The sequence below is a fragment of the Durio zibethinus genome, chromosome 15, assembly GCF_047325235.1.
Source record: "Durio zibethinus cultivar Kanyao isolate XHJ-2024 chromosome 15, ASM4732523v1, whole genome shotgun sequence".
NCBI classification, from domain to species: domain Eukaryota; kingdom Viridiplantae; phylum Streptophyta; class Magnoliopsida; order Malvales; family Malvaceae; genus Durio; species Durio zibethinus.
This window is the reverse complement of record NC_143176.1, coordinates 24,819,562-24,891,650: the sequence shown is the minus strand read 5'-3', so window position 1 is coordinate 24,891,650 and position 72,089 is coordinate 24,819,562. Positions and strand designations below refer to the sequence as shown.

The window sequence follows — 72,089 nt, the reverse complement described above, 5'->3', positions numbered from 1 at the left end:
TTTGAAAGAGTCTAGGCACTCCTACTAAGTGCCCATGTCTAGCATGTTTCGAGGCTTTTCCATCTAGGTGCCCATAGTTAAGGTCTTTTAGAAGCTTTTTCATCTGGGCGCTACTGTGCCTATCATTATGCCTGTGTCACTAGCTCTAAACTTAAGCTTGAATCCGTGTGGCCTTAGGGCTTGGAATTAACTCCGTATGCCTAAGTTTAGCCTTAGCAACTAGCGTGCGGGCAAACAAGAACAAGAAAGGGTGTAATATGCAAGTTAGAGAACACAACAAAATGCTAGAATATGCTTTGTGTATTACCGAAATAGAATGTGAATATGTGTGTACAATTGAGGGTAGGATGACCTTATATTTATAATTGAGGCCCCTATCTCTACTTGCAGCTATCTCTTAAAATAAAAGAATTTACAAGATTCTTAAAAATTAGGTATTACACAGATTACATAGATTACATGAGGCTTATCCTAATTTTTAGGGTCAATTAGATCCTCTTACTGAATATTGCTGATCTTGGATGCCTCTAAAAGATTTTGGGTTGGCATAGTTCTCTTAGGTCCATCGAAGTGAGGTGTGGGGATGTTATGAGCTTGGCCCTAGCTATGCAGGTAGGCTTGCATGCTATGTGGGTAGTCTAAACACTTCTCCCATGCTTATTATGCCAACTTTCACAACTATCCTTGGTGCTCAACACTTGGTTCCTAATGCTCGGGCCTATGTGCTTGGTGAACTCGTTCAAGGCGTAACATTCTCCCTTACTTGATTGCGTAATGCCTTTATCGCATCCTCTTTCTAGAACTGCCTGATTTAGTCCTAGAATTGCCATAAGTCCTCTATTGGTCCCAACTCACCTTACTATCTGGAAGCCCCTTTTAGCACACCAAGCGCTCCTATCTTGGTTGGTAGTTTTTTTTTTTCACCTCTCGATCAATAATGATGCCATGGACCTCCATCTCATTTGAGGCCTTGGCTCTTAATGGTGCATGCTTCAACTCTACTCATCTTGGATCTCCCTCTTCTTCATGGAATGGCATGAGCATGATAACATGGAACACCAAGTGTACCCTCAGCTTGGGTGGCATGTCCAGTTTGTAAACAACCTTGCCTACCCTCTTAAGAACTCTGAAAGGTCCCTCATACCATCAGATTAAGCCTTTGTGCAACCTTTTATGGTGCATAATGGGGGGTAGTTGCACCAAAACCAAGTCCTCTACTTGGAACTACACGTCCTACCTATTTTGGTCTACCCACTTTTTTAACCTCTTTGTGGCTTCGTGTAAACAGACTTTGGCCAAGTTGGCTTGCTCTTGCCAACCTTAGCAAACTTGTATGTTGCTAGATTAGGCTTTGTATAACCTACAGCAATTGAACCAGGTGTTAGCAATTGCTAACCTGTCACAATTTCAAATAGACTCTGGTTCATTACTTCATTCCTCTGTAAGTTGTAAGAAAACTGGGTGACATCAAACAGTTTTGGCCAATCCCTTTACATGGCACTCACATAGTGCATGGGGTAGACCTCCAGCAGTCCATTCACTTGCTTAATTTGCCTATCAGTCTACAGATGCATGCTGGTGGAAAAGTTCAAGTCTTACCCTAAGAGCTTGAACAACTTAGTCTAGAACTACCTTGTAAAATGCCAGTCTCGATCACTAACAATAGTCCTCAGTATTCCCTAATACTTCACCACATTTTTTAGGAACAAACGGGCTGCTTCCTCAATTGGGCACTCTTCGGTTCCTGGAATGAAAGTCCCATACTTGAAAAACCTATCCACCACTACCATGATACTTCAAAACCCCTGTTTTTGGTAGACTAACTATGAAGTCTATAGTGATGCTTTCCCATGGTCACTTTGGTATTGACAATTGCTCCAAAAGATCGCCTAGTTTTTTTACTCCATTTTATCCTATTGGCACACAAGACAAGTCTTCACATAAGCCTCTATATCTTCCTTCATGTGTGGCCAGTTGTATCAACACTCTCGCAAGGCTAAGGTGCAGCTCATTCCTAGGTGACTAGCCTACCTTGAATCATGGCACTCTTGCAAAACTTCCTTGCAAAGCTTCCCATGTTGTGACACAAACAACCTATTACCTTTGGTGTACAACAAATCATCTTGCAACCAAAACTACCTAGTCTTACCTTGCTAGGCGTAATTAATGAGAGCCTTGGCTATAGGATCATGCACGAGCCCCTCTTTTGATATGCAACACCAAAGACCCCTCTGGTTGGTGAATGGCAGCAAGGTTCACTTTCTTGCTTAGGGTATCAGCCACTGTATTCGCCTATTCTGGCTTGTACTTTAACTTGAAGTCAAATTTCATAAGAAAATCCTACCAATAAGCTTACTTGAGGGATAGCTTCTTTTGCATCTAGAAGTAACTAGTTGCCACATTGTTTATTCTGACCACGAACCTTGACCTTAATAGGTAATGCCACAAAGTGTGCAAGCACTGCACCACTATTGTCATCTCTTTCTCTTGGACTGTGTACTTATGCTCAGTCTCATTGAGCTTCTGGGTTTCAAACATAACTGGATGGTTCTCCTACATCAGCACTCCCCCTATCATAAAGTTTGATTTGTTCATATGCACCACACACGGCTTGGCATGGTCAAGCAAAGCCAACACTGGCTTATTGGTTACTGCCCATTTCAACCTAACAAAGGTATCCTGGCACTCAGTGCTCTACTCCCATGCTCTTCCTTAAACAAATCTGTCAATGATGTGGCTATGGTCAATTGGCCTTTAATAAAGCATCGATAGTAGTTAACCAACCTAAGGAATGACCTCAACTTAGTAACCTTAGCTGGAGGCTCCCACCTTAAAATGGCACAAACCTTGCCTATATCCATGTGTATCTTGTCACCTCCCACTATGTGGCCTAGAAATGGTACCTCTCACTAGGCAAATGAGCACTTCTTCTTTTTGACATATAGTTGATGCACTCGTAACACCTTAAACACCTATCTCAAATGGTCTACATGCTCTCCCAATGTCTGGCAATAGATCATAATATCATTAAGATAAACCATAACAAAACGATCAATGAACAATTGAAGTACCCTGTTCATAAGTGTATAGAATGTTGTTGGGGTATTGGTGAGTCTAACCAAGAACTCATATAAACTACACCAAGTGTCACACACTATCTTGGGCTCATCTGCCTTTGCAATCTTGACCTAGTAGTAACCTATCCTCAAATCTAGCTTGGTGAACCACCTTGTGCTTCCAAGTTGGTTGAACAAGTCTGCAATAAGTGGGATAGGATACTTGTTCTTGATAGTCAGCTTGTTTAATGCCCTGTAATCCATACACAACTACAAGGACCCATCATGCTTGTGTTGGAACAACATTGGGGCACCATACAGGCTCTTCAAAGGCCTGATATAGCCTGCATCAATCAACTCTTTGAGCTACTTCCCTAGTTCCTCTAACTTTATGGATGACACTTGTAAACGGCCTTAGCTGGTGGCTTGGCCTTAGGCACTAGCTTGATCTTATGCTCCACCTCTCTCTTTAGTGGTAGCCTACTTGGTAATTATATAGGCATCACATCGCTAAAGGTCTCCAGCACCTCTAGCACTTCTAAGGGGGTGTTAGTCACCTTCCCCCTTAATTGCTTATACTTTAGAGTAGCCAAGAAGGTGTCTTTATTCTTGGTCACTGCCTTAGCAAATTAAATGGTTGATAGCACCTTGGACCTAACCTGGACCCTTGCCTCAATGGTATAAAGCATTGGCACCATGCATCCAAAATGCATATACAATTGGCAAATGGCACAATGAGGGCATTAATTTGAACAGGGAAATCTAACCCAATCACAAACTCATAATCATCCAAGGGTATTACCTTGATGGTTTTCTTGCCCTTCCAAGCTCCAAGTTGTATCTCCACTCCCCGTGCTACTTCAAAGGCTAGAACCTCTTTGAAGTTCACTATCTTGATGGTATATGTCCCCTTTTACACCTTCAAGTTGAGTTTTTGGGCTCCATCACCTGAAATAAACAAATGTGAGGCACTTGTGTCCACTAGTGCGCTCACTTTCTTGCCCACAACCATTAGATCCACAAACATCATGCCTTTTAGCTTACGGTTCCCCTTAATATGGACAACATTAAGCAATAGTGACCTAAGCTATGCTATCCCAACCTCTAGCTCCTCATCTGACTCCTTGTCTATGGCAGTCAGCTTGCCCTTCTAGAGGCAGTTTCATGCTATATGGCCTCTTCCATATAGGTAGCATGAGATCAGCTTTCAATCACCCTTAGCCTTCCATTTCTTTGTTAGTGGTTTGCCTTGGATGCCCTTGTTCGAATATTCTCGATCTTCATCCATGGACTACTAGTTACGATCCTTTCCCTTAAACTATTTCTCTTAGTCCCTCTTGTCCCTACTTTTCCCATTGGTCTTGGTAGACTTTGACTTGCTCTACAGCTTGAAATCTACTAAGGACTCAATGATGGCCATGGCCTTGGCCAGCTCACAAACTCTTTTTCTTCAAAACTCATGCTTCACCCATGGCTTGAGCCTATCCGTGAAAGCAAACAAACCTTTGGTCTCACTCAAATTTGAAATCTAAAGCATTAATTTAGAGAATTTCTGGACATACTCCTTTATGTCCCTTTATTGAGCAAGCCAGCTTAACTTCACTCACATCTCATCATTAGGGTACTCCAGGTAGAACTACTTTTTGAACTCTTTTTGGAATGCATCCTAGGTTCTAATCATGGTGCCCTGATGCCTTACATCATCACACCCGTGCCTCTACCACAATAAGGCAACATTAGTAAGATATATAGAAGTAGTGCTTACCTTACAAAGGCATCATCCTACATGTCTGTGGCTCAAAAATACTACTTCATCCCCCATAAAAAGTTGTCCACTTCTTTTATAGCTCTAGTCCCCTTGAACTCTTTGGGCTTAGGGATTTTCATATGAGACATAGACATTTGAGTGAACATGCCATTCCCAATGGTAGTCTTATAAACAGTGAGCTGCTCTTCAAACTCCTTGCGCATGGTCTCCATCATGGCCTCCAAGGCTTCGTTCCTTTATATGAGCATGTCAATTATCTCATTTAAGGTAGCCTATATCTCACCTTTGATCTCCTCTTCCTTGGAGTCCATATCCTCAAAGCGAGCCTCTATCCCTTTAAACTTGTCCTTCACATCAGCTACTGTCACCTCCACCTTAGCTAGCCTCCTATTCATAGTAGACTAAATGTCTCATGAACTAGCCTTCTTCCCCTTTTCACGACCTTGCTCTTGGGCCTCTAGTTGTTGGTTAGCAACATTGCTTTGGGATGCCTTCTCCTCGATTGTGATCTACCAACCTATACACAAAACACGCAATCAAAACCTGCCTGATACCAACTATCACAAGCTTTAGAATTAAGCCTGAATTTGTGCAATTTCATGGCTTGGAATTAACTTTGTATGCCTAAGTTCAGCCTTTGCAACTAACATGCAGGTAAACAAGAACAAAAAAAGGTGAAATATGCAAATTAGTGAACATAACAGAATGCTAAAATATGCTCTATGTATTACTAAAATAGAATGTGAAGATGTGTGTACAACTAAAAGTGGGGTGACCTTATGTTTATAGTTGAGGCCCCAAGCTCTACTTTTGGCTATCTCCTAAAATAATGGGATTTACAAGTAAAAATCAGAGATTACATAGATTACATAGATTACATGAGGCTCATCTTGATTTTTAAGGTCAACTAGATCTTTCTACTGAATGTTACCGATCTTGGATGCCTCTAAAAGATTCTAGATTGGCCTAGTTCCTCTAAGTCCACCTAGGTGTAGTGCAGGCATGTTGTGGGTTTGGTCTTGGCTATGCAGGTAGGCATGCATGCTATGCAGGTGGTTTGGACACTTTTCCCATGCTTATTGCACCAACACATACAACTATCCCTGGTGCTCGAGTCTTGGTCCTTGGTGCTTGGGCCTGTGCACCTAGCGCACCCGCCCAAGGCATGACACCTGCACTTGACCCTTCTAGAACCTTTGGTGCTTACACACCTAGCTTGCCTCTAGGCACCTCTACACCCTTTTGTGCCTACCCATCTATCTCTAGGCTGATCTAGAAGCTTCCATGCCAATGTGCCTAGCTTATGTCTAGATAGTTCTAGGCTTTTTTATGCTTGACTACCCATGCCATATCCTAGGGCTTTTTGGAGCCTTCCAATGAGCAGTCCTCATCTCTGGCATTATGTAGCTCACTTTAAGTGTACTTCTGCACTCTGGCCTTGGCATTTACCCCCATATTTGGGTAAAGTATGTGCTTTTAGGACCTTGGTTTCAATCCTTCCTAATGCTTCACCTGCACTATCTTAAGCAAGTATCATCATGTGACCCTTTTGGTCTGGGACTCATGCCTAGTCCATGACATTCTCCCTACTCATTCTAACAATACCCGCACATGCACGTTGGATTGATGTCTCACTGTCATCCCATCATCCTTTTCAATCACCTTCATGTGGTCATGGTACCCTAGGGGCATAATTGAGATCTTGTGCTACATACCTAAATTGATGAAAACTGGATGTCTTGCCTTCCCTCGTCTATCTTATGCCTTTAGGGGCTATGGGTTGAACCTCAATCGTGCCCTGTGTCCCAAGTGTGCCACCTAAACCTTTTATGGCCACATTGGTGCACTAGTGTTCGATTATGCTCTTGGATGCGAAATATTTTTTGGGCGTAGGCTTTTAGCCCTTGTTTATCCGATGCTATGCCAAGGTCTTAAATAATGCTACTTGGTTTGTCTTACCAGTAGTTATATGCTTGTCTCAAAGATTATGCCATTCATGTGTAAGTATGAACTAATTTAGACTATGAAATTGCCAATGGCTCATTAAATCAGCTATTGCTCATTTGATGGTATCTACTACTTGAATAATCGTAGTAATTCTAAAGCTAATACGTGCAACAAACCTTGATTTTCTGGGAGGGATGCCTTGTTAAATAAAAGGTCGATGTGGGCTTTGCCCGTTACTTTGATGATTCATGATAACTTGACGGATTGCATAACCTTTGTGCTTATGATGCATCATTCAAATTTTTGCCCTATCAACTTTTGATGGTAGGATAATGGCCTACTATGGTGGTGATGGGTGACAGAGAATTAAGGTTCAATTTCGAAGAAAAAGCTAGAGAAATAGCTATCGCATCCAAAAAAGGCAGTAGGCATGCAAATTACCTAATCCTGACACAAGGAGGTAGTGACAATAAATAACAATACCAAGCTCTATAAGTTTAGTAATTGGAATGAGTACAATCTAAATCCCTTAACAAGAATCCATTGGAAGGCAAGTTTGGTGCTAGTAGTGACGGTAATTCTAGCTCCAATAGCATTTATTTAAGTTGTTGCAATTAAAAAGCTCATAGTTGGAACTAGGTTTGGATTGTCCAATCTGCTCATGGTGAGCATCAATCTACTAGTTCCTACTACCAGCAATGCACTCCTAGCTTTAACTGGCTGGGTCATTCCTCTAACACTATTACTTTGAAGAAATTAGAGTGCTCGAAGTAGGCCCACGCTTGTACACATTAGCATGGGATAACATCATAGGATTTCGATCCTATTTTGTTAGCCCTTGGGATTGAAGTAAAGATTAATAAGGACTGTCATAATGATTTTTCGTATGGGGGGACTCAATCACTAGACTTGGTGAAAATTTTCGGATTTGTCACCAATCTTTTTATAGGGTGTGATTGGCCACCCAAAATATCATCTTTTAGTAAAAAAAATTTAAAATTAATTAAAACTTACTAAAAGAAATTTAGGTCTACGAAATTAGGACTAGGTTCGGAAGTACGGTTACGAGTGAAGAAGGTATTAGCAACCTCACGTCGCCCGTTGAAGAACGGTATCATTTAAACATGCATAATCCTATAATTTTGATAACGGGATCTTTTTTATTTAAGTTTAATTTCCTAAAATTTATTTTAAAACATTTTTCTCTATTTCAAAATTAACATTATTATTATTATTTTGTATTCTATAAATTCTTCAACGCTTTGGTGGAATTTATAGAAAATCACTATTTATAAAATATTTTGAGAAAATTGACCATTCACAAAATTCTCGAAACTTCATCATAAGATATTTTAATTATTTATTTAAAAAAGATTTTAAGAACATCCCGACTCTTTGGTGAGTTCCCAAAATTTTGAACAAATTTTAAGATTATCCCAACTTTTCAGTGAAATCTAAATATTATGGTTATTTTAAAATTTAGTATTATTTATTCTCTAATTATTTTTTATAAGAAAAAAATTAGATTATCCTGACTCACTTGTGAAATCTAGATATTAATCTCTTGTTTGTATTGAAGAAAATCGAACTCTTTCAATTTTCTATATTTTTAAATATTCAAAATATCAATTATTATTAATTTCATTTTTTATTATTTTTTATTATTGTTTTACATTGTTTAAATCAATCTTTGTTTTAGAAAAAATAATTTTGGATTATCCAAACTCTATGGTGAAATTCGAAAAATTATTTTTACTTATAATAATTAAAGAAAACTAAACTCTTTTAGCTTTCTCTAAAAATTATATTTAAAAGATTCATTTAAACAATTTATTTTTTTATTTATCAATTTTTATTTATTTTTTAGCAAAAATTATTTTTTAAAATTATCCCAACACTTTGGTGAAATTTAAATAATATTTTTGCTTGTAATAAAATTTATTTCCTTTAAGTAGTTATTATTATTAAATTTTTTATTTATATTTTTTTAGGTTTTTATTTTATTTTAGTTTCATTTTTTATTCTATTTATTTATTTGTTTTTTAAAAAATTATTACCAGTATAAAATAACAATAATAAAAAAAAACATAAAAAATCAAAATCAAAATGAAAAATAAAAAGAAAAAGAAAAGGAAAGACCTGCGAAACGAGTCGGGTTGGCACGCGGATCCTGTGCGGGTCGAGTTTGGTCCAGACGTCCAAAACGACGTCATTTTAAAGCCTTTTCTAGTTTTTTTCTTTATTTTCTCCTTTTTCTTTTCTCTCTCTAACCAAAGCTCCTTTCACTAGAAAACCCAGCCCCTATGTCGGTCGTCGTGGAGCCCAATTTCCTATCGGTTGCTGTCATGTACCGATAGCCAGAAACTTCAATGGCACTGGAAAATTGAAAGATCCTCAGATTTCAATGGTCAAAAAATTCAATGGTCATCGAAAAATTTAAACTTTTCTAGATTCTGGTGTCAAAAAATTCAAAATTTTCCAATTTTCGGTGACCCAAAAAATTTTTCAAAAATTCCCCAAATGATCCTTTTTGCCTTCTGAACACCTTTCCAAGCCTAGATTTTTCAAAAAAAATCTACAACTTCTTGGATCAAGAATTTCATTCTCGAAAAAAAAAATTTTTTGTGTTTGCTATTTTTTTATTGTATGTGTTCCCTCTTATTGTTCTTCTTTTTTTTTGTTCGTTCCTTGCAGAGATTAGCTCTATTTATAGAGCTTTTGAGATTCAAGATCCCAGATCTTCTTGGATCCTTTTGTGGAAATTTTGGGTGTCTATCTGGTGACTTTTGGTCATCGAATTTCATGCTGTCATATTAGGCAGTGTCAGGAAGAAATTTGGACCACTCTGACAGCTTGATTTCGGCTGCCAGAGTTGAAATCAAAGACTTTTTTTTTTTTTCTTTTGTTTTAAATATTAATAATAATAATAATAATAAAGAACAAAATTATATAATAATAATAAAAAAAAACAAAATTGGTGCCTACAGCTGCCCCTCTTTGCTTATTTCTGAGAATTAGGAATAAAGCAAAGATAAAAAGACACCAATTTTGTTTAGATAAACACATACAAAAAATGAAACATTGAACATAAATTATTTTTTTTTGAAGAAAATTTGAAAGGCTCATCTAAATAGAGGCTATAAAACATTAAATTCAAAAATCTCCTTCCACCAAAGGCAATGAACTTTAAATTCAAAAGCTATTTTAATCGAAGGCAACGAACTTTAAATTCAAAAGGCTCCTCTCATCAGAGGCAACAAACTTTAAATTCAAAAGGCTCCTTTCACCAGAGGCAACAAACTTTAAATCCAAAATCTCATTTAACCAAAGGCAACGAACTTTAAATTCAAAAAGCTCCTTTAACCAAAGGTAACAAACTTTAAATGTTAAAAGGCTCCTTTCATCAGAGGCAACAAAATTTAAATTCAAAAGCTCCTTTAACCGAAGGCAACAAACTTTAAACTCCAAATCTCTTTTAACCAAAGGCAACAAACTTTAAATTAAAGATCTAAGAGGCAATGGTATTTGAAAGATTTCTCACATCTTTCCTACTTTTGACTTGTTCTTTTGTTGGTCTTGGATTGTCCTAGACCCATACATCTATCATGTCACATGAATGTGTGAATGACATTTTCATGATGATCATGATGCAAATGCACTTATTATGCAAATGAAAAAACCATTTTCTTTCTTTTTTTTTTTTGTTGTCATTTTCCTTTAATCCTCAAAATTTCTCAAAGTTTGTTTCCTTTCTTCTTCGCTTGAATCCTAAGCATTCCAGTAATTGATTAAGGTCAGATAAAAAAAGATTTCTCTTCATATCCCATATTCCATGTCAACCACTTTATGACCTATAGGACATTTTTCTCATTAACTTTTGTTCCCTACTATTTTGCTTATCATTTTAAATCTCCTTCAAAATAATGTGTATGTCTTTTATGGTCATTATTATTCCTTTATCATCTTTTGAATTTCAAACAATTATAACACATTGCACATTTCTCTTTGTAATGAAAAGGACAAAAGGAAAGATAAACAAAGTGGTATTTTATTTTGGTAAAAAGGAGAAGTGTTTCATGCGTTATAAAAAAGGATAAAACAAGGATAACAAGTAATCACATAACAAATATTCAGATCGTCATGAACTAATTCATCATGGATTCTTTTCTAAAGACTCTTAATTGGTGCCCTTGACTTTTTGAAAATGTAGCAAACCAAACTAGCCTAAAGCCATTGAGATCTTCTTGCATATATTGACAATTGAGCCACTCCATTCACTATCCCCTTTTATTTTTATCTAAGCTACCCTTTTAGGTTTTCAACTTAGATATCTTTTAAATTCATTTTGCTTTTTTTATTTTTTAAGCATAATACTTTTTTACTGTATTGGCATTGACTGGATTTGACAGATCATCTCTATCCATTCTTGCCAAGATCAATGCCCCACTAGAAAAAGCTTTTTTCACCATATATGGGCCTTCCCAATTAGAAGTCCATTTTCTTCGAGGATCCTATTAGTTAGGAAGAATCTTCTTCAATACTAATTTTCCCTTTCAAAATTGTCATGGGTGAACTTTCTTGTCATGAGCTCGCATCATTCTTTTTTGATACAATTGGTCATTGCAAAGTGCAGCTAATCTCTTTTCTTCAATGAGATTCAATTATTCATATCAAGCACGAACCCACTCAGATTCTTCTAACTAAACCTCCATGATAATATGCAAATAAGGAATTTCAACTTCGATGGGTACCATTACCGCCATCCCATATACTAATGAAAATGGTGTAGATCCTATAGATGTGTGTATCGAAGTTCGATAAGCATGTAATGCAAATGGTAGCTTTTCATGCCAATCTTTGTACACATCTATCATCTTTTCAATAATTCTCTTTATGTTTTTATTGGCCGCTTCAACTGTCCCATTCATATTTGGACGATAAGGTGCTAATTTATGGTGTTTGATTTTAAACTGAGCATAGACCTAAGTCATCATTTTATTATTCAAATTAAGAGCATTATCCAAATTAATCCTTTCTGGAAGGCCGTATCGACATATGTCTCTTTCTTGATGAACTTGCAAACCACTATTTTTGTCACATTAGCATATGAAGCCGCCTCTACCCACTTTGTGAAGTAATCAATTACCACTAAAATGAATTGATGTCATTTTAAGGCTTTTGGTGTAATGGGCCCTATCACATCCATTCTCCATATAGAGAAAGGCTAAGGTGTTGACATAACATGCAAGGACGTTGGAGGAACTTGAATCTTGTCTGCATAAATTTGACATTTGTGGCATTTTCTAGCATACTCAATGCAATCTTTTTCCATTGCCAACCAATTGTATCCTGCTCTTATTATTTGTTTAGTCATCATATGACCATTTGCATGAGTTCCACAAACACCTCTATTAATTTCTTTTAGTAACTTTTTGGCTTCAGTAGCATTCACAAATCTCAATAGTGTTTGGTCTTAACTTCTTTTATATAAAATTTTTCCATCTAGAAAGAAACTCATTGCCAACCTTCTCAACGTTTTCTTATAATTTTTTGATATGTGCTCCAGGTACTATTAATATTTAACATATTGTAATATGTCAAAATACCATGGTTTTCCATCAACTCCTTCTTCAACATTTAAACAGTGAGCTAGTTTCTCTTGTAACCTCAATTTGATGGGTTGCATTTTAGCATTTTCATTTAATTTGAACATTACTGCCAATGTAGCCAATGCATCAGCCATATGATTCTCTTCTCGAGGTAAATGATGAAACCAAATAGTCTCAAATTCTTTGATCAATTTTGATATATACTTTTGGTATAAAATCAATTTTGAGTCTCTGGTTTCCCATTCTCCTCGTAATTGATATATGACTAAGGTAGAGTCTCCATAAACTTTTAAAGCATGGGCCTTTCTTTCAAGAGTAGCTTGAAAACCCAGAACATATGCTTTATATTCTGCCATATTATTGGTGCAATCAAAATTTAGTTTCGTAGTGATTGGGTAGTAATCCCCTTCTGGAGATATCAAAACTACTATAATACCATGCCTCAAAGCATTTGATGCACCATCAAAATACATCTTCCATATATCTTCATTATGCTCTTCTTTTTCTATGTGCAGTACAGATTTAAGTCTTCATTTGGAAAATCAAATGTTATAGGCACATAATCTTCATGAGCATGTTCTGTAAGAAATTTAGCAATAGCACTTCTTTTGATTACCTTTTGGGACACATATACGATGTCATATTTAGAAAGTAACACTTGCCATCTTGCTATTCTTCTCAACAATGAAGGTTTTTCAAAAATGTACTTGATTGGGTCTAATTTCGCAATGAGCCAAGTAGTATGATACAACATGTATTGTCTAAGCCGATGAGTTGTCCAAGCTAATGCACAACACATCTTTCTTAACGGTGAATACTTTGACTCGTAATCAGTAAACTTTTTGCTCAAGTAATAAATGGCTTGTTCTTTCCTTCCTGTTTCATCATGTTGCCCCAAAACACATCCTATTGATTTTTTATACACCATTAAATACAAGATAAGATGTCTTCTAAGGATAAACAACATTAATACTGGTGGATTTGATAAGTATTCTTTAACTTTTTCAAATGCCATTGGACAATCTTCATCCTATTCTCCTAACTCGTGTTTTAAAAGAATCTTAAATATGGGATCACATTTAGCTGTAAGTTGGGAAATGAAACGAGCAATATAATTCAATCTCCCTAAAATTCCCCTTACTTCTTTTTATGTGCGTAGAGGTGATAGCTCTTGGATGGCACGTATCTTATCTGGATCCACCTCTATTCCTCTTTTACTGACAATAAATCCTAGTAATTTTCTTGAGGTCACACCAAAAGTTCATTTAGCTGGATTGAGCTTGAGCTAAAACTTTCTTAATCTCTTAAATAACTTTTTGAGATTAGTCACATGATTTTCTTCTTCATGGGATTTGGTAATCATGTCATCCATATACACCTCTATTTCTTTATGCATCATATCATAGAATAGAGTTACCATGGCTTTTTGATAAGTTGCCCCAGTATTTTTCAAATTGAAGGGCATGACTTTATAGCAAAATGTTCCCCATACTGTTACAAAAGTAATCTTTTCCTTATCTTCTTGTGCCATCTTAATTTGATTATAGCTTGAAAACCCATTCATGAATGAAAATAGAGAATGCCTAGCGGTATTGTCCACTAGAGTGTCAATATGAGGTAATGAAAAATTATCCTTTGGACTTGCTCTAATCAAATCCTGATAATAAACATGCATTCTCATTTTGCCATCTTTCTTGGGTACTAGGACTATATTCGCCACCCATTCATGATATTTGACCACTTCTAAGAATCCTGCATCAAATTGTTTTTTCACTTCTTCTTTTATTTTCAACAACATTTTAGGTTTCATCATTCTCAGCTTTTGTTTAATTGGTTTGCACTCAGGCTTCAATGGTAGCTTATGCACTACAATTTTAGTATCTAGCCCTAGCATATCTTGATATGACCAAGTAAATACATCTACATATTCATGTAGTAACTTTATCAACTCTTACTTTATTGGTGATGACATTAAAGTACCAATCTTAACTTCTTTTTTAGTTTCTTCATCCCTCAAATTAACAACTTCAGTGGCTTCTTGATGAGGCATGATTTACTTCTCTTCTTGTTCCACTAATCTCAATAATTCTGGAGATATTGCATGGTCTTCCACATTCTCTTCATCATCGAGTTCACCAATATAAATAGAATTTTCAAAATCAAATCTTGAAATATTGTCATGATGATTTTCATATTCATTATTCAAATACCTGAAATGTAGAAGGATGTATAGTAATGTAAGGAATTGAAATGAAAGAGGTAAAAGAAATGGACAAATATGCTACACTTGTCATTTATTCAATTGAAAATGAGGAAACAAACATACATAAAACATTTATTTAGATTTGGTTTAACACATTACTTTGGAAGAAATTTAAAAACAATAGGTAGCTCTTCAACATGCTAATTTTTCAATTCTGCACCATGAAGAGTAAGATAAACTCATGGACAGCCTGGATCTTCGCTTTCCTTTTTTTTACCCACTATTTGTATTGAAAATTCAACGAAGATATTTTTCAACGATGGTGTAAACTCTTTCTCTATGTTTCTTGCTACATCTAGATAGATATAGCCAGCTGAGATGAAACTCTCATAAAGAGGAGGAAAAGATAGGCCTTCAGTCTCTACTTCTTACCCTAGAAAATGAGCCAACATTTTTTTTTTCTTCTATGAACTTCATTCTTCATTTTCGAGTTGGCTTGTACCTCAGCCCAAACTGATCATCCTTCTTAGGCATCATCCATGGTCATTGTATTCCCTACAAGTTAACCTACACTTATTGTCCTTTCCCTACCACTTCTTTAAGTGCCATTTTGGAAGCTTTGGATAGACATGGAATAGGCACTTTTGATCTTTCATCCACATAGGTTGCATTAACAAATTTAAAGGATCAGAAAGAAGATTTTAAAGCTTTCTCAACTGCTTCAATATATAATGTGGTAAAGGGTTTAGTCACCAACAAGTCTTCTTCACCAGCAACAATGACCAGATTTTCATCAATTATGATTTTTACTTTTTGAAGCAGAGTGGAATAAATAGCTTCTACCATGTGAATCTATGGTCTTCCCAAAAGACAACTATAGGAAAGAGCGATATCCATGACTTGAAAGACTATATCAAAAGTACATGGTCCATTTTGGATTGGTAGCTCAATATTGCCTATCACTTCATGACGAGTCCCATCAAAAGCCCTCACTATCATATGACTCATTTTCATGTAAGACATGTCGACCGGTAATCTAGATAGTATAGTCACAGGCATGACATTCAAAGAAGATCCATTATCAATGAGCACCTTTACCAGTGTATGATCCCTGTATCTTGTGGAGATATGTAAGGCCTTAGCATCACCTCTACCACCAGGTGGAATTTCATCATCACTAAATGATATATAATTTCCCACTATGATATTTTCCACTATGCGATCAAGTTTCTCTATAGATATATTATGAGCTACATAAGCATTTTTGAGTACTTTGAGTAAAACATTTCTATGAGGCTCAGAATTTAACAATAACAACAGCATAAAAATTTGAGCTGGTAAGTGATTTAATTACTCCACCACACTATATTCATTGTGCTTAATAAGCTTCAAAAACTCACAAGCCTCTTTTTTAAAACTAAATTTTTACATTCTCGATCTAAGACTAGGGTTAGGTGAATCTTTTGATTGTTGGGTGATTTATCTTCTTTTTCTAAGCTCATTTCCCTTTCTTTTACTTTTTTTTTTCGTGCTCTTTCAAGTGCTTTTGGGTATAGTACCATCCACTTCGAGTTATGCCCCTAATGCCAGTTATATTTGTTATACTTGCATCACATAAGCCATATTGAAGAGAACCATTATCCAAACCTTGTGATATGATACTACAATCATATTTCCAAGGGACTACCTTATCTGATTTGTACGAGAATGGGCCAGAGACCTCAATTGTCACCTTTGGCATAGTTGTACAAATTGGTTTGTTAATCTTAGCACTCAATTTTTCATCATAAAAGATCATGACAGGCTCAAAATTCATATGAACTAGCTTATTAACCTTAACACTTCGTTTCTCTTCATAAAAGATGGTAACAAGCTCAAAATTCATTTGGTAAGGTCTATTTTTGGATGAGTCTTCCGTCATAACATTCACTAAACTTTTTTCATGTTCTTCATAAAATTTAACTAAGAAATAATCCATCATTCTCTGCAACTCTTGTCGAATTGCTTTACAATCTTAAAGTGAATGACCAACCATCCCCATATAGAATTCACAAGTGTGATCTGAATTATATGAGAAATTTCCATCATCTTAGTTTTTAGGTATTGGATGAATCATATTTGCTTTCACAAGGGTAGCAAATATTTCATCCATAGGGGTTCTGATCTCACTTACTTCTTTTTTAATATTTTGAGTTGTCTCACTATTTAAAGCATTTATTGATCCTCCACCATGATTAGGTAATGGATTGGCCTTTACACTTAATTCGACCTTAGTTATGAAATTTAAATTTTTGTTATTAATCAAGCTTTGTACCCTATGTTTAAAGGCCATACAATTTTCTAGGAGTGGCCTTGAATTCCATAATGATAGTCTTAGGAAGTTTCAGGATCATACCACTTTGGATATGTAGGTTTCAAAGGCTCTATGGGCTGTTGAGCCACCAAGTGTTTTTGGAATAATTGAGGGAACAATTTCGTGTATGTCATAGGAATCAGATCAAATCTTTGTTGCTCTTTATTATTTTTAGGTTCCCTTCAATTAAAATCTATGGTATTTGTCTAAGGGAAAGGTCATGGTAAAGGTGCTCGGGGGTGAACATTAGCTTAGAAAGTAGGTGTCTGGGTTTGCATTGCTTGGTAATGGTATGGGTTTTGGGAAATATTAGAAATGATTGGGTAAGAAGGTTGGTACATAGGATATGAATGGTATGGGATAAAAGGTCTTGGTTTTGGTTTTTTAGCAATGACAGCTTGTACTTCTGCTTCTTTTTTCTTGGATGGTCCTTGTTTCTTTGATCTAGAAACATCACCTCCATCAATCTTTCTATTTTTAATGTCATTTTCTATTATCTATCCCATAATCACCATATTAGAAAATTTTTTTGTGGAATGACCAATGAGCCTATCATAGTATGGTGCTCGAAGAGTATTGATGAATAGAATAGTTGTTTCCTTCTCGGTGAGAGGAGGTTGAACCTGAGCGACAATATCTCACCATCTCTAGGCATATTCTTTAAAATTTTCATTAACTTTCTTTTCCATGTTTTGTAAGGACAATCTATTTGGAGCCAAGTCTATGACATGCTTGTATTAAGTAATAAATTCTTTGGCCAGATCTTTCCATGAATGAATACAACTCTTGTCTAATTGAATATACCATCTGACAGCAGATCCAGTAAGACTATCCTGAAAACAATGGATAAGCAACTTGTCATTGTTTGTATACCTAGTTATTTTTTGATAGAACATAGTGATATGTTCTTAAAGGCATTTGGTTCCATCATATTTTTCAAATTTTGGTACTTTAAACTTTGGTGGGATTACCAAATGTGGAACCAAACTGAGTTCAATGGCATCAATTATACCAAAAATATTTACACTTTCAACAACTCGTAGCCTTTCTTCCAAGAGATCTAACTTTTGTTGTGCCTTTGTAGTCTTAGATTGTTCAGGCATGCCTTTTTTTAGTTTCTCTTGTTCTTTTGGGTCATCTAAATATGGGACCACAATGGGTTCAACATAACTTGCCCTAATATTTAAACCAACATGTCCTTGACTACATGGTTGAATCGTGAAATGAGGTAAATTAAACTGAGCATGTGGCTACCTTTTGAGGCTGTGTCATTTGTGGATGCATTTGATGAGAAGTTTGAGCATAAGGTGGAGTAAACCCTGGTGGATACAATGGATCTTCCCTATCACTGGTATTTTCTTGGGCTTGAGGCACTTTCTCAGTAGTTACTTCTTCAGCAACCCTTTTTCCTTTGGTCATTTTCTTCATCATGTCCATCATTGCAGCCATTTCTTTCTGAGTCTCTTCTTAAGTCCTAGTCATTTGTTCTATCAATTCTTGTTGAGACCTCATCATTTGCTCCTGTATATCAAATTGAGCTTTCTTTATCCTTTTTATTCTAGATGCTTACTCTCTTTCCATGATTCTGACTTGTGAGTGAATGTTGTAACGATGACGAATGGTTTGATCTATGTTTTCTTGATGGCCTAACTATCCTTGCACCTGATTGAGTTAAAGGAAACTCTTTGAGATTTTTTATTTTGAGGTTTTTTTCTTTTAGTCATGATGCATTTTTTTAAAAAATGAAACACACATATGATGCATGAATGCATGAATGCAAAGAATGTGCTTATTATATATCCAATATTTGCAAAAGATTTTAAGTATAAACTTGAACCACCATATCATAACTTCACATTATCTTTACTAAATACTTTTTTCATTACAATATTAAAATTTTCAAAAGAAGCACCCTACATGCTTTTACTGCTCATAACCAATCTCTAGAAAATTGGTCAAGCGTTGGCTATGCTGTCCTAAGTAAACCTCTTCTTTCATCTGTTTAGCTTCTTGGGCCATGTCTTTTACTTTAAAGTTGACTTCTTTTATCTGTTCTATTAGACTTGTGGCTGGAAATTCTTTCAACTGATATTCTTTCTTCCAATACTGTGCTTTATGTTCAAATTGATCTCGTTTCTCTCTCAAAACTTGAATGGCTTCACTTCGATAATGCATTTGCTGTTTCAAGTCATCTATGAGACCTTGTAGTACCTTTTTTTCTTCCATAGATTGACTAAGCTTTTCTTCCTTAGATAATAAATTAGACTAAAGTTGTTCTGCATTTTTCCTGGATCTTTCAAGCTTTGTAGTCATTATGGCGATAGACTTATACCAGCTTTTAGAGATATTTTCTTGTTCTCTTTCAAGCCTTCAAATTTTGCTTCACTCCTATCAGTCTTGTCTTTCCACTCATTAATCTTATATCGAACCCTCTTCTTTTCAAACTCCCATATTTCTTTTTCTTCTTCAAATTTACACTTCATAATCTTCATATCCTCAAGAATCTTTTCACAATTGGTGTCTTCTTGGTAGCATGGTCTATTTTCTTTAGGACCAACTTTGCTTGTGACCCGTTGACTTCTCCATATCAAATATTCAAATATGGCTTTATCTGAATATCCCCCACAATCTACTCTCTGAGTTTGCTTCCACTCTTTGATAATCTCTTTTATCTTTCCCAGAAATCCTGATTCCTCAAAAGAGAATTCCAATTTTTAAAGCCCATGAGTCATTGGGACAAATTGCTCAGACCCTAATTGTTGATGAACTAGTGTTGGAGCATAGCTTATACGTCCCAACGGTCCTAAGAGTGGAACCCATGGCTTGTCACCACACCTATATAACATGGCTTCTCGTGGCATCCATGAAGCTCTCCATATAACCTGAACACTAGTGAGATCTTGCGAAATCAATACCCACTCTTCCTTAGTCTTTGATTCTCGCTACTCAACATTATAACATTCTTTAATTGGCCTATTTTTATTACTATAAGTAGGACAAAATTTACCCATAGGATGTTGAAGATGACTTTTTGCCCAAATGTAAAGTAACTGTACACAACTTATGAAGCATCCTCATCATCTTTAGTAATGATTTAATGATCTAAAGGTTTCTTCCAGTACAGAAGGAACAAGATTGATTTTATTGTCCACCTACTCGAGAAAGTCAATCACTGATACCTCAATGTGCCTCAGAACCTTTAGAAAAATGATCAAGCCATAAATTGCCAAAGCTATCATTCTCATGCCTCATTCATCATCTAAGTGTTTGATGATGTAATCACGTAAGGTTTCCCACGGGATGCAATCACTTTTTCCTTTTGTTTGGATATACCAGTTCACATTTTGAGTGGGGACCTCCATCATATAGGCGAGTTTCTTTTAAGATCCAAGTTTTTGACCTCGCCAATAGATTTTGTCTGGATTGGAAAGATGCAACCATAACAATGTAGTGTACTCTTCGATCGTCGGGGTCATATCTATTTCATTGAATATGATACATCTGTATACAAGATCCTAAAACTGAACTAAAACTTTTATCAATTGATTTTTCATAGGCACCTCAAGCAGTAAAGCAATATGACCATATTTTTCCTCGAAAGCCATCTTCCTAGAAGTTGTTACATAGTGCCAGATCTCGACCAACTCAAAAATGTCATTTTGTTGAAGTCCCAACTGGATTTCTTTAGGTAAAATTTTTTTGTTCAGATTCTTTCAAACAATTTCCCATTCTACTTTGGGCTTCTAATGATAAAGTTATCACCACATTGGTCTCTTCACACATGGTGAGCTTCGAAGCTAAGAACATCATGATGGTGTTTTTGAAGTAAGACTAAAATTCTTTTTACTGATATTAGCATATCGATAAGCACACCCCATATACAAGTGTTTATGATGATGCATGATCATGAAACAAAAGGAGATTAAAACAAAATAGGGTTAGTAATCACATTAAAATAAATATTCCCTCATGTATCCTAATTTACGGTATAGTTAAAAATGGTATGGCCCTATCTAAGGTTGGTTTCTTAAGGTTCACTATATGCATGATTTGGTAATTAACATAGGCTAAAAAGGTTCCCAAATTGATCCTCACTGTCGTCCACTCTGGACTAGTAAGGCCCCCAATCCTCACCCATAACGGGCTGCCAACGGAAAGGGTTCAACTTTGGTGGAAGTATTTCACTAGCCCAAGTAGAGGCATTATAACCTCATGAAAGCATAGGTACTCTACTCCTTCCTAAAAAAGGATAGATTTGAGAGCCCGGTTATAGAGCTCATGCATGAATGCAAATGTGCACATGTGTGAGGGAATGTAACAAATAAAATTAACAATATAATTAGCAATAATATAAAATAATAACATATCAAAACCAAATAAAACCAAATTTTTTTTTTTTTTAAATTCAGAGATAAGAAATTAAAATTAAATATAAAAAAGACCATAAAATCAAAATTTGGATGATGCATGTTTAATTTTTAGCTTGACTCTCATTTGTCCCCAGTGAAGTCGCCAAGCTGTTATAATAATTTTTTGTCCGGGGGGACTCAATCACTAGACTTGGTGAAAATTTTCGAAACCGCCACCAATTTTTTTATAGGGTGTGATTGGCCACCCAAAATATCATCTTTTAGTAAAAAAATTTTAAAATTAATTAAAACTTACTAAAAGAAATTTAGGTCTATGAAATCAAGACTAGGTCCGGGAGTACAGTTACGAGTGAGGAAGGTATTAGCACCCTCACATCGTCCGTTCGAAGAACAGTACCATTTAAACATGCGTAATCCTATAATTTTGATAATGAGGTCTTTTTTTTTAAGTTTAATTTCCTAAATTTTAATTTAAAACATTTATCTATGTTTCAAAGTTAACATTATTATTATTATTTCGTATTCTATAAATTCTTGAATGCTTTGGTGGAATTTATAGAAAATCACTATTTAGAAAATATTTCGAGAAAGTTGACCATTCACAAAATTCTCGAAACTTCGTCATAAGATATTTGAATTATTTATTTAAAAAGGATTTTAAGAACATCCCGACACTTTGGTGAGATCCCAAAATGTTGAACAAATTTTAAGATTATCCTGACTCTTCGGTGAAATCTAAATATTGTGGTTATTTTAAAATTTTATATTACTTATTCTTTAATTATTTTTAATAAGAAGAAATTTAGATTATCTTGACTCACCGGTGAAATTTAATATTAATCTTTCGTTTGTCTTAAAGAAAATCGAACTCTTTTAATTTTGTATATTTTAATTTTCTATATTTTTAAATATACAAAATATCAATTATTATTATTTTCATTTTTTATTATTTTTTATTATTGTTTTACATTGTTTAAAGCAATTTTTTATTTTAGTGAAAATAATTTTGCATTATCCCAACTCTATGGTGAAATTCGAAAAATTATTTTTACTTGCAATAATTAAAGAAAACTAAACTCTTTTAGCTTTCTCTAAAAATTACATTTAAAAGATTCATTTAAAGAATTTATTTTCTTATTTATCAATTTTTATTTATTTTTTAGCGAAAATTATTTTTTAAAATGATCCCAACACTTTGGTGAAATTTAAATAATATTTTTGCTTGTAATAAAATTTATTTCCTTTAAGTAATTATTATTACATTTTTTATTTATATTTTTTTAAGTCTTTATTTTATTTCAGTTTCATTTTTTATTCTATTTATTTATTTATTTTTTTAAAAATTATTACCAGTAATAATATAAAATAATAATAATAATAATAATAAATCAAAATCAAAATGGAAAATAAAAAGAGAAAGAAAAGGAAAAACCTATGAAATGGGTCGAGTTGTTGTGCGAATCCTACGTGGGTCGAGTTCGGTCAAGACGTCCAAAACAACGTCATTCTGAAAGGCCTATAAAAGGCCTGTTTTTTATTTTTTTCCTTATTTTCTCCTTTCCCCTTTCTCTCTCTCTACCCAGAGCTCCTCTTTCTAAAAAACCTACCCCTATGCTGGCCGCCATGGAGCCCAATTTTCGATTCGTTACCATCGTGCACCGATGGTCAAAAACTTCAACAACGTCAAAAAATTCAAAGATCCCCAGATTTCATGGCTGAAAATTTTAACGGTCACCAAAAAATTCAAACTTTTCCAGATTTCGGTGCCGAAAAATTCAACGATCGCCAAAAATTCAAACATTTCCAATTTTTGGGAACCTACAAATTTTTTCAAAAATTCCCCCAATGATCCTTTCTGCTTTCTTAACACCTTTTCAAGCCCAAATTTTTCAAAAAAAATCTACAACTTCCTGGATTGAGAATTTCATTCTCAAAAATTTTTTTTTGTGTTTGCTGTTGTTTTTTTTTTATTGTGTGTGTTCCCTCTTATTGTTCTTCTTTTTTTTTTGTCTGTTCCTTACAGAGATTAGCTCTATTTATAGAGCTTTTGAGATTCAAGATCCCAGATCTTCTGGGATCCTTTTGTGGAAAATTTGGTTGTCTATCCATTGCCTTTTGGTCACCGAATTTCATGCTGCCATGTTAGGCAGTGTCAGGAAAAAATTTGGACCATTCTGGCAGCTTGATTTCGGCTACCAGATTTGATATCAAAGAATTTTTTTTTTTACTTTTTTTTTCCTTTTATTTTAAAGATTAATAATAATAATAATAAATAGAATTATATAATAATAAAAAATAACAAAATTATATAATAATAATAAAAAAAGAAGAACAAAATTGGTGCCTATAAGGACGATTAGGGGCATTCATATTTCATTGTCAAAGGTGAAATTCATGGATTTATTAAAGATGAACAATTGCAAAAGCATTTGCCAATGATGTTTTCATTAATCAAGAACGAAAGTTGGGGGCTCAAAGATAATCAAATACCATCCTAATCTCAACCATTAATGATGCCGACCAGGGATCAATGGATGTTACTTTTAGGACTCCGTCAACACCTTATGAGAAATCAGAGTCTTTGGGTTTCGGGTGAGTGTGGTCTCAAGGCTGAAACTTAAAGGAATTGATAGAAAGGCATAACCAAAAGTGGAGCTTGCAGCTTAATTTGACTTAACACGAGAAAACTTACTAAGTTCAGACATAGTAAGGATTCATAAACTTAAAGCTCATTCTTGATTCTATGGGTGATGGTGCATGGCTAATCTTAGTTGGTGAAGTGATTTGTCTGGTTAATTTCATTAATGAATGAGAGCTCAGCCTACGATGTCACAAAAAGTCCACTAAACCTTATCATTTAGAGGAAGGAGAAGTCATAAAAAGGTTTTCATAGGTAAACCTACGAAAGGATCATTGTTGAAACCCGCTTAACAAAAGACCTGTAAATGTTTTAACGAAACACCGAGAGGGTAAAAGATGCTTCTGTGCTCTAAGCCTCATGCCTCTTCTGGCCTTAGACATGCATGACGGTCACTTCATTCTAGCTCCCAAGCAAGTAAACAATTGGTATCATCACCCAAGGCTAAATAACAAACCCCTAACACAAATCCCACCAAGAAACCAGAATGAAAAAGAGTTTGTGTGCTATCACCATCCCATTTGTAGTGCATGCACAGGTGGCACCATGACTCTTTTTGTCATGAAAAACCAAAATGAGTCTTGACAATGGATATCTTATCTCTCACATCGATGAAGAATGCAACGAAATGCGATACTTGGCATGAATTGCAAAATCTTATGAACCATTAATTCTTTGAATGCAAGTTGCACCTTTAGCCATTATGCCAAGGGCATGCCTGCCTAGCTATCATGCATCATCACCCTTTCTAACCTCTCATCCATCGCGCTCCTAGTAAGAGGGCAAAAGATGGCCTCCAATGATCTCATCTATTATGGTTGGCCCGAAAATGAGTCCCTGGCAATCAAAGCCCTGTGACTATCAATGCTAAAGTTTTTAGATTGAATCATCCCCGGTGACATACACTTATCCAACTGAACCCATTGGACCCTCCACATCACTCAGTCGATGCTCACATCGTGACCCTAGGTCAGGTAGGATTACCTATTGAGTTTAAGCATATGAATAAGCAAAGGAAAAGAAACTTACCAAGATTATCCTAGTAATAATAAGCCAACCATAAAAAGCCCAGCTTGAGAATCGAGAACCCTTGGAGTCCAAATTGTAGTTTGGTGAAACATCTTTAGTGATGGACTAGGCCTAAGTCCCATAGAAAAGGGGTGTTAAAGAGGGTGAGAGTCCTATTGTGCTTGGATCTTATCGTACCATGAGACTCTATCTATGAGTCAGGTTGTAAATTTCATCCAAGGCTGAATACGAGTAAGAGACTAGTAGTGAAGAAATACTATGAGGGAAAGATGAAAAGGATTTTGAAAAAAGAGTCAAAGAGTGCTTGAAATTATTGAAAGGAAAATGGATGGGGGATGATGATGCAACCCAATTAGATGTGGAATGGTGAGAGCCAGTCTATTGATTGGCTTAGGGCATGGACTAACATGTGTTGTAGTGGTTGCCTAACCCTGGGCTTTTGATATGCCCATGGAGACATTGTCACTATGATCATGGAATGCAACACATATCATTTTAACATGCCTCGACACCCGTGTGCTCCTGGCATTAGCCTGCAAGCTCCCTATCTAGCTTGTCTTGAAATGTAGCCCAAGGAGTGTGACATGTGTGCAAGTTAACATGCTAGATAACCTATTAGGTGCAAGGAAGTTGGTTGGTAGGATCTCTCACAGGTGTACCACCGACTGACCTTAAGCTTTTGAAAAAGGTTTGAGTGTGAGCTTACCTATTGAGGTGAGCTATGCTTGAATGGGGCTAAGATATGGGAAACTCTAGTGGAAGCCCACAATGATATTCATGTGTAAATCATTCATCTAAGTTGGGTATAGGGGTGAAAGACTAATTGAACCATCTAGTAGCTAGTTCCCTCTAAAGTTTCTTTTAGGATAGATGGAGCCCTTCGCAAGTTCTATTGGGTAAAGCCATGGTTAGAGGCATTGGGGCACAATGCCCTCAACCTATTCTCAAACATAAATAAGTAGGATGATGTAGCTACTTCATTGAGATGCTTCATGGAATCAAGACCTCCAAGCGGGCCATTTTTGGTAAGTAGACCTGGCGACATAAAATGAACTAAAAGTTGGGTTACAGTGGCTAATTATGTGCTAACCTAGAACCCTCAAAGGTGTTGGTCGATTAAGACAGCAAGACAGTGATCATAGAAGTCAAAATCCTCTATAAAGTGTGTAGTAACCCACCTATCAAATCAACTAGCCTCGAATATAAATGGCACTTAAGCATGTGACCTATACTAGATCATCAAGGCAAGGGTGAAGCCCTACTGAGTAGGAAGGTTTGATGGTTGCTGCAAAACTCAGTACGTAAGCTTTTGCAAAGAGACTGTCAGTGCAGATCTTGGTAGTAGTAGCAAATATTCAAATAAGAACTTTGAAGGCCAAAGAAGGGAAAGGTTCCATGTGAACAACACTTGCACATAGGTTAATCGATTCTTAGAGATGGGTCCAACATAAGCTTTGAAAGGAAATTGTGTTAAAATTCCTAAACTGGGACACAATGGCTAACAGCAGCATTAGGGATTCCAAAGACATCGATGGGGGCCTCAGGAAGAGTTATCTTTTCTATTTAATGACCTGTCCACCCTAGAAACAACTCAATTAGAGGTAGGTTCCATTAGCTAAAAGAGCAATACATGTCACATTATGTCCTATTTGCCCTAACAGCCCTTGAAAATATGGAGGAGTGAGTGCTATTCATGCCTAGTTGTACTCATAATTGCATGGGTTTCCAAATTGAACAAGCTCTAGTTGATGAAACAATGTAGGTAAGGAAAGTTAGCAAAATGGATCTCTAACCTTGGGAAAATCATTGGCTCTAAGGGTTGGGCATAGGGATCATAGTCTTGAACCTTTTGGCTACCAATGCACTACTCAAGCTGCCCTTATAGTGAGAGCAATTTGATGCGTGTAGGCTAGGGGATGGACTAGGAATGGCTCCCTTGGGGGCCTTCCCCATGTGATGAATAGTCAACTCAAAACTAGTATAGATTAGGGGAATTCGATTGTTTAATTAAAACAAAGCATTGTGATGGTCCCTAGGGATGCTCACTCAATGTGATTTTTGCCCAGTGCTCTAAATGTCAAAGTGAAAAATTTTAACCAATCATAGGTAAATAGTGGGAATAATATGACTCTTTTGAGGTAGCCAAATGCCTCTGCATCTAATTAGTGACACACATGAGTGGATTAACAAGATTCCCATTGTCCCTGTTGACTATCCAGTAAAACCATAACCAAGGGAAGAGGCTTAGCATAACCAACAGGAAAGAAGACCTAATTGAGCTTGACTCTAGTCTAACATTGTGAAATAACTTGAGAGTGTAGGATAAGTGGGAGCCCTCTGATGAAATTGAAATACCATTTCTATTAATGTTATTTTACTTATTTCATGAATCGGAGGTAGGCACAACCTTTTTTTTTGGACATAAGGCTAGCCTCGGTTGATCAGTCCAGGCAGAAGACATTGTCAGGTGGGGAGTTTACTGGGGCAACACATCTATTAAATGATAACATAGGTGTTCTATGATAATCTCAACGAGAACAAGAATTTCATGTGGAACAAAAGGGAAAATGCTAATTTCATTCTAATTTTTAGTATAAATATGAACCATGAAAACATGGCCTATCGATCTTTTAGACTTTCGAAATTTGAAGCTAGTGGCATTAGAAAAGTTACCATAGGGATAATTAGCTTGTGGCAATGAAGTATTCATTAGCGACATTACTTTTTGATTCTTCGATGTCAGCTCTTGCCATCATTGTGAAGTAGAATTCTCTAAGTGTTGGATTGTTCACCCACCAATATGAAATGTGAGCAAGGTTTAGACCATTGTGAGATACATTAGTTTTACCTTACTGATAGCAATGTTGTAATAGTAATTCAACCTAGAATGAGAAGAACTGTTGATTTGCACAATTGGTCATCGTGCTTGGTTAAAAAGCTAGGGGTAAGAAGCTGTCATACGCTGGATTATGATTGAATGCCTCTAAGTTAAAATCTAGGCTAGAAGTGATGCATGTGCCTATCATCCAATTGCAGACCTACAACATGGATGCATGGCCCTCAAGGGCATGTGTCATAGGTGCAGCCCCTGCTGCGGACAAGCTACGCAAGCCTCATTGGAGCTCAATTCCTACTGAGCGATAAGTAGAATCCTTTGTAGATGACTTAAATATGCAATAGGGTATTGTAAGTGACAGAGTAACCTTGCTACTATTCCATTGAGATTCAATCCTTTGTCGCTTCGATTCATCCCTCCCCTCACACACTCACCAAAGTCCTCTCACTTCAATTTTTTACACTACATCCCTCTGGGGTTGGAGATGAATGATGTTCTCCATTGCAACTGATTCAGTCAGGTGATGAAATCCTTTTTTCGAGCTTCCAAGTAAATGAGGATCGAATGCCCTTGGTATTTGTTATAGGGCTGGCCCTTAGTGAGGGCACTTACCTCAAACTCTATCAGCACACATTGTCCCTTAGTGTAATTCTTACCTTGAACACCATCAATAGCATCCAGCCCTTGGTTGGTGTGGGCTATCACATCCAACACCATCGATAGATGCAAGACAATTGTTACCTCAGGCACCATTAGTAGATATTGGCCCTTTGGTATGGGATGTTGCCTAAGACACCATTACAAGATGCTAGCACTTGGCATAAGTACTTACCTCTCCCACCATCTATGTAAGTGGGCCCTTGGTGTAGGTTGTTACCTTTAACACCTTTTTGGTAGATGTTGGCACTTGATGTGGCATGTGTACCATAACCCCCTATCTAAGACACTTCTTTGCCTCTCGATCCCTATTGGCACTAAATGATGCTCGGTGCATATGTCATAAGCTCTAGTCTTAAGCCAAACTCTGTGCGGCCTTGGACATGGAATTGACTCCATTTTCCTGAGTCAGCATACAAAATTCAAGTGCTTAGCATAATTCTAGCTCATCAAAGATTGTGTTATAGTATTGGGCCTTCTAGAAGCCCATATATACTGCTCCTCCTATGACTGTATTCAAGCATGCTCACACCTAGGTTTGGCCATGTTCTCACACCTCGATCATCAGTGCTTGCACTTAGGTCTGACTATGTGTTAGTGCATCATTCACCAATGCACGCACTTAGGCCTGGCTCAACCCTACTAAACCTAGACACCATGCCTGAGCTTCTAGAGTCTTGATGACTGTCGATACCACTAGTCTAGGCTAGTTCCTCATGATCTAGCCCTCTAGTAAGCTTTAAGTCCCAGTCCCCCTGGCTATTAGACCTTGTCTCACTAGAGCTAGAATTGCTCCTCGACTTAGAGAAAACCCCTAGGCTAGTACCAGCTTGTAGACTGTGACACATGCATGTGCCTTGACCACCATCGAGACATGTTAGCCTTTGGACTCAACACATGTTGGCCTTTTGTATGGGTAGTTCCCTCAAATACCATTGGCACATGTTGGGCCATGCATCATGTGAGGGTATCCTAGCATCGGCTATGCACCATGCACACCATAACCAGGTAATAGGTGCGTTTAGGCACATCTTTATATTTTGGCCATGCCAATGCCATTTTAATGGCTTGCAAATTCATATAACTACTCACCAGTGCCTGCACATAGGCCTGGCTCAATTTTGCTGAGCATAAACACTGTGCTTAAGCCTCAGAGTCTTGATTACTACCAATACCACTATTTTAGGCTAGTTTTCTATGACCTAGGCCTCCAATAGGCCTCAAGGCTCAGTCTCCCTAGCTGTTAGACCCTATCCTACTAGAACTATAACTGCACCTTATCTTGAAAAGAACCTCTACACCTGACTATCTTGTAGACTAGACATATTCACATGTCTCGACCCCCATTAGGACATGTTAGCCCTTGGTTTTAGCACATGCTTCAACCACCATCGGCACATGCTAGGCCATGCACCATGCGTACGTATCCTGGGCCTAGGCCATGCACCATGTGCACCACGATCGAGTAGTAGGTGGATTTAGGCACATTTTATTTCTATAGAGCCAATGCCATTTTTATGGCTTGTAAAATCATATAAGCGCTCTCCAATGCCTGTACCTAGGATTGTCTCAATTTTACCAAACATGAACACCATGTCCTAGCCTCTAGAGTCTTGATCATTACCCATACCATTATTCTAGGCTAGTTCCCTATGACCTGGGCCTCTAGTAGGCCTCAAGAGCAAGTTCTTGTGGCTGCTCAACCCTATCTTGTTGGAACTAAAATTGTCCCTCAACTCAAAGAGAACCCCTAGGCTTAGACCAGTTTGTGGACCATTACACATACACATGCCTTGACCACCATCGAGACATGTTAGGCCTTGGTTTTGGCACATGCTTTAACCATCAGTAGCACATACTGGCCCTTTGTGTAGGCAGTTCCTTTGAACACCATCAGCACATGCTGGGTCATGCTATCTTAGGCTCGGGCCATGAACCATGGGAACCACAATTGAGTGGTAGGTGGGTTCAAGCAATTTGTACATTTTTGCTAAGCCAATGCCATTTTTATGGCTTCTAAATTCATATAAGTGCTCACCAACACTAGCACTTAGTCTTAGCTCAATTTTGCGAAACTTGAAAACCATGCATGAGCCTTTGGAGTCTTGATCACTACTCATACCACCATTCTAGGCTAGTTCCCTGTGACCTAGGCCTCTAGTACACCTCAAGGCTTGGTCCCCTTAGTTGTCAGACCCTATTTCGCTAAAACTGGAATTCCTCATTGACTTAAAAAGAACCCATGGGCTTGTGCCAGCTTGTAGATCATGACACATGTGCATGCCTCGACCACCATCATCACCCAATGACCCTCAATGCATGTGTCATAGTCTACAAGTTGGTCCAGGCCTAGGGGTTTTTTCCAAGTTGAGTAGCAGTACAAGTTCTAATGGGATAGAGTCTGATAGCTTAAGAAACCAGGCCATAAGATGTGTTGAAGGTTCAAGTCACATGGAACTAGCCTAGAACAATGGGATGAGTACTGATCGAGACTCTAGAGGCTTAGAAAAAGGGAAAAAGTTAGGCAGGATTGAGCCAAGCCCAGGGACAGGCACTAGTGAACAATAGATGGGCACCTAGTTAAACCCAAGCAGAAGCACTAATGATCGAGGTATGGGTGCATGGTCAGGCCCTAGTCTTGGCATGCATGAACACAGTCCTAGAAGGATTATATTTAGGGGCTTCTAGAAGGCCTGGTGCTTAGCATGATTTTAGCAAGTCAAAGATCATGCAATAGTACTAAATCCCTTAAAATTAAGGATTGTAATCTCTAGAGTTTAAGAATGTATTTTAGGCTCTGATTATAAGGTGGACTCAGCTATAAAGAGAGAGTCCCCCATCTTTATTATGCATACACTAGAACCATTGAGTAATAACATCCTTACTCTTGCCTTAAACTTTCTGTTGTTCTTTTAGCCTTTCTTTAAACACTTATTATGCCTTTTTGTTTTGCAATGTACTAGGCAACCAACCCTACAGTCTAGAGTGATCATGTATTGTTCCTTATGTTAGATTGATCTAGGATGTAGAAGAGTTTATTCCCCTATTATGGAGCTATACGATCCTGGAGCTTGAGTCTCAACTTATGACAAGTTGTATCAAAGTCTAATTTGGGGGAGCTAGAAGTAGGTAACAGAACCAAATACTATGGGGTATCAAAGCCTGGATCAAACCAAAGGTGGTGACTAAAGCCTTGGTTCAAAGTGTGCAATAGATCCATACTCATGACATGAGGAGCCAGAGTTGTCATAAGAGCTAAAGTTGGTGTGAAGAGCCAAAGTTAGCATTGGTGCAAGTTGGGGGACTTGCATGCGGGCATCCTAGTGTGGTGTGTAAGCACTGTGGTAAGTTGTACAAGCATGTTTTGGGCTATGCATGTTTAGGGAAAACCAGATAAGAGGCTAAAGAGAGGTGCTTGTAGAGTGCCCACCTACAGACAAGTGGAGAAAAGCTTTAGAAAGATATGTGCCAACAAGCACTCAATTAGCAAAGTGTGAGAGGTTATTTTACAAATAATAGATTGGTTTAGAGATGTTGATGAATAAGGCACTAGAGAAGTTCATGCAATGTAATGAGGCATTAAAGTCCATGGTGACAACCTTGTGAGAAGAACTAGCTAGGCTCAAGGTTGACCATGCTACATTACGAGCTACTATGGTTACTGATGCAAGCTTATGACCGAGAGGAGAGGTGCCTAAGCATTTCATTAATAGACTAATCCATGGGTCAAGGTCAAGCTATAATGAAAAGGCATTCAAGAGTTGAGTCGGGCTAGAGTTGCCATAAAATCATTAACTCAGGTTAAGTGCACCAAGTTTCCAAAGCCAAAAAAAAAAAAGAGAGTAAGGGAGACACCGATTGTAATTCTTTAAAAGAGGAAAAAGCTATGAGGAAGCCTAGATTTAGCAAGATCGACAAACTATCAGCAAAGGCATAAGGCCCATGAGTTGCTATTTTTGTGCCAGTCCACATTGGGTTAGGGAGTGTCTAAAGCTTTCAACCATCAAACGGGAAGAGAGGTTGTCCAAAGGCAAAGTGGCAATGGTAAACAACCCTAGAAAGGGCCCAACGAGGAGCAACCAGGTGCTAGTCGAGACTACTAAGGGATTGGGACCTCTCAAAAAGATGATAAAGGGAAACTAATGGCAACAGAATGCAACAGTATGAGTTCCACAGTACAACCAAATTCCTCACAAGAGAGGGTGCCATAGATAACTAAAAAAAAGCATCAAAAGTGTCAACAACATGGGTTAAAAGGACCAACATCTGCACCTAGCCCTGGCTCAATTTTGCTAGACCTAACACTATCCCTAAGCCTTTAGAGTCTTGATCACTACCCATACCACTATTCTATGCTAGTTCCCCATGACCTGGGCCTCTAACAAGCCTCAAGGCCTAGTCCCTCTAGTTGTTAGACCTAGTACCACTAGAACTGCAACTGTTCCTTGACTCGAAGAGAACCCTTAGGCCTAGACTAGCTTGTGGATCATGACACATGCACATGCTTTGACCACTATTAACATAAAATAACCCTCAGTGCATGCATATATCGCGACCTTTATCGAGAGTTATTAGCTTTTTGTCTTGGCACATACTTCATTAGCATTGGCATAAGCTGGCCTTTGTGCAGGTAGTTCCCTCAAACACCATTAGCACATGCTAGGCCATGCATTACATGCGAGTCTCCTAGGCCTAGGCCATACACCATGTACACCATAATTGAGCAGCAAGTGGGTTCAAGCATATATTTGTATTTTTGCCATGCCAATCCATTTTTATGGCTTGTAAATTCATATAGTGGTCGTCTAAGCTTTCATGTTAAGTTTCATGGTAAGATGACTTGTTTTCTATTTTTCATGATGTTTAGAATTTTTTACAATTTAAGATTTTTTAAAATTTTTTAGAAGGAGTTTTGACCCTAAATTTTGTACATAATGCTTGTATTTTTGTTGGCATTCATAAAAAAGTTAGCTGAAAAATTGAAATGTAGTAGATTTTATGGCCATTTGGAAAATGCATCCCCATTTTAGACACTTAAATGGCTACTGCCTATGAACTTGTAAAAGCTCTTATGCTATTTAAGGAGGTATAAGTTGTTAAGGTTCCTTAGGGGATAGGGGAGCAATATAAGGGCCAAAGACTAGTACCCATCACACATCATGTGCACACACCCCTTGCCTTTCACCCTCAATTGTCATAACCCTTAATGCCATCGATTAGGTTCTCCGATGATGCTTCGAAGATTATGCCTTAGGCAAAAACACATGCTCGAGGTTAGCATGTGTACCATGGCCTAGAATCAAACTTTAGCTAAGGCCTTGACCATCAACGGCACATGTTGGCACATGGTGTGGGCATATGCCTTGACTATCATCGGCACAAGCTGCCTTTGGTACGAGCACTTGCATTAACCACCATCATCATAAACTGGCCTTTGGTATGGGCACTTGCCTCGACCACCATTGGCACATGCTAGCCTTTGGTGTGAGCATATGTCAACCTTTGGTGCAAGCATATGCCTCGATTAGCATTGGCATAATTTGGACCTAATGTGAGCACATGCCTTAATTATCATTGGTAGAAGATGGCCCTTAGTATAGGCAGTTGCCTCGAACACCATCGGCACATGTTGGCCATTGCTACTAGCACTTACCTCAAACACCATCAGCACATGCTAGGCCTTGGTGAGGGTACATACCTTGACACCATCGGCACAAACAGACCCTTGGTGCAGGTTATGCCTATTTGAAAAAAGTGCCCCCATTTTAAACCCCTTAATGTTTACTACCAGTACATCTATAAAATCTCTCATGTTCTTTAGGTGTTCATGATGAGCTTGTTATCATGTACATTCACGATAACATCCTTAGAGCAAAATCTAGGCCATGCATGCCTTTTGGCCATGTTGTCTGATGACTGGCTGCTTTGGTGACTCGTAGGCACCCATGGCCTTGATTGGTTGGCATGAATATGTAAAAAGGGCTTGGCTATGCCAAGCTCAAGCCCATGCTTGCAGTTGATGCTACCCCAAACCCTAAACCAAGCCTTGAATTAGGTAATGGCACTTTGGGTTGGTACAAGTAGAAGCTACGGTTACAAGCTTGGTCTAGCCTAGTCTATCGGGTATTTGGCAATATCATGGTCTTTTTTCATCGACCATAAAAGTGCCTAGGCCTAATCAAGCTCGTGCAAGCAGTTGGTGCTGGCCAAGGCCCTAGGAACAAGTTTTTGAATTGGCTAATGTCATCTTTGGATGGTGACAACAAAATTTGTGTGTACAATCTTGGCCAGACTAAGCATTGGAAGTGTATGCCATTATTGCCTATTGGATGGCAGGGGTAATCCCATGGACATTACTTGTGTTTCTCTCACGCCAAGCAATTCTGGCATGGCCTCGTACATTGTTTCATCTTCTCGCTCATCGAATAATTGATTGGGTGGGTTATAAACTAGCATGCGTGGATGCTACCACTTGTAGTAATAGGCATAAGAGTGGTGCTATGATTGTGCATGTTGGCAAGCTCTAAGCTTGATGCATCAAACTGTTCACCCATCATCCATTTCAATCTACCCCTATATGGTCATCATACCTTGGGGATGCAATTAGGATCCTATGCCACATGCTGAAATCAATGGAAATCGAATGTCTTACCATCCCTCATCAATCTTATGTCCTTAGGGGCTACGAGTTAGTCCTTAATCATGCCTCATGACCCAATTATGCCATTGTTGCCTATTGGATAGTAGGGGTAGTCTCATGGACATTGCTTGTGTTTTTCCTATGCCAAGTAGATGTGGCATGGCCTCGTACATTGTTTCATCTGCTCGTTCATCAAATAATCGATTGGGTGGGTTATAGACCAATGTATGTGGATGCTACCTTGTAGTAATAGGCATAGGAGTGGTGCTATGGTTGTGCATGTTGGCAGGCTCCAAGCTTGATGCATCAAACTATTGACCCATCATCCATTTCAATCTACCCCTATGTGGTCATCATACCTTAGAGATGCAATTAGGATCCTATGCTGCATATCGAATCAATGGAAACTGGATGTCTTGCCATCCCTCATCAATCTTATGTCCTTAGAGGCTACGAGTCAAAACTCAATCATGCCTCATGACCCAATTATGCCACCCAAACTGCCATGGCTACATTGGTGCATTGGTGTTCGATAGTGCTCTTAGATGTGGAACATTTTGTGGGTGTGGGCTCTCGACCTTGCTAATGCTATGCATTTTATGTGCTTAACATGCAAGACATTTGTGCACCATGTTGGCTCTATTCATGCTTAGTTGGTGCATTGAGGCCTATGTGGTGCTATAAACTAATTTAGATTATGAAACTGCAAATGACTTATTAAATTAGTTATAGTTTATTTGATGGTATCTACTACTCGAATAACCATAGTAATACTAGAGCTAATACGTGCAGAAACCCTAACTTCTAAAAGGGATGCATTTATTAGATAAAAGGTCGACACGAGCTTTGCCCGTTGTTTTGATGATGCATGATAACTTCATGGATTGCATGGCCTTTGTGCTGTACTAGCAACACACCATTCAAATTTTTGCCCTATGATGTTTCGATGCTAAGATTGTGGTCTATTATGGTAGTGATGAGTGATGGAGAGTTAGGGTTCGATTCTGGAGAGGGAGACTGAGAAATAGCTACCACGTCTAAGAAAGGTAGTAGAAGCAGAAATTACCCAATCTCGACACAGGGAGTTAGTGACAATAAATAACAATATTGAGCTTTATGAGTCTAGCAATTGGAATGAGTACAATCTAAATCCCTTAGCAAGGATCCATTAGAGGGCAAGTCTGATGCCAGTAGCCATAGTAATTCTAGCTCCAATAGCATAAATTTAAGTTGTTGTAGTTAAAAAGCTCATAGTTAGAGCTAGGGTTAAGTCATCTGGTCTGCCTCACAATAAACATCGGTTTACTTGTCCTTACTACTGGGATGTGCCTTTGGCCTTAACTACCTAGGTCATTCCTCTGACACTACTACTTTAAAGAAATTAGAGTGCTTAAAGTAGGCCCTTGCTTGTATGCATTAGCATGGAATAACATCATAGGATTTTAGTCCTATTGCATTAGCCTTCGAGATCAAAGTAATGATTAACAGAGACAATCAGGGACATTTGTATTTCATAGTCAAAGGTGAAATTCTTAGATTTATAAGAGATAAAAAACTACAAAAGCATTTACCAAGGATATTTTTATTAATCAAGAATGAAAGTTGAGGGCTAAAACATGATTAGATACCATCCTAGTCTCTACCATAAATGAAGCCGACTAGGGATAAATGGATGTTACTTTTAGGACTCTGTTGGTACCTTATGAGAAATCAAAGTCTTTGGTTTTCAAGGGGAATATGGTCGTAAGGCTAAAACTTAAAGGAATTGATAAAAGGGCACCATTAGGAGTGGAGCCTATAGCTTAATTTCAGTCAACATAGGGAAACTAACCCGGTCTACATATAGTAAGGATTGACAGATTGAAAGCTTTTTTATTGATTCTATGGGTGGTGGTGCAATGTTGTTCTTAGTTGGTGGAGTGATTTGTCTAGTTAATTCTGTTAATGAACAAGATCTCGACCTACTAACTAGCTACGTGGAGGTGATTCTTCATGGCTAGCTTCTTAGAGGGACTATGGTCGTTTAGGCAAAGGAAGTTTGAGGGAATAACAGGGCTATGACACCTATAGATGTTTTGGGCTGTTCATACATTACACTGATGTATTGAACAAGTCTATAGCCTTGGCTGACAGGCTCGAGTAATCTTTGAAATTTCATCATGATGGGGATAGATCATTGTAATTATTAGTCTTCAATGAGAAATTCCTAGTAAGCATGAGTCTTCAACTCATGTTGACTATGTTTTTGCCTTTGTAGACACCACTTATTGCTCTTACCGATTGAATGGTCTAGTAAAGTGTTTAGATCATAGCGATGCGGATTCTTCGTTGCTAGAGATGTTGTAAGAAGTCCATTGAACCTTATCATTTAGAGGAAGGAGAAGTTGTAACAAGGTTTTCATAAGTGAAACTATAAAAGGATCATTGTTGAAACCTACTTATCGAATGACCCATAAATGCATTAATGAAACATCTAGGGATGAGGGTGCCTTTATGCCCTAACCACTTTTTAGCCTCATGCATGTGTAGCGGTTAATTCGTTTTACCTTCTAAGTGGGCGACATGATTGGTATCATTGCTTGTGGCTGAATAATGAACCCCTGACATGAATCACACCAAGGAACCCTAATGAAAAAAAGCGTGTGTGCCATTGCCATCCCATTTATGATGTGTGTGAGGGCAACACCATGACTCTTTCTATCATGCAAAACCAAAATGACTATTTACAATAGATATCTTGGCTCTTTCTATCATGAATCAATGAAGAATGTAGCAAAATGGGATACTTGGTGTGAATTACAAAATCCCATGAATCATTGAATTTTTGAATGCAAGTTGCTTCCCATTTCATTAGGCCAAGGGCACGTCTACCTGGGTGCCATGCACTGTTGCCCTTCCACCCCTTGCCCATTGGGCTTTTGGTGAAGGGGTAAAAAATGGCCTCCCATGATCTCGTTGATCATGGTTGGCCCAAAAGTGAGTCCTTGGCAATGATAGCACCAACCATTAGTGGCAAAGCTCTCGATGTGCCTCATCTCTTATGACATGCACTCATTATCTATCTAGACCCCATCGGACCCCTTGCATCACTCGATCAATGCTTGCATCACCACCTTAGGTCAGGCAAGATTACCCATTGAGTTTAAGCATATCAATAAGTGGTGGAAAAGAAACTTACCAAGATTTCCCTAGTAATGGCAAGCAAACTAGGAAGAGCCTAGCTTGAGAATCGGGCACCCCTAGTATCTGAATTGTAGTCTAGAGAAGCATTTTTAGTGGTGGACCAAGCCTAAGTCCCCTGAAAAGAGGCACCAAAAAAGGTAAGAGCCCTATTGTGCCTAGACCCTGTCCCACAATGAGGTGCAGTCTGTGAGTCAGGTTATTTGGGAATGCAACCCAAATCAAGCAGTAAATTCTATCCAATGCTAAATACAGGTAGTGATCGATAGTAAAAAAGTACCACAAAAGAAAAATGAAAAGGTTTTTGAAAAGAGATTCAAATAGTGCTTCAAATTGTTATGAGGGAAGTAAATGGGGGTTGGCTATGCACTTTGGTCAGACATGGAATGGCGATAGTCAGTCTGTAGATCGACTCGAAGCATGGACTGATGCGGGTCATGGTGGCAGCCTAAGCCTAGGCTTTTTGATATGCCTATGGAGATGCCATTTTTGTAATTATGGAATGCAACACAACTCATCTCAGTGTGCCTTAGCACTCTCATGCTCTCAACATTGGCCAGTAGGCTCCCCATCCAGCCTATCTTGAAACATGAACTAAGGAGTCTGACATGTGTGCAAGCCAACAAGTTAGAAAACCCATAAGGTGCACGAAAGCTAATTGGTGAGATCCCTTATGAGTGTACCATTGACTGACCTTGATCTTTTAAGAAGGGTTCGAGTGTAAGCATGCCTGTTGGGATCGAAAAGATAGTGAATTATGCTCGAGAGGGTAAAGCTAGAGGAAATTTTGATGGAGGCCTACAGTGATATTAACGTGCAAATCATTCGTCTGACTTAGGTTTAGGGGTGAAACACTAATCGAACCATCTAGTAGCTAGTTCCTTTTTAAGTTTGCCTCAAGATAGTAGGAGCCCTTAGCAAGTTCTATCAGGTTAAGCCACTGATTAGAGGCATCAAGGGTGCAATGCTTTCAACCTACTTTCAAACTTTAAATAGGTAGGATGGTGCAGCTACTTCATTGAGCCATGCCATAAAATCGAGAGCTCTAAGTGGGCCATTTTTGGTAAGCAAAATTGGCAATAAGGGATGAACTGGAAGCTGAGTTATGGTGCCCAACTACATGCTAACCTAGAACCCATAAAGGGTGTTGATCGATTAAGATAGTAGGATGGGGGTCATGAAAGTTGAAATCCACTGAGTGTGTATCAACTTACCTATTGAATCAACTAGCCTAAAAAATGGATGGCATTTAAACGTATGACCTATATGCAACTATCAAGGTAAGGGCAAAGGCCAAGCCCCAATGAGTAGAAGGGCATGGTGGTCATTACAAAGCCTTGGGCATGAGCCCCATGGAGCAGCCTTGGTGTAGATCTTGGTGGTAGTAGCAAAGATTCAAATGAGAATGTTAGATGTTAAAAAAGGGAAAGGTTCCATGTGAATTGCACTTGCACATGGGTTAGTCGATCCTAAGAGTTGGGGGAAGCCCATCCAATAGTGTGTCCAATGTGAGCTTTAAAAGGGAATTGAGTTAAAATTTTTGAACCAGGATGCATAGGCTGACAGTAATATTAGGTAGTCTAGAGTTGTTGGAGTGGGCCTTGGGAAGAGTTGTCTTTTCTATTTATGGCCTGCCCACCCTAGAAATGGCTCAGCCAGAGGTAGGGTCCAGCAATCGAAAGCGCATCATAAGTCACATGGTGCTTGGTGTACCCTCAGCAACCCTTGAAAATCTGGAAGACTGAGTGCTCTCCATGCCCTATCATATTCATAATCGCATCACTCTCCAAAGAGAAAGTTAGCAAAATGGATCCATAACCTCAGGAAATGGATTGGCTTTAAAGGCCAGGCATGGGGTCCTAATCCCAAACTCATTGGCTGTTGATACACTACTTGAGCTGCTCTCATGGCAATAGTGGGTCATTATGTGCTGATCAAGGATGGACTTGAAAAGGCTTCCTTGAAGGCTTTCCCTGGGCAATGAATAGTCGACTTAGAATTGATATAGATAAGGGGAATCTAACTATTTAATTTAAACAAAGCATTACAATGGTCTCTATGAATACTCATGTAATGTGATTTTTGCCCAATGCTCTAAATGTCAAAGTGAAGAACTCAACCAATTGAGGGTAAATGACAGGACTAACTATGACTCTCTTATGGTAGGCAAATGCCTTATCATCTAATTAGTGAGCACATGAATGGATTAACACAATTCCTTAGTTCCTATCTACTATCCAATGAAACTACAATCAAAGGAATAGGCTTGGCAGAATCAGCAGGGAAAGAAAACTCTATTTAGCTTGACTATAGTCCAACCTTTTGAAATGAATTGAGAGGTGTAGGATAAGTGGGAACCTTAAGTCAAAATTGAAATACCACAACTTTTAACATTATTTTACTTATTCCATGAATCAGAGGTAGGGTAAAACCCCTTCTATTTGGCTTAAGGCCAACCTTGATCGATCCATTAGGGTAAAAGGCATTATCAGGTGGGGAGTTTGGTTAGGGTAGCACATTTGTTAAAAGATAATGCAGGTGTCCTAAGATGAGCTCAATGAGAATAGAAATCTCATATGGAACAAAAGGATAAAAGCTCATTTGATTTTAATTTCTAGTAGGAATAAACTAAGAAAGCATGGCCTATTAATCTTGTAGACCTTCAAAATTTAAAGCTAGAGGTGTCAAAAAAGTTATTAGAAGGATAACTGGTTATGATAGACAAGTGTTCATAGTGATGTTGCTTTTTGATCCTTCAATGTTGGCTCTTCTTATCAATGTGAAGCAAAATTCACCAAGTGTTGGATTGTTCACCCACCAATAAGGAATGTGACCTTGGTTTACACCATCATGAGATAGGTTAGTGTTACCATACTAATGGTAGCATCACAATAATAATTCAACCTAATATGAGAAGAATCATCGATTCACGCATTTGGTTATCCCACTTGGTTGAAAAGCTAGTGGCATGAAGCTACCTTGCACTTGATTATGACTGAATGTCTCTACATTAGAATCTAGGTTAGAAGGGACACATGCATCTGTCTCCCAACTATCGACCAGTAGTAGGGGCCTATGCCTTGAAGAGCACATGTCATAGGTGTAGCACCCATAGCAAACAAGCCATACGGGCCTCCTTGGAGCTCAATTCCCATCGAGTGGTGGGAAAAATCCTTTATAGATGACTTAAATACACGATAGGGTATTGTAAGTGGCAGAGTGGCCTTGCTGCCATGATCCATTGAGATTTAACCTTTTTGTTGCTTGATTCACCCCTCCCCCCACCATAGCCACTAAAGTCCTCTCACTTTATTTATTTTTTTTCACCACACCTCACTAGGTTTGAGGATGAATGGTGTTCTCCATTACAATTGATTTAGTCGGGTGATGATGTCCCTTCCTTGAGCATACAAGTAAACAACTGCTGAATGCTCTTGGTATTTGTTATAGTGATGGGATCACTTTTGGTAAAAGAACTTGCCTCAAACTCCATTGGCACATGCTGGCCCTAATGCAGGTTGTTGCCTTGAGCACCATCGATAGCATTTGGCCTCACACAAAGGGCTAGCATGTGCCCCTATGATGGGTCGACAATTGAGTGATGGGCACATGTGTCACTTCTAGCTCAGATTTTGACTTAGAGTCATTCAGTCATAATCCAAAGCATGGTAGCTTTATGCTAGTAGCTCTTCAACCAAGCACAATGACCAATTGTGTAAATCAACGGTTCCTCTCATACTAGGTTGAATTACTAGCACGATGCTACCATTAGTAGGGTAAAATTAACTTGCCTCATGATACTCTGAACCCAGCTCACATTCCTTAATGGTGGGTGAACAATCTAACACTTAGTGAATTCTGCTTCATAGTCATAGGAATAGCCGACATCAAAGGATCAAAAAGCAACATCGCTATAAATGCTTGGCTACCATAAGCTAGTTGTCCCTATGGTAACTTTTTTGACACCTCTAGCTTCAAATTCTTAAGGTCTAAAAGATCTATAATCCACACTTTCATGGTTCATTTTTGTACTAGAAATGAAAATCAAACGAGCCTTTACCCTTTTGTTCCATGTGAGATTTTTATTCTTGTTGAGCTCATCTTGGGACACCTATGTTATCTTTTAACAGATGTGCTACCTTAGCCAAAATCCCCACTTAACAATGTCTTATGCCCAAATTGATTGACCAAGGCCATCCTTGGGTCTAAAAGAAGGGGTCATGCCTCACTTCCAATTCATGGAATAAGTAAAATAACATTAAAAGTAGCGGTATTTCAATTTCACTCGAGGCCTTCCATTTATCCTACACCAATTAAGTCATTTCCCAAAGTCAGACTACAGTCAAGCTCAATAAGGTTTTCTTTCCCTGCTATTTCTTCCAAGCCTATTCCCTTGGCTATGGTTTTAATGGATAGTAGATAGGGATAGTGGGAATCTCATTAATCCATTCATGTGAAATACTAATTAGATGATGAGGCATTTGGCTACATTAAAAGGGTCATAGTTACTCTTGTCATTTACCTGTGCTTATTTGAATTTCTTCACTTTGACATTTAGAATAGTGGGTAGAAATCACATTACATGAGCATATGCAAAAACCATTGCATTGATTTGTTTTAATTAAATAGTTGGATTCCCTTTGTCTATACCAATCTAATTTGACTGTTCTCGCCTAGGGAAGGGCCCCGAGGGAGCAATTCCCAATCCCTTTGACCAGCATATGGTAACTTACTCTCACTATAGGAGTAGATTGAGCAATGTATCGGTAGCTGACGGGTTTGAGATTGGGACCATCGTGCCCAACCCTTAGAGCCAATCCATTTCCTAAGGTTATGGATCCATTTTACAACTTCCCTTGCCTATATTATTCCATCGACTAGAAGCTATTCACCTTAGAGACCTGATGCAGTTATAATGCAACTAGGCATGGATGGCACTTGGTCCTCTAGATGTTCAAAGGCCACCAAGGGCAAACTTGACACCATAAGACATGTGGTGCTCTTTTGGTTGTTGGACCCTACGTCCAACTAAGCCATTTCCAGGGTAGGCAAGCCATTAAACAAAAAAGATAACCCATCGACTTCTTTAAACTCCCTAATGTTGTCGTTAGCTGTTGCATCCTGATTAAGGAATTTTAACCTAAATCCTTTTTTAAACTCATGCTAGACATGCTATCAGATGAGCTTTCCCTTTCTCTTAGGATCGATTAACTCATGTGCAAGTGCTATTCACATGGAACCTTTCCCCTCTTCGACCTTCAAAGTTCTCATTTGAATATTGGCTACTACCACCATGATCTGCACCGATGGTCACTCCACCTAGGTTCACACCTTGGGTTTTATGGTGAATGCTGTGTCCTCTTACTCATTGAGGCTTGGCCCTTGCCCCAACAACTGGGTATAGGTAGTGTGCTTAAGTGCCATCCATTTTTTGGGTTAGTTGATTTGGTAGGTGACTTGTTTCACATTCCTTAGTGGATTTTGACTTCCATGACCACCATCTTACTGTCTTAATCGACCAACACCCCTTATGGGTTCTAGGTTAGAGCACAATTGGGCACCATAACTTGGCTTTCAGTTCATCTCGTATCACCATTTCTACTTACCAAAAATGGCATACTTAGAGCTCTCGATTCTGTGGCACGGCTAAACGAAGCAACCACGCTGTCATCAGCCAATGTTATATAGGGCCATGACTAGGCATAGGATGTCATGAGCCACCCATGTATAAAGCAATGATTGAGTAGAAATGTCAAGGTGGAAGGTAAATCCCATGGGCTAGGAAAAAATGTCCCCATTTCAAACTTTGTAATGGTTCATGGTCGTATAGGTGTAAAATCTCTTTAGCTCTTTAGAGGGCTGAGCAGTCGACGTATTGTTAGGCTATCTCACTAGCTAAGGTACATGCTAGACCATTCATTTAGGGCTACCCCTCTTAACTCAACGATGGTGGAAAGACTCAATGCTCTTTTTGTACTTATTATACTATTCTTGATATTAATAAAACATTTTTTCTTATGAGAACACCGGGGGTTACCTTGGTGTGCTCCCATTATGCACCAATATATTGTTGTGTATTTTTGAGATTAACTTGTGGCTTGTTGGTTGCCTATTCATATATCAAACTATCCTTGGCTGACTTGTGTGGAAGTATCCATCCAAGTGCCACACAGTCTATTGCTTCATCGAGAGAAAGCTTAGCCTGTGACATGTGATATTAGAGCACAATTGAGAAGTGCTAGAGAATTGATAAAATGGCTACGAGTGGTGGATTTAATGATCAACAAAGGATTGAGGAGCTTGAGGCCATGGTGGCTACCCTAAAAGCTTATATGGTAACTCATGATCCACTAAAGGGGATCAAGATATCCCAATAGGAGTTGTTTGATACTTTACATAGCTTGGGTAAGGAGACCAAGGATGCCTTAAGTGTCTTCTAGAGAGAGTTTGAGGAGCTTAGGGCCCAAGTGAGTATGCTACAAATAGTTATGGCCAGGTCAAGTTTTAACTCATGGAGAAAGAGAAAAAGGCCAAAGTGCCAGAGCCTCGATGTAATGAAGGGGCAAGAGATGTCAAAGAGCTTGAGAACTTCCTATTTAACATAAAACAATTCTTTTAAGCTATGCACACATAATCAAAGGAGGATAAGGTTGTAATGGCTTCAATATACATTGCCATGGATGCCAAGCTATAGTGGTGTTCAAAATTTGTAAGTAATGAATGCCCTATTAAAACTTGAGCAAATCTTAAGCAAGAGTTGAAAAATGAGTTCTTCCTTGAGAATGTGAAGTATATGGCCCAAATGATGCTTCCAAAATTAGTGTAAACAAGAACAATGTGAGAGTTTGTAAGGAGCTTTTCTACCTTGATGTCGGACATTAGAGACAAGTCTAAAAAATACAAGATGTTCTAATTCCTTAAGGGCCTCAAACCTTGGGCTAGGATGGAATTACAAAGATAAAAGGTGCAAGATGTGGCTATGACCATGGCTGCCACCAAACGTCTTAATGACTATAACAATGCCCCCTCAAAATGAAAGAACTTGTATCGATGTCAATAAGTCCAACTTTGGGAATGGTAGAAAGATGGTCAAAGTAGATAGACCCTTAAATGAAGGATTAGATAAGATGCCTTCTAGTTGAGACAATACCCAACCCAAGGCAAACAATGTATCGAATTTCAATCTGAAGCAACTACTAGCTTGTTTCTTATGCAAAGGGTCACATCGGGTGGCCAAATGCCCACGTAAAAGTGCCTTTAATGCTTTGAGAGCCTCCTTTTCAAGAGTCCTCCAAAATAGTCAAAATTGTTGAAAAAGTTAAATAGAAGCCATCATGGATGGGCTCAATATGGTTCTTTAATGCCTTTTGTACCCAACTAAACATGATAAAGAAAGAATCTGTTAAAGGCTCGATGTATACGGACCTAGTACTCAATGGTAAAACCACAAAAGCTATGGTAGATATAGGTGCAATTGATACATTCATCACATCAGATAAAGCAAAAATGTGTGGTCTCTAGGTTAATAAACACTGTGGGCAAATGAAAGCAATTAACTCATTAGCCTTTGTGATTAGTGGAAGCTCTAAAAGTGTGATGACCAAGTTAGGGCCATGGGATGGAAATGTAGACTTCATGATTTCCCTCATGGATGACTTTGATGTTGTCATAGGATTGGGTCTTCATGATGTTGGCTCAGGCAATCCCAATCGCTACTACTAGTTATTTATTGTTCTTGGGGGAAAGCTTATGTATTGTGTCGGCCACAATCCTCCATAAGACTAGGAAGAAAATGATTTCAACATTACAATTCAAGAAATGAGTAAAAAGAAGGGAGCCTTTTTATATGGCTATGCCAATTTACAAAGATGGGATTAATGGAATTTATGGTTATGTATGGACTATAGGGCATTGAACAAAGTTACTATGAGAAACAAATATCCTATTCCTGCTATTGCAGATTTGTTTGATCAACTAAGTTAGGCTAAGTGCTTCTCTAAATTGGACTTGAGATCTGGCTATCATCAAGTTAGAATTGCTAAAAGAGATGAGCCAAAAAACACTTGTGTAACGCAGTATGGTGCATTTGATTTGTTATGCTTTTTGGATTGACTAATGCCCCTACCATATTTTGTACCTTGATGAATCAAGTGTTCCATGACTATCTTGACATGTTTGTGGTCATCTATTTAGATGACATACTAGTCTATAGTTCTACCTTGGAAGAGCACCAAGAGCACCCACATCTTATGTTTCAAATACTACAAGACCATCAGTTGTATGTTAAAAGATAAAAAAGTGCATTTGCTCAAACATGAATTCACTTCTTAAGCTATAATGTTTAACAAGGCCACATTCGAATGGACAGGGAAAAAGTTAGGGCTATCAAGGATTGGGCAACACCAAAGAATGTTAGGTGAACTCCACTCATTTTTGGGCTTAGTGAACTATTATAGGAGATTTGTGAAAGGATACTCTCATAGAATTATGGCTCTCATAGAGCTATTGAAAAAGGAGCATAAATGGTGTTGGATAAGTGAATGTCAAGAGGCTTTTGAGGGCTTGAAGAAAGCCATGATGAAAGACCTTGTCTTAACTCTCCCTTACATTAGGAAGCCTTTTGAAGTTCAAACAAATGCATCTAATTTCACTATTGAGGGAGTGCTTTTACAAGAATGACACCCTCTAGCATTTGAAAGTCAAAAGTTAAGTGAAGCTAAAAAGTAATATATGGTTCAAAAGAAAGAACTTCTAATGGTAATCCATTGTTGGAAACCATGGCGGCATTATTTGTTAGGTTCACAATTCGTAGTTAAGATAAACAATGCAACAGTTAGTCATTTTCTCACCCAACTAAGGTTCATGGCTAAGCAAGCTAAATGGTAAAGTTTCTAACCGAATTTGAATTTTTTTTTAGCACACAACTAGAATAACCAATCAAATGGTAGCTAGTAAAGTCACAACAGATATTCACAAGCTAATTGAAGATAATCTGTAAAAAAACCCATAGGCTAGTGCCATCCTAGAGCTAGTAGAAGAAAAGAAGTCCAAGTGCTTTTGGCAAGAAAATGGGGCCTTATTGACAAAAGGTCTTTAGTTGTTTGTGCCAAAAATAGGAGGTCTAAGATAGATGCTAGGGAATGCCATGATACATCATGGACAGGTCACCCTGGTTGGCAATGTACTTTAGCTTTACTGAAACAAAGCTATTATTGGCCTCACATATGGCAAGATGTGATGGACTATACGAAGACTTGCCTCATTTTTCAATAGGACAAAGTTGAAAAGAAGAAATCGATAGGCATACTTGACCCATTACTTATGCCCACAAGACCTTAGGTAAGTTTCTCCCTTGACTCCATATTGGGCCTTCCTAAGGTTGGTGATCTTGTGTCTATTCTAGTAGTGATTGACCATTTCTCTAAAAATGCTACATTGATTCTCTCCCAAAAGTATAACATCATGGAAGATATAATAATATTTAAACATGTAATCAAGTATTAAGGCCTTTTTTAAAACATTATTAGTGACAGGGATCCAAGATTCACTAGGTCATTCTCGAGAGAATTTTTAAAGATCTTGGTATCTTAGCTCAACATCTTTTCAAGTTATCACTTGCAAGCTAATGGTCAAACTAAATGATTTAATGGGTTATTGGAGGAGTACTTAAGATACTTTGTTCAAGCTAATTAGAAGAATTAGCCTTTATTGTTGGATGTAGCTCAGTTTTGTTTTAATTCCAACAAGTGTTCTTCCACAACCAAAGTCCATTTGAAGTGGTCACTGAACAACTACAAAGACCACTACATACATCCCTTGAGCCATATCGAGGGAAGAATCCACGAGCCTTCAACCTTAGCCAAAAATCAATACAAAACATAGAAATTGTGCAAGCAGACTTAGAGAAGGCATCGAACCACATGAAGAAATGGATAGATAAGGGCTGAAAGGCATAGCAATTCAAAGTTGGTGATCTTGTTCTTGTCAGATTAGTGCCTGAACAAACCAGGTTCCTAAAGAAGTAGGATCATAGGTTGGAGCATAAGTATAAGGGTCCAGTGAAGATCCTTTCCAAAGTTGGGAATGCCTCTTATAAAATTGACCCATCAAAATGGATTAAGGTGCACGTAGTGTTCCATGTGAACAACTTAAAGCCTTATCATGCAAACCCCACATATACAAGTTAAGGTGAATCAACTAGAGCTGCCATTACCATGAAGCCACCATTAGAATATTGAGTTAAAGAGATTTTAGTTGACAAGGTATCTTGAGTATCATGAAGAATAATTCATGAATATTTAGTGGAGTGGGAGAGCTTAGGACTAGAAGAAACTAATTGGGAGAGAGATCATGTCCTCCAAGCATTCAAGTAAAAGATTGAAGAATTCTATGCCAATAAGTCAATGAGGTCATCTACAAAATAGGTGGGGGAAGATGTCGTGAGCCAACCTTGTATTGGCCCACAACCAAGCATAGGATGTAATGAGCCACCCATGTATAGGGCCATGACTAAGTAAAGGTGCCAAAAAAGAAGGTAGATCTCATTGGCTAAAAAAAAATGTCCTCATTTCAAACTTTGTATTAGTTCTTAGTAGCATCAGTATAAAATCTCTTAATCTCTTTCGAGGGGTTAAGCAATTGACATATTATTAGGCTACCTCACTGACTAAGGTACATGTTAGACCACCCATCTCGGGCTACCTCTCTGGCCCTGATGATGGTGGGAAGACTCGGTGCTTTTTTTATACTTGTTGTACTTTCTTAATATTAATAAAATAATTTTTTTTCTTATGGGAACATCGAAGGTTGCCTTGGTGTGCTCCTAATATGGCCCAATATATCGTTATATATTCTTGAGATTAATTTATGGCTTGTTAGTTGCCTATTTAGATATCAAACTATCCTTGGCTACTTGTCGGGAAGCATCCATCCAAATGCCATATGGTCTATTGCTTCATTAAGAGAAAGCATAGATAGTGATGCATGCCATCTTGCCTATTTAAAGTTTGAGAATAGATCGAGGGCATTGTCCATCCAATGCCTCTAATTATTGGCTTTACCCTATAGAACATGCCAAGGGCTCTAATTATCCTCAAGGAAACTTCAAAGGGAACTAGCTATAGATGGTTCGATTAGTCTTTCACGCCTATACCTAAGTCATACAAATGATTTGCACATCATTATCACTGCAAGCCTCCACCAAAGTTTCATTTGGCTTTGCTTGTTTAGGCATAGTTCACCATCTTTTGGGTTCTAATAGGCAACTCACACCCGAACCTTTCATGAAAAAGTTCAAGGTTAGTCGGTGGTGCACCCGTGAGAGATCCTGCCAATCAACTTCCTTGCACCTTATGGGTTTTTTAGCTCATTGACTAGCACACATGTTAGAATCCTTGGTCTATGTTTCAAAATGGGTCAGATGGTGAGACCACAGGCTAATGCCTAGTGCATGCCGGTGTCAAGGCATACCAAGATGATGTGTGCTACATTCCATGATCACAGTGATAACATCTCTATAGGTATATCAAAAGCCTAAGCTTGGGCCACCATCATGACCCATGTCAATCCATGCCTTGAGTTGATCAGCAAATCGGCTCTCACTATTCCACATCTGATGAAGGCACATTGTCAACCCCTATCTGCTTCCCTTTCGATAATTTTAAGCTCTTTTTGACTCTTTTTTCAAAGTATTTTTCATCTTTCCTTCATGGTACTTGTTTGCTATCAGTTTCTCACCCATATTTAGCCTTGGATAGAATTTACCCCTTGATTAGGGCTGTATTCCCAAATAACCCAACTCACATACAATGCCTAGTGCTATGAAAAGGTCCAGGCACAACAGGGCTCTCACCCTCTTGGCACTCTTTTTTAGGGTACTTGGGCCCAGTCTACCATTAAGGATGCGTTTCCATACTACAATTTGGACACCGAAGGTGGCCAATTCTCAAGTTGGGCTATTCTCAGTTTGCTCGCCACTATTATAAGAATCTTGGTTAATTTCATTTCCTTCACTTATTAATATGCTTAAACTTAGTGGGTAATCTCGCCTAACCTGAGGTCATGATGTGAGCATTGACCAAGTGATGTGGGGGATCTAATAGGGTCTGGGTGGACAACAAGTACATGTCATCAAAGATGAGGCACATTAAGGGCTTAACCACTGATGGTCACAGCGCTATCATTGCCAGGGACTCACTTTTGGGCCAACCATGATTGACAAGATCATAAGAGGCCATCTTTCACCCTCTTCACCTAGAGCTCGATGGGCAGGGGTTTAGAGAGGGTGACAGTGCATGACAGCTAGACAAGCGTGCCATCGACCTAATGGCTTGGGGCATAACTTGCCTTCAAAGATTCGATGGTTCACGGGATTTTGCAATTCACACCAAGTATTGCATTTCACTACATTCTTCTTTAATGTAAGAGTTGAGATATCCATTGTTGAGAGTCATTTTTTGTTTTTCATGACAAAAAGAGTCACAATGCCAACTATGCACATATTGCAAACAAGATGATGATGGCACATGCATTCTTTTTTATTCTGGTTGTTTGGTACAATTCACATTATGGCTTTGTTATTCAGTCGTAGGTAACAATACCAATCATTTTGCCCCTCCGAGAGGTAGAATGAAGTGTCACACCCGCTTAAGGCTAAAAGGGGCTCAGGGCACCCTCACCCTTTTGGTGTTTCATTAACCTGTTCATGAGTCATTCGTTAAATGGGTTTCAACAATGATCTTTCTGTATGTTCACCTACTGAAACCGTGTTACGACTTCTCTTACCTTTAAATGATAAGGTTCAGTGGACTTTCCATGATGTCACAAGTAGCAAATTATCCATGTCATAGTGATTTGAACACTTCATCAAACCATTCAATCGGTAAGAGCAATGGGTGGTGTACAAAGGGTAAGAACGTACTCAACATGAGTTGATGACTTACACTTACTAGGAATTCCTTGTTAAAGACAAACAATTACAATGATCTATCCCCATCATGATGAAATTTCAAAGATTACCCAGGCTTGTCAACCAAGGCTATAAACTCTTTGAATACATCAATGTAGCAAGTGTGTGGCCAAAAAAATCTAAGGGCATCACAGACCTATTATTGCCTCAAACTTCCTTGGCCTAAGTGGCCATAGTCCCTCTAAAAAGCTATCCATGAAGGATCACCTCCGTGTACCTAGTTAGCAAGCTAAAGTCTTGTTTTTTAATGAAGTAACTAGGCAAATCACTTCACCAACTAAGAATGGCCATGCACCACCACCCATAGAATAAAAAAAGAGCTCTCAATCTATCAATCCTTACTATGTTTGGACCTAGTAAGTTTGCCTTTCTTAAGTTAAATTAAGCCACACGTTCTACTCTTAGTGATGCCCCTTTGTCAATTCCTTTAAGTTTCAACCTTGTGACCATACTTCCCCGGAACCCAAAGACTTTGATTTCTTATAAGGTGCTGATGGAGTTCTAAAAGTAACATCCATCGATCCCTGGCCGACATCATTTATGGTTGAGACTAGGATGGTATTTGATCATCTTTGAGCCCTAACTTTCATTATTGATTAATGAAAACATCCTTGGAAAATACTTTTGCAGTTGTACATCTTTCATAAATCCAAAAATTTTACCTCTAGCTATGAAATTTGAATGCCCTTAATTGTCCCTGTTAATCATTACTCCTATCTCAAAGGCTAACACATTAAGACTGAAATCCTATGATGTTATCCCATGCTAATGTATACAAGCACAAGCCTACTTTGAGCACTCTAATTTCTTCAAAGTAACAATGTTAGAGGAACGACTTGGCTAATTAAGGCTAGGAGTGCCTCACCAATAGTAGGGAAGAGTAGCTTGGTGCTCGCTGTGAGGTGGAGTAGACGACCCAATCCTAGTTTCAACTATAAGCTTTTTAACTGCAACAACTTAAATATATGCTATTGGAGCTGAAATTGTTGTAGCTGCTAGCACTAGACTTACCTTTCAATGGATTCCCATTAAGGATTTAGATTGTACTTATTCCAATTACCAAACTTATAAAGCTTCGTATTGTTATTTATTTTCACTACCTCTTTATGTTAGGATTGGGTAATTTATGCACCTGCTACCTTCCTTGGAAGTGGTAGACGTTTCTCAGGCTCCCTCTTTGGAATCAAACCCTAATTCTCCATCACCCATCACCACCATAATAGGCCATTGTCCTACTATCAAAAGTTGATAGGACAAAATTTTGAATGATGCATCTCCAGCATATAGGCTGTGTGATCTATCGAGTTATCATGAATCATCAGAGTAATAGGCAAAGCCTATGTAGACATTTTGTCTAATGAATGCATATTTTCCAAAAGTTGGGGTTTGTTGCACATATTAGCTTTAGAATTACTATAGTTATCCTAGTAGTAGATGCCATCAAATAACCTATAATTGATTTGATAAGCCATTCATAGTTTCACTATCTGAATTAGTTCAAACTTACATAAGCATGGCCTAATCTTCGAGACAAGCATATGACTACTTGGCAAGATCAACCAAGTAGCATTCCTTTAGGATGTTGGCACTGTATGGGCCTCAATGCACTGACTGAGCAATGGATATAGCCAACACAAAGCACAAGCATCATGCATGTCAAGCTCGTAAAATGCATAGCAACAAATGTGCAAGGGTCGAGAGCCTGTACCTACAAAACATTCCACATCCAATAGCATAATCGAACACTAGTGCACCAATGTGGCTATAGAGGTTTGGGTGGCACACTTAAGACATAACACATGATTGAGGTTTGACCCATAGCCCTTAAAGATATAAGAAGAATGATGGATTGCAAGACATCCAGTTACCATCAATTTAGGTATGTAGTAGAGGATCCTGATTGCACCCCTAAGGTACGATGACTACATAAAGAGAGATTGAAGAGGATGATGGGTTGACAATTTGATGCATCGAGATGGAGCCTGCCAACATGCATAATCATAACATCACTCATATGCCTGTTGCATACAAGTGGCAACATCCATGCACACTAGTCCACAACCCACCCAATCAATTACTTGATGAATGAAAGGAGGAAATGATGTACGAGGCCATGCCACAACCGCTTAGCATGGGAAAAACACAAGCAAGGGACATAAGACTACCCTTACCATCTAATAGGCAACAATGGCATGACACCACCAATGCTTGGTCTAGTCGAGACAGCACAAGAAACCTTCACAAGGAGATGTTGCTTGATTTAGGGATTTGTTCCTAGGGTCATTGGTAGCATAGGCTACATGCATAGGCTGGGCGAAGCCAAGGCATTTTTATGGTTGATGATAAGGGACCATGGGACTCCCAAATACTCAAGAGACTTGGCCAGACTAAGCTAGTGACTGCAGCTTCTGCTTGCACCACTTTAAGGAGCTGTTGCCCAATTTAAGGACTTGGTCTAGGGTTTAAGGCAGCAACAATCATAGGCATGGGCTTGAGCTCAGCACAACTGAGCCTTTTTTCCATATGCACACCAACTAGTTAAGGCCATAAGCTCTTACAAGTCACCAAAGTAACTAGTTGCTTAATAACATGACCAGAAGGTATGCATGGCCTGGATTTTGCTCTAGGGACATTTCCATGGATGTTTGCAACAACAAGCCTATCATGCACACCTACTCCCTCATGAGGGAAAAATAGGGACCAGACAATCACCCCTAAAAGGCATGATAGATTTTACAGATATGTTAGCAGTAGACATTAAAGTGTTTATAATGGGGAACTTCTTTCAAACAGGCATATCTTGCATGAGGGTTTATAGGTGTTAATGGTGGTTGAGGCATGTGCCCATACCAAGGCCTAGCATATACGGATGGTGTTCAAAGCAAGTGCCCGTAGTAAGGGCCAACATATGCCGATGGTGTTTGAGGTAACTACCTATACCAAAGGCCATTTTTTATCGATACTGATCAAGGCATGTGCCTTCACCAAGGGCTAGTATGTACCAATGGTGGTCAAGGTAATTACCCATACCAAAGCCAATTAGTGCCTGTGGTGGTTGAGGTAGGTGCCCTTACCAAAAGCCAGCTTGTGTTGATGATGGTCAAGGCATGTACTCGTACCATGTGCCAACATGTGCTGATAATGGTCGAGGCCTTGGCTAAAGTTTGATTTTGGGCCCTAATGCACATGCTAGGCTCAGGCATGTACTGGTGCCTTATTTTTTACCTAGGGCACCATCACCAGAAGATTGTTGAAGAACCTAGTCAATGGCATTGAGGGTTCCAACGATTAGGGAAGGGGGCCAAGGGTGTGTGCACATAATATATAATGGGTTCTAGTCCTTAGCCCTTATATTGGCCCCTTATCCCCCAAAGAACCTCAATAACTCACAACCCCTTAAAAAAGCATAAGAGCTTTTACAGGTTTGCAACTAGTAGCCATTCAAGTGTCTAAAATAGGGAAACTTTTTTCAAATAGCCATAAGATCTTCTACACTTTGAGTTCTTAGCTGAATTTTTTTATGGATGCCTACAAAAATAAAAGGATCACGTATACTAAAATTACGGCCAAAACTCCTTTTAAAAGAATTTAAAAAAATCCCAAACCATGAAAAATTTTAAAAATCATGAAAAATAAAAAATGAGTCATCTTGCCATGAAACTTCACATGAAGGCATAGGGGATTGTTATATGAATTTACAAGCCATAAAAATGGTATTGGCATGGCAAAAATATGAAGATGTGCTTGAACCTAACTATTGCCCAATCAGGGTCTGCATGATGCACGACCCAACATGTGCCAATAATATTTGAAGGAATTACCTACACCAAGGGCCAACATGTCTTGATGGTAATCAAAGTATGTGCCAAGACCAAGGGCCAACATGTCTTGATGGCAGTTGAGGCATGTACATATGTCACAGTCTATAAGTTGGTCCAAAACCAAGAGTTATTTTCGAGTAGAGAAACAGTTCCAGTTCTAGTAGGACAAGGTCTAAAAGCTAGGAGGACCAAGCCTTGAGGTGTACTAGAGGTCCAGGTCATAGGAAACTAGCCTAAAACAATGGAACAGATAGTGATCAAGACTTTAGAGGCTTAGGCCTAGTGTTCGAGTTTGACAGAATTGAGCTAGGCCTAGGGGTGTGTGTGTGTTGGTTAGCATTTTATGAATTTACAGGTAGTGATCAAGACTCTAAAGGATTAGGCCCGATGTTTAGGTTTGGCAGAATTGAGCCAAGCATAGGTGCGGGTGTTAGTTAGCGTTTTATGAATTTACAAGCCATAAAAATGGCATTTGCATGACAAAAATATAAAGATGTGCTTGTATCACTAGTTGAGACTCAAGCTTCAGGCTTGCATAGCTCCAGGACACAAGAATGGACTATTTTACATCCTAAATTAGCCTAACATAAGAAACGGTGCATGAACACTTTAGACTACAAGGCTTGGCTAATAGGAAGTTATGAAATGAAAGGCCATAACAAGTGCTTACAGAAAGGCTAACAAAAGAATAAACTAAAGTTTAAGGCAAAAGTAAGGATGTTGTTACTTAATGGTTCTACTGTATGTACAATGAGGATGAGAATCTCTCTATTTATAACTAAGTCCCCCTTACAATTAGTGCCAAGATACATTTCTAAACTCTAGGGATTACACTGGCTTGAATCTTATGATTTTAGGAGATAAGATACAATTCTTGATTTTAAGGGATTGGTGTTCCTATATAATTTTTGACTTGCTAAAATCATGCTAATTATCAGGCCTTCTAGAAGCCTCAAAAACTGATCCTCCCAAGATTGTGTTCAGGTGTGCCCATACCTGGGCTCAACTATGTACCTACTCCTTAACCATCAATGCTCTTACCTGGGTTTGATTGGATGCTCGTGCAATGCTCACCAATGCCTACCCCTGGGCCTAGCTCAATCCTACACAACCTAAACACCTTTCTTAGGCCTCTAGAGTCTTTATCACTACCTGCCTCATTGTTTTGGGCTAACCTAGACATCTAGTGAACCTCAAAGCCTGGTCCCCTTGGATGTCAAACTCTATCTCACTAGAACTTGAACTACTACTCAACTTGGAGAGAACCCTTTGGCTTGTACTAGCTTATGAACCATGACACTTGAACCCACCTACTGCTTGGTTTTGGTGCACATGGTGCATGACTATAGCCTAGGATACCTGTACTTAGTGTACGGCCTAGCATGTGCCGATGGTGTTCGAGGGAACTACTCACACAAAGGGCCAGTATCTGCCAATGATGGTCAAAGCATGTGCTACGACCATCGGCCAACATATCCCGATGGCAATCGAGGCACGTGCATGTGCCATGGTTTGTAAGCTAGTCTAGGCCTAGAAGCTCTTTTTTAGTTGAGCAATAGTTTCAATTCTAGTGAGATAAAATCTGATAGCTAGAAAGACCAAGCCTTGATGCATACTGGAAGTTTAGGTTATAAGGAAGTGCCCAGAATAGTGGTAAGGGCAGTGATCAAGACTCCAACAGCTCAAGCATGATGTTCAAGTTTAGTGGAAATGAGCCAAGCCAAGGTGTAGGAGCTAGTAAGCATTATATGAATTTACAAGCCATAAAAATGGCATTAGCATGGCAAAAAAATAATGATGTGCCTGAACCCATCTACTACTCGAACGTGGTGTGCATAGTATGTGACCTAAGCCCAGGATACTTGTGCTTAGTGTATAGCCTAGCATATGCCATTGGTGGTCAAGGGAACTGCTTGCACAAAGGGCCAGCATGTGCCAATAATGATCGAAGCATGCACGAAGGCCAAGGGCCAGCATATTTTAATGGTGGTCAAGGCATATGCATCTGTCATAATTCATAAGTCGATCTAGGCCTGGGGTTCTCTTTAAATCAAGGAGAAATTCTAGTTCTAATAAGAAAAATGGTTTGATTGCGATGGGGACTAGGCCTTAAAGCTTGCTGGAGGCCCATGTCATAAGGAACTAGCCCAAAACAGTGGTACGAGCAGTGATCAAGACTCTAGAGGCTTAAACATGGTGTTCAAGTTTGGTAAAATTGAGCCAAGCCTACGTGTGGGTGCTAGTGAGTACTTATGTGAGTTTATAGGCCATAAAAATGGCATTGGCATGGCAGAAATGTGAAGATGTTCAGAAACCCACTAACTACCTAATCGTGGTATGCATTGTGCGAGGCTTGGGCCCAGGATGCTCATGTGTGGTGCACGACCTAGCATGTGTTGATGGTGTTCAAGGGAACTGCTCACACAAAGGGCCAACATGTGCTATTAGTGGTCGAAGTATGTGCCAAGACCAAGGGCCAACATATCCTAAAGGTGGTCAAGGCATGTACTTATGTCATGATTTATAAGCTAGTCTAGGCCCAAAAGTTTTCTCTAAGTTGAGGAACAGCTCCAATTCTAGCAGAAAAGGGTCTGACCACTAGAGAATAATAGTGGTATGGGCAGTGAACAAAACTCCAAAGGCTAAAGCACGGTGTTCGGGTTCTAAGAAATTGAGCCAGCCATAGGTGCAGGCGCCAGTGAACGCTTAGATGAATTGACAAGCCATTAAAATGGTATTCACAAAGTAAAAATGTAATGATGTGCCTGAACCCACCAACTGCTTGATAGTAGTGTGCATGGTATGTGGTCTAGGCCTAGGATATCACACTCAGTGTGTGGCCCAGCATATGCCAATAGTGTTAAAAAAAACTACTTATACAAAAGGCTAGCATGTGTTGATAGAGGTTAAAGCATGTGCAAAGACTAAGGGCTAACATGTCTCAATGGTGGTCGAGGCAAGTGCATGTGTCATGGTCTAAATGCTAGTCCATGCCAAAATGTTCTCTCTGAGTCGAGGAGTAGTTTCAGTTCTAATAAGAAAAGGTTTGATTGCCAAGGGGACCAAGCTTTAAGGCTTACTGGAGGCCCAGGTTAAGGGGCACTAGCCTAGAATAGTGGTATGGGCAATGATCAAAACTCTAGAGGCTCAGGCACAGTGTTTAAGTTTTATATAATTGAGCCAGGCTCAGGTGTAGGCGTTGGTGAGCACTTAGATGAATCGAGGCATCTGTATGTGTCATGGTCCGTAAGTTGGTCCAAGCTCAAGGGTTCTCTCTAAGTTGAGGAACAGTCTCAATTCTAGTATGATAGGGTTCGACTACCAAACAAACCAAGCCATAAGGCTTACTAGAGTCTTAAGTCATGGGGAACTACCAAAAATAATGGTATGAACAGTAATCAAGACTCCAGAGACACAAGTAAGGTTTTCAATTTTGGTATAATTGAGCTAAGTCCGGGTACATGCACTTGTGAGCAATGTACGATCACACAGTCAGACCCAGGTGCAGGCACTGATGATCAAGGTACGAGCGCACGATCAAACCCATGTGTATGATTGCCTGAACATAATCTTGGGAAGATCAAATTTGTTGGCTTCTAGAATGCCTAATACTATAGCACAATCTTTGACAAGCTAGAATTATGCTAAGCACTTGAGTTTCGTAGGTTGATAATTTTTTACAAGTGCCAGCATCTAACGATGGTGTTTAAGGTAGCATCCTGAACTAAGGGGCCAGCATTTGCTGATGGTATTCGAGGAAATAATAGGTCAACATATGCCAATGGTGTTGGATGCGATTGCCCATACAAACTAAGGGCCAAGTGTTGTCAATGGTGTGTAGGCATAACTGATCCAAGGCCAGCAGTACCAAAGGTGAGCTTGTTCCTATAACAAATACCAAAGGCATTTGGTTGTCATTTACTTGGATGCTTGAGGTAGGGATGTCATCCACCAGCCTAATCGATTGCAAGGGAGAACATCATTCATCCCCTACACCCCAAAGAGGTAGATTTAAAAGAATAAAGTGAATAGACTTCAATGGGTGTGAGGGGAAAGGATGAATTGAAGCAACAAAAGGCTAAATCTTAGTGGATCATGGCAGAGTGGCAGCAAGGCCACTTTACCACTTATAGTACTACATCACATAATTAAGTCATCTATAAAGGATTCTACCTACCGCTTTGTAGGAATTAAGCTCTAAGAAAGCCCGTATAATTTGTTCACCTCAAAGGCTGCACCTACAACATGTACCTTTAGGGGCCATAGGCTTCTACTATGGGTTGACAATTGGGTGACAAGCACATGCATCACTTCTAGCCTAGATTCAAACTTAAAGGTGTTAAGTCATAATCTAATGCATGGTAGCTTTGCACCATTGACTTTTAACCAAGCACGATGGCCAATTGTGTGAATCAACAGTTCCTCTCTACTAGGTTGAATTACTATTGCGACATTGTTATCAATAAGGTAAAACTAACCTATCTCACGATAGTCTAAACCCAGCTCATGTTTTTTATTAGTGGGTGAATAATCCAACACTTCATGAATTCAACTTCACAATGATAGGAAAAGTTGGCATCGAAGGATTAAAAAGCAATGTTGCTATGCATGCTTAGCTACCACTAGCCAGTTATCCCTATGGTAACTTTTCTGACACCCCTAGCTTCAAATTCCAAAGGTATAAAGGATTGATAGGCCATGCTTTCATAATTCATATTTGTATTTGAAATCAGAATCAAATGAGCTTTTACCCTTTTGTTCCACATATGTTTTATGTTTTCATTGAGCTCATCTTAGGACACCTGCATTATCTTTTAACAAATTTGCCTTCCTAACCAAACTCCCCACCTAAGAATGTTTTTTTGCCTAGATTGACTAATTGAGGCCGGCCTTAGGTCCAAAAAAGAGGGTCGTGCCCTACTTTCGATTCATAAAATAAGTAAAATAATATTAAAAGTATAGGTATTTCAATTTCATTCGAGGTCTCCCACTTATCCTACACCTCTCAAGTCATTTCACAAAGTTAGACTAAAGTTAACCTAATAAGGTCTTCTCTCTTTGTTGATTCTACAAAGCCCATTCCATTGGCTGTGGTTTTGCTAGATGGTAGACAAAGACAATGGGAATCCCATTAATCCATTAATGTGCATCACTAACTAGATGACAAGGCATTTGGCTTCTTAGAGAGAGTAATAGTTACTTCTGCTATTTACTCATGCTTGGTTGAATTTCTTCACATTAACACTCAAAGCACTGGGTAAAAATCACATTGCATGAACATCTGTAATGACTATCACAATGCTTTTGTTTTAATTAAACAATCAGATTCCCCTTATCTATATCAATTTTGAGTCAACTATTCATCACCCGAGAAAAGCCCTTCAGGGAGCCTTTCCTAGTCCATCCCTTGGTTGGCATGCGACGACCTACTCTCACCACGAAAGCAACTTGAGTATTGCTCCAGTAGCTGATGGGTTCGACACTGTGACCCTAGTGCCTAGCCCTTAAGGCCAATCCTTTTCTCGAGGTTACAGATCCATTTTGTCAATTTCCCTTGCCTACATTATTCCATCGACCAGAGGCTATTCACCTTGGAAACCTAATGGGTTATAAGTACAACTGGGCACGAATAACATGATCCTTTAGATTTTCAAGGGTCGTTGAGGGTGCACCAGACACCACGTGACGTGTGGTGCTCTTTCAACCATTGGACCCTACCTCTAGCTGAGTCGTTTCTAGGGTAGGTAGGTAGTTAAACAAAAAAGATAACTCTTCCCGAGTCCCCTGCCGATGACTCTAAACTCCCTAACGTTGCCATTAGCCTCCATGTTCTGGCTTAGAAATTTTAACTTGATTCCCTTTCAAGCTCGAACTCAATGCACTATTGGACTAACTCCCCCCATCTCTTAGGATCGACTAATCCATGTTCAAGTGCTACTCACATAGAACCTTTCCCCCCTTCGGCCTTCAAAGTTCTTATTTGAATATTTGCTATTTATTTCAAATAGTTATGACATTTTGTTTTGTGATAAATAATTTGTTTTTGTCCATAAAAGCCTATTTGAAATAAAATAATACTAGTTTATTAATATTTCAAAAATTAATAAGTAAAAGATTTATAAAATGAATATGTTTACTGAGTAAGCTCAAATTATTATGACTGTTTAAGCAATTTTTTATTTCAAATAGTTAGGATCTTTTGTTTTGTCATAAAACAATTGTTTCTATTCATACAAGTCTATTCAGAATAAAATAATACTACTTTATTAATATTTTGCAAGTTAATATGTAGGAGATTTAAAATATATATATGTTTATCGAACAAGTTCACATAGTTATTTCCATTTGAATAATTATCTATTATAAATTATTATGACATTTTGTTTTGTGGTAAAACAATTGTTTCTATTCATATAGAATTATTCAAAATAAAATAATACAAATTTATTAATATTTTGAAAATTAATAAGAGATTTAAAAACTAAATCTATTTACTGAACCGATTCAAATAATTATAACTATTTGAACAATTATCTATCTCAAAACGTAATGATCTTTATTTTGTCATACAACAATTGTTTCTTTTCACATAAGCTTATTCGATTAAAATGATACTAATTTAATAATATTCTGAAAATCAATAAGTAAGAGATTTAAAAAATAAATATGTTTGTCGAACGAGTTTAAATAGTTAAGACTATTTGAACAATTATCTATTTCAATCATTCTAACCTTTTGTTTAGTCATAAAACTATTATTTTAGTTCATACAAACTTATTCGGAATAAAATAATACTAATGTATTAACATTCGAAAAATTAATAAGCAAGAGATTTAAAAAAATAAATCTATTTACTGAACAATTTTAATTAGATATGACTATTTGAATAATTATCTATTTAAAATTGTTTTAACTTTTTGTCTTGTCATAAAACAATTGTTTCAATTAATAACGTATCCGAAATAAAATAATACTACTTTATTAATATTTTAAAAATTATTAAGCAAGAGATTTAAAAACTAAAGCTGTTTTCTAAAGCAATTCTAATAATTACGATTATTTAGACAAATATCAATCTCAAATCATTATGATCTTTATTTTGTCATAAAACAATGTTTTTGATCATACAAGTTAATTCAGATAAAAATAATACTAATTTAATAATATTTTCAAAATTAATAAATAATTTAAAAAATAAATATGTTTGTTGAATCAATTCAAATAGTTAAGATTATTAGAATAATTATCTATTTCAAATCATTTTGACCTTTTGTTTAGTCATTAAATAATTTTTTAGTTCAAAAAAGCTTATTCGAAAGAAAATAATACTAAGTTATTCCAAAAATTAATAAGCAAGAGATTTGAAAAAATAAAATTATTTACTGAACAAGTTCAAATAGCTGTAACTATTTAAATCATTATCTATTTAAAATCGATATGAACTTTTGTTTTGTCATAAAGCAATTGTTTTATTTCACAAAAGTTTATCCAAAAAAACAATACTAGTTTATTAATATTTTAAAAATTAATAAGAGGTCTAAAAAATAAATTAGTTTACTGAATCAATTTAAATAATTATGGATATTTAAATAATTATCTATTTCAAATCGTTATTACCTTTCATTTTGTCATAAAACAATTGTTTTTCAACATACAAGCTCATTCAAAATAAAATTGTTAGTACTTTTCGTTTTGTCATAAAACAATAATTTTGAACATACAAATTTATTTGAAATAAAATAATACTAATTTATTAATATTTCAAGAATTAGTATGAGATTCAAAAAATAAATCTATTTACTGAATAAGTTCAAACAATTATGACTATTTGAATAATTATCTATTTCAAATTATTACAACCTTTTTTTTCTGTCATAAAATAATTATTTCTGTTCATAGAAATTTATTTGGAATAAAATAATACTAAATTAATAATATTCTAAAAATTCATAACTAAGAGATTTAAAAAATAAATTTGTTTGTCGAACCAGTTCAAATAGTTAAGACTATATGAATAATTATCTATTATTTTAAACCGTTATAACCTTTTGTTTTGTTATAAAACAATTATTTCAACTCATCCAAGTTTATTCATAATAAAATAAAACTAATTTATTAATATTTTAAAATTTTATAAGAGATTTAAAAAATAATGTTATTTATGGAACCACTTCAAATAATTATACCTATTTGAACAATTATATATTTTAATTTGTTATAACCTTTTGTTTTCTCATAAAATAATTATTTCTATTCATACAAGCTTATTCAAAATAAAATAATACTAATCTAATAATATTTTGACAATTAATAACTAAGAGATTTAAAAAATAAATTTGTTTAACTATTTGTACTGGAGATTCATTTTTTAAATCCGTTATTTATTAATTTTTAGAATATCAATAAATTAGTATACTTTATTTTGAATAAGACTATATCAATAGAAATAATTGTTTTATGACAAAATAAATGGTTATAATGATTTGAAATAAATAATTGTTCAAATTGTTATAACTACTTGAATTAGTTTGGTAAATAGATTTATTTTTTAAATCTCTTAATAATTTTCAAAATATTAAAAAATAAATGTTATTTTATTCAAAACAAACTTATATGAACAGAAATATTTGTTTTACGACAAAACAAAAGGTTATAACAATTTGAAATAGATAATTATTCATATAGCCTTAACTATTTGAATTAGTTCGATAAACAAATTTATTTTTTAAATCTCTTAGTTATTGATTTTCATAATATTATTAGATAAGAATTATTTTATTCCGAATAAGCTTGTGTGAACATAAATAATTATTTTATGATTTGAAATATATAATTATTCAAATAGTAATAACTATTTAAACTAGTCCGGTAAGTATATTTATTTTTTAATTCTCCTACTTATTAGTTTTTGAAATATTAATAAATTAATATTATTTTATTCCAAATAAACTTGTATGATGAAAAACAATTGTTTTATAACAAAATAAAAAGTTCATAATGATTTGAAATAGATAATTATTCAAATGGCCATAATTATTTGAACTAATTCGATAAACTGATTTATTTTTTAAATCTCCAACTTCTCAATTTTTGAAATATTAATAAAGTAATATTATTTTTATTTTGGATAAGTTTTATTAAACTAAAATAATTGTTTTATGATAAAACAAAAGTTTATAACAATTTTAAATAGATAATTGTTCAAATAGTCATAACTATTTGAACTTATTCAGTAAATAGATTTATTTTTTAAAATTTCTTGCTTATTAATTTTCTGAATGCTAATAAAATTATTTTATTTTATTTCAAATTAGCTTGTATGAACTGAAAAAAAAATATTTTCTAACAAAACAAAAGGTCAGAATGATTTGAAATAGATAATTATTCTAATAGTCTTAACTATTATAACTGGTTTGGCAAGCACATTTATTTTTTAAATCTCTTACTTATTAATTTTTAGAATATTATTAGTTTAGCATTATTTTATTCAAAATAAGCTTGCATGAACAGAAACAATTTATTTTATGACAAAACAAAGATAATACTATTTGAGTAGGTAATTGTTGAAATTGTCATAACTATTTAAACTGGTTTGGTAAACAAATTTAGCTTTTAAATGTCTTATTAATTTTTGAAATATTAATAAATTAGTATTACTTGATTCTGAATAATTTTGTATGAATAAAACAATTGTTTTACAACAAAATAAAATGCCATAATAATTTGAAATAGATAATAGTTCAAATGAATATGACTATTTGAATTTGTTCGGCAAACATATTTATTTTTTAAATCTCCAATTTATTAATTTTTAGAATATTAATAAATTAGTATTATTTTGTTTCGAATAAACTTGTATGAATAGAAACAATTGTTTTATGACAAAACAAAATAACATAATGATTTGAAATAAATAATTGTTTAACTATTCATAACTATTTGAACTCGCTCGTTAAATAGATTTATTTTTTAAATCTTTTACTTATTAATTTTTAGAATTTTAATAAATTAGTATTATTTCTATTCCGAATAAGTTTTTTGAGCAAAAACAATTAGTTTATGATGAAACAAAAGATCATATGATTCGAAATAAATAATTGTTCAAATAGTCATAACTATTTGAATGTGTTCAGAAAACATTTTTTTTCTTATTAATTTTTGGAATATTAATAAATTTAAATTATTTTATTAAAAGTAAGCTTGCATGAACAAAACCAATTATTTTGTAGCAAAACAAAAGGTCATAATTTTTAAAATAGATAATTGTTCATATAGTCATAAGTATTTGAACTTATTTGGTAAATGGATTCTTTTTTTTGTTCTCTTACTCATTAATTTTTGGAATATTAATAAATTAGTATTATTTTACATCAAATAAACTTATATGAACTGAAACAATTGTTTTATTACAAAAGAAAAAGTCATAATGATTTGAAATAAATAATTATTTAAATAGTCATGACTATTTTAACTTATTTGGCAAACATATTTATTTTTTTAAATCTTTTACTTATTAATTGTCGAAATATTAATAAATTAATATTATTTTAATCTAAATAAACTTGTATGAACAGAAACAATTGTTTTATGATAAAACAAAAAGCTATAACAAGTTGAAATAAATAATTACACAAATAGTGATAACAATTTGAACTTGTTTGGTAAACAAATTTATTTTTAAATCTTTTACATTTTTAATTGTCTTACTATTAATAAATTTGAATTATATTATTTGAAATAAGATTGTATGAATAGATAAAATTCTTTTGTGACAAAAACAAAAGGTTATAGCGATTTCAAATAGATAATTGTTCAAACAGTCATAATTATTTAAACTTTTTTAGTAAACAGATTCATCTTTTTAAATTTCTTTATTATTAATTTTTGAATTACTAATAAATTAGTATTATTTTATTTTGAATAAGCTTATATGAATTGAAACATTTCTTTTATGACAAAACAAAAGGTCATAATGATTTGAAATAGATAATTATTCAAAAAATCATGATTATTTGATCTAGTTCGGTAAACATATTTATTTTTTAAATTTTACTTATCAATTGCTAAAATATTAATAAATTAGTATTATTTTAGTCCAAATAAGCATGTACGAATAGAAACAATTATTTTATAATAGAACAAAAAGTCATAAGATTTAAAATAAATAATTGCTCAAATAGTCAAAACTAGTTGAACTAGTTTGATAAATAGATTTATTTTTTAAATCTCTTATTAATATTTGAAATATTAATAGATTAGTATTATTTTATTCCAAACAAATTTATATGAACAAAAGCATTTGTTTTATGACAAAAAAAAAGGTCATAATGATTTGGAATAGATAATTGTTCAAATAATCATAATTATTTAAATTGGATAGGTAAATAAAATTATTTTTTAAATCTCTTACTTATTTATTTTTGAAATATTTATAAATTCATTTTATTTTATTCCAAGTAAGCTATTAGGAATTTAAAAAACCTTATTTTATGACAAAACAAAAGGTCATAATGATTTGAAATAGATAACTATTCATATAGTCTTAAATATTGGAACTAATTCAGTAAATAAATTTATTTTTTAATTCTCTTAGCTTTTAATTTTTATAATATTATTATGTTAGTATTATTTTATTTCGAATAAGCTTGTATGAACAAAAATAATTGTTTTATGACAAAACAAAAGGTTATAACAATTTGAAGTTTATAATTGTTCAAATAGTCATTGATGTTTGAACTAGTTCGATAAATAGATTTCATTTTTAAATCTCTTACTTATTAATTTTTAAAAGATTAATAAATAGTATTATTGTATTCCGAATAAAATTGAATGCTCAAATACAATTGTTATATGACAAAACAAAAGGTAATAACAATTTGAAATAGATAATTGATAACATGATCATAATTATTTGAATTGATTCGATAAATAAATTCACTTTTTAAATAACTTACTTATTAATTTTTGGAATATTAATAAATTAGTATCATTTTATTTTGAATAAGCTTCTGTGACCTAAAACAATTGTTTTATGATAAAACAAATGGTCATAATGATTTCAAATAGATAATAGTTCATATAGTCTTAACTGTTTAAGCTACTTCAGCAAACATATTTATTTTTTAAATCTCTTAGTTATTAATTTTGGTAATATTATTAAATTAGTATTATTTTATTCCAAATAAGCTTATATGAATTGAAATAATTATTTTACGATAGAACAAAAGGTTACAACAATTTAAAATAGATAATTGTTTAAATAGGAACTAATTCAGTAAATAGATATATATTTTTAAATCTCCTTCTTATTAATTTTTGAAATTTTAATAAATTAATACTGTTTTATTCCAAATAGGCTTGTATGATAAAAAACAATTATTTTATGAAAAAACAAAAGTTTGTAATGATTTGAAATATATAATTGTTCAAATGGCCATAATTATTTGAACTAGTTTGATGTATTTTTTAAATCTCTAATATATCAATTTTTGAAGTATTAATAAAGTAATATTATTTTATTTCAGATAAGCTTTTATAAATTGAAAAAATTGTTTTATGATAAAACAAAAGGTCATATTTATTTTAAATAGATAATTGTTCAAATAGTCATAACTATTTGAACTTGTTTGATAAACAAATTTATTTTTTAAAATTTGTTGTTTATTAATTTTCTGAATGCTAATAAATTAGTATTATGTTATTTTAAATAAGCATGCACGAACTGAAAATACTATTTTATGAAAAGCAAAAGGTCAAAACGATTTGAAATAGATAATTGTTCTAATTTTCTTATCTATTTGAATTAGTTTGGCAAACACATTTATTTTTTAAATCTTTTATTAGAATATTATTGATTTATCAATATTTTACTCCAAATAAGCTTGTATGAACAAAAATAATTGCTTTATGACAAAAAAATATCATAACGATTTGAGATAGATAATTGTTCAAAAAATCATAATTATTTGAATTGGTTCAATAGAAAGATTTAGTTTTTAAATCTTTTATTAATTTTTGAAATATTAATAAATTGGTATTATTTTATTTTGAATAATTTTGTATGAATAGAAACAATTATTTTATGACAAAACAAAATATAATAACAATTTGATATAGATAACAATTCAAATGGACATGACTATTTAAGCTTGTTTGGTGAACAAATTTATTTTTAAAATTTTCAACTTATTAATTTTTCAAATATTAATAAATTAGTATTATTTTATTTCGAATAAACTTGTATGAATAGAAAAAATTGTTTTATGACAAAACAAAAGATCATAATGATTTGAAATAAATAATTGTTCAAATAGTCATAACTATTTGAACTTGCTCGACAAACAAATTTATTTTTTAAATCTTTTACTTATTAATATTTGGAATTTTAATAAGTTAGTATTATTTTATTTCAAGTAAGCTTTTATGAACAAAAACAATTGGTTTATGACAAAACAAAATGTCATAACAATTTTAAATAGATAACTATTTAAATAGTCATAACTATTTGAAAATGTTTAGAAAATATATTTATTTTTAAATTTTTACTTATTAATTTTTGAAATATTAATAAATTTTTATTATTTTATTAGAAATATGCTTGCATGAATAGAACCAAATGTTTTATGAGAAAACAAAATGTCATAATATTTTAAAATAGATAATTGTTCAAATAGTCATAACTATTTGAACATGTTTGGTAACAAGATTTATTTTTTAATTCTCTTTCTCATTAACTTCTAGAATATTAATAAATTAGTATTATTTTATTTCAAATAAGGTTATATGAACTAAAACAATTGTTTTATTACAAAACAAAATGTCATAATGATTTGAAATAGATAATAATTCATATAGTCTTAACTATTTGAACATGTTAGGTAACAAGATCCTTTTTTAATTCTCTTTCTCATTAATTTTTGGAAAATTAAAAAATTATTATTATTTTTATTTCAAATAAGCTTATATGAGCTAAAATAATTGTTTTATTACAAAACAAAGGGTCACAATGATTTGAAATAGATAATTATTCAAATAATTATGACTAGTTGAACTTGTTCAAAAAACATATTTATTTTTTAAATATTCTACTTATTAATTGTCAAAATATTAATAAATTAATATTTTGTTAATCGAAATAAACATGTATGACAGAAACAATTATTTTATGATAAAACAAAAAGTCATACTAATTTGAAATAAATAATTTTTCAAATAGTCATAAAGATTTGATATTGTTTAATAAATAGATTTATTTTTTAAAACTTTTACTTATTAATTGGCTTAATATTAATAAATTTGTATTATTTTATTCAAAATAAGCTTGTATAAACAGAAAAAATCATTTTATGACAAAACAAAAGGTTATAGTGATTTCAAATAGATAATTGTCAAAATAGTCAAAATTATTTAAACTTGTTTGACAAATAGATTCATTTTTTTAATCTCTTACTTATTAATTTTCATAATATTAATAACTTAGTATTATTTTATTTCAAGTAAGCTTGTATGAATTGAAATAATTTTTTTATGACAAAAGAAAATGTCATAAATCTAGTTCGGTAAGCATATTTATTTTTTAAATTTTTTACTTATTAATTGTTGAAATATTAATAAATTGGTATTATTTTCATCCGAATAAGCTTATATGAACAAAAACTATTGTCTTATAACAAAAAAAAGGTCATAACAATTTGAAATAAATAATTGCACAAATAATCATAACGATTTGAACTTGTTCGGTAAACAAATTTATTTTTTAAATTTTTTACTTATTAATTGTCTTAATATTAATAAATTTGTATTATTTTATTCGAAATAAGTTTGTATGAATAGAAAAAAATCATTTTATGACAAAAGAAAAGGTTATAGCAATTTCAAATAGATAATTGTTCAAATAGTCATAATTATTTTTAATTTTTTCTTAAATAGATTCATTTTTTAATTCTCTTAATTATTAATTTTTAGAATATTAATAGCTTAGTATTATTTTATTTCAAATAAGCTTATATGAACCGAAATGATTTTTTTATGACAAAACAAAAGGCCATAACGATTTGAAATAGATAATTATTCAAATAGTCATGACTACTTGATCTAGTTCAGTAAGCATATTTATTTTTTGAAATTTTTTACTTATTAATTGTTGAAATATTAATAAATTGGTATTATTTTAATCCAAATAAGCTTGTATGAAGAAAAACTATTGTTTTATAATAGAACAAAAAGTCATAACAATTTGAAATAAATAATTGCTCAAATAATCATAACTATTTGAACTAGTTTGATAGACAGATTTATTTTTTAAATCCCTTATTAATTTTTGAAATATTAATAGATTAGTATTCTTTTATTTTGAGCAAACTTACATGAACAAAAACATTTGTTTATGATAGAACAAAAGGTCATAGCTATTTGAAAAAGATAATTGTTCAAATAGTCATAATTATTTAAACTGGTTAGGTAAATAGAATTACTTTTTAAATCTCTTGCATATTAATTTTTTAGTATGAATAAATTCATTTTATTTTATTCCAAATAAGTTAGTGTGAATTGAAAAAATTGTTTTATGACAAAACAAAAATGATTTGAAATAGATAAAGGTTCATATAATCTTAACTATTTGAACTAGTTTAGCAAACAAATTTATTTTCTAAATCTCTCAGTTATTAATTTTTGGAATTTTTTTATATTAGTATTATTTTATTTTGAATAAGCTTGTATAAATAGAAATAATTGTTTTATGATAGAACAAAAGGTTATAACTATTTGAAGTATACATTTATTCAAGTAGTCAACTATTTAAACTAGTTCGGTAAATAAATTTATTTTTTAAATCTCTTATTAATTTTGAGAGATTAATAAATTTCTATTATTTTATTTTGAATAAACTTTGTATAATAAAAAACAATTGTTATATAACCAAACAAAAGGTTATAACGATTTAAAATAGATAATTGTTGAAATGGCCACAATTATTTGAACTGATTTCGTAAACCGATTTACTTTTTAAATCGCTTATTTATTAATTTTTGAAATATTAGTAAATTAGTATTATTTTATTTTGAATAAGCTTTTATGAATTGAAACAATTCTTTTATGACAAAACGAAAGGTCATAATGATTTTAAATAGACAATTGTTCAAATAAGCATAACTATTTGAATTTGTTTGGTAAACTAATTTATTTTTTAAAACTATTGCTTATTAATTTTTGAAAACTATGACAGAACAAAGATCTTAACGATTTGGAATGATAATTGCTCAAATAGTCATAATTATTTGAACTAATTCGGTAAACATATTTATATTTTAAATTTCTTACTTATTAATTTTTGAAATATTAATAAGTTAGTATTATTTTATTTCGAATAAGCTTGTATGATAAAAATCAATTGTTTTATGATAAAACAAAAGGTCATAATAATTTGAAATAGGTAATCATTCATATAATCTTACTATTTGAAATGGTTTAGCAATTTGATTTATTTTTTAATTTTCTTGGTTATTAAGTGTCAAAATATTATTAAATTATTATTATTTTATTTTGACTAATAGTATTAATAGAACCAATTGTTTGATGACAAAATAAAAGGTTAGAATGAATTGGAATAGATAATTATTCAAATAGTCAAAACTATTTGAAAGGGTTTGGTAAACAATTTTACTTTTTAAATCTCTTACTGATTAATTTTCTAAATATTAATAAAAGGTTAGAATGATTTGAAATAGATAATTATTTTAATGGTTTTAACTATTTGAACTAGTTCGGCAAATACATTTATTTTTTAAATCTTTCACTAATTTTTAGAATATTATTAAATTAATATTATTTTTATTCAAATAAGCTTGTATGATCAGAAACAATTGTTTTATGAGAAAACAAAAATCATAAAGATTTGAGAATGATATTTGTTCAAATACTCATAACTATTTGAACTAGTTCAGAAAATAACTTTAGCTTTAAATCTCTTGCTTATTAATTTTTGAAATATTAATAAAGTAGTATTATTTTATTTC

General features: G+C 35.5%; 1 non-coding gene and 8 pseudogenes across 1 annotated transcript; 5 read left to right on the top strand and 4 right to left on the bottom strand.

The window, feature by feature from the left end:
* Positions 1–24,520: 24,520 nt before the first annotated feature.
* On the top strand, positions 24,521–24,676 carry LOC149514884 (5.8S ribosomal RNA). The gene has a single exon (XR_016328420.1). It is a non-coding gene; the product is annotated as a 5.8S ribosomal RNA (ribosomal RNA).
* A 228-nt stretch (positions 24,677–24,904) lies between these two features.
* LOC149514883 (25S ribosomal RNA) lies at positions 24,905–28,223 on the top strand (annotated as a pseudogene).
* A 7,509-nt stretch (positions 28,224–35,732) lies between these two features.
* On the top strand, positions 35,733–37,533 carry LOC149514882 (18S ribosomal RNA; annotated as a pseudogene).
* Positions 37,534–37,823: 290 nt separating this feature from the next.
* On the top strand, positions 37,824–37,987 carry LOC149514881 (5.8S ribosomal RNA; annotated as a pseudogene).
* Positions 37,988–38,215: 228 nt separating this feature from the next.
* Positions 38,216–41,559, top strand: LOC149514880 (25S ribosomal RNA; annotated as a pseudogene).
* A 202-nt stretch (positions 41,560–41,761) lies between these two features.
* Positions 41,762–50,347, bottom strand: LOC149514879 (25S ribosomal RNA; annotated as a pseudogene).
* Positions 50,348–50,580: 233 nt separating this feature from the next.
* LOC149514878 (5.8S ribosomal RNA) lies at positions 50,581–50,736 on the bottom strand (annotated as a pseudogene).
* A 280-nt stretch (positions 50,737–51,016) lies between these two features.
* Positions 51,017–52,819, bottom strand: LOC149514877 (18S ribosomal RNA; annotated as a pseudogene).
* Positions 52,820–59,131: 6,312 nt separating this feature from the next.
* Positions 59,132–61,531, bottom strand: LOC149514876 (25S ribosomal RNA; annotated as a pseudogene).
* Between the last annotated feature and the right edge of the window lie 10,558 nt (positions 61,532–72,089).